We start from the raw sequence: 72,089 nt of genomic DNA on the forward strand, positions 1-72,089 counted from the left end.
AAGGAGAGGAGAAGCTAGGTGATGAGAGAGAGAAAGAGGGGGGGACATGGAGGCAGATGTTCACGTGTCTCCACCAGTTAAAGATAGTTGATATATCTAGGTTGGGTATTGGGTTACACTTCTGATTGAGCATTACCAAACTTATAAAGCCTTTGATTAACATTTTAAAAATTGTATAAAAGCAAAAAGGAGAAGGGGGCATGGGATAGGGGTTTTCTAGGGAAGGGAAATGGGGAAAGGGGATGACATCTGAAATGTAAATAAAATATCCAATAAAAAATAAAAAAAAAAAAGAAAATGAATGATATGAAAATAAGCCAGAACATATACTAGCAATAAAAAATGTTTGGGGAAGAAGGAACATGATGTGTTAACTGAAGAAATGAAGGAAAGACTGGTTGATATAGGAGCATGTGCATTCTCGAAAGTTAGGTGAGAGGGATTAAAGTGGAAATCTATATAACTTGAACTTCCTGTAATTCCTAAATAAAATGATATTTTTCAATATTTATATTTCATGTCTCAGACACCTATCTCACTTGCCTTGATTCTTTATTCACTCTGGCCTTTAGTCTGAAAACTGTGAGGATATAGGTTAAGAAGAGAAATAATAACACATGATATGCCTCATTTCTAAAGCTATTTTAGACCTTGGTTTGTTACTGGAAATTTCCAAAAGAAAATATAAATAAAAGTCTGTGTATTCATAGAATCAAATTTCACCAATTAAGATTTATTAAACAGTCACTGTTTGGGCTAATGACATTATTGGTGACACTTATTGTAGTGGGACAGCTAAACCAAAGTCTGTGTCTCAAATCAGTGTTAAGTCCATGTCAGGGTTCAGGGAATTTAAATCCCAAGTACAAAAATGACTTAGATTCCTGTACTTCTGGATTCATACTTCATTCAAGGTCTTCATCATTATAAATGGCCTCTGCCATCTGTCACACTTACATATTACCTTCTGATACAGAAAAAAATCATCCAATGTTTACTGGGATTCCAGGAGAAATCATATATCTCGGCAATGAATAAACAACTTTGATAAAACATCTTCTGGGGACTGTTCTGTATTCTAATGGAAATTATCCATCTACTCAAATATAACATGATGTCTAGTATCTTTTGTTTTGTGTTTTCTATCTTGCTTTATATTCATTATTTATTTTTGCATTCTGCTTGCTATTTTTCTTTCCTCTGACAGAGATATTTCTTTACTGTTTATTTGAGTAAGATATTGAGTGTTGCTTCTATCAACATGTAACATTCCTTTTCTCATTTTCCCATTCCAGTAAGATGAAACATATAGGATATTTTCAGTCCAATCTATCTTCCTCTTTCTGCCCCTTAAAAGGTTTTTATTTCTTCTCACTGCCTGTCTTTCTGTATAACCTTGCATCTGGTCCAGAAACAATGTACTCTCTGAAAAAACTTTATATTAAATCAGTACAACAAACCATGTACAAAATGGAAAGTAAAATGCACAGTAGATAAAACTATAAAACTTTTAGAACATAATATAGAAAGGACACTTTTCTTCCCTGCATACAGGTGGGTATAGTTATTTGACGTTCTTTTTTTCTATATATATTATAGCATCTATCATTGTGGCTGCTGCTGGGTCTACAAACAAAAGAGACACATTGTGACCTAGTAAGAGGAGAAACAAAAGGTATCTCAGACTTCTTGCTGAGTTTACCTATGTGCGGTATCCAATCCCAGAACTCCTATCACACTGTCAATACAATAGATTTCCCTCTAGTCCAAAGGTGCCCATTTAACACTCCCTCCTATTGTTTCTAATTGATGTTTCTACTGTTTTGGTTAAAGGTATAGCCAAAACTCTTCATTTGTCCATTCAGAAATGACAATCAAAACCCAAGGTGTTAAAGCAAAGAAAACATGAGAAAAATAAACTATTATCCTCACTCCAAGGAACTATTCAGTAACAGTTATCTGGACTTAGAATTTCCCCATGCCACAATGCCAGGTATACCCAACTCATTTTAAAAATAAAATCATTAAGCATTTGATTTTGATTTTCTAAAGTTATTATATAAAGAAATACCTTTAAGTCTCAAAGTCATTATACATAGGGTGCAGAGGACACTCTAAAAACCCAGAAACTTAGTGATCAATTGCTCAGACTCATAAATAATCTAAACATTGTCTTATCTATCTTCCCAGACAACAAGGATCCTTTCACCTTATAAGTAAAATTTTACAGAGAAAGTATTTTGGTACCTTTAAGGGGTGGAAATGTACATCTCATTTGCATATATTTTGGAAGGCCCTATTCTATGCAGAAAGTCATTCCTGAATTCTTGGTTTTTTGAAAAAAATACAGAGTTCAATTTTATGAATCAGATCCAAGTTGCTTTGAAGATCAAAAAGATGTAATATATATTTGAATAGAGATCATCTCAACAAAAAAATCTTTAACTTGGATACAATTTCCTTCTTGGCCTTATTTTTCTGGAAAAGTCAATAAAAACAAAGATTTTAAAAATTTCCTCAGCATTACTATTATAATATGCCACATTTAGACGTACGGCTATTTAGATCCTTTGCTTCTGACTGAGAGACCTTTGAACAACAAGCCCTAAATGGGATGTCTCCATCAAATCCATCTCCTCAGGGCTCAGAGAACTCCACTAAAGAGGAGGAGGAGTGTAAGAGCGGAGGGGGGGGGAGGCCCTCTAAATCAACTGAGCAAAGCTCATATGAACTCAGATACCTCGGCAGGATGCACAGGGGCTGCAAGAGGTGGGACTGGGTCTTCTGTGGACGCCATAATATGGATTCCTGAGTGTGTTAACACGTGGGTCTCTGATTTTGTGCCTTTTCTTGGGTTATTTTGTTTCTGTTGGTTTCTTCTATACAATTACAATACAATAATTTTTGTTTTATCATTGTTTCATTTACTTTGTTACATATTTTTTTTCAAAGGAATGAATGAATACTTAGACAACAGAGTAAAGGTTAAAAACTGAACTGTCATTTACACCTGCTGGAAGAGGGAATCATCAGTATTCTACAATGGAGTGACACATGGTATATCAAAATATCAACTGCAGGGAAAAATCATGTTCAGAAGCAGTTGACCAACATATAATGGACTCCAATGGGTGTGTGTGTGTGTGTGTGTGTGTGTGTGTGTATGAATGTGTGTGTTCTCGAGTGTGTGTGTATCTTCCTGTCTGTGAGTGCATGAATGTGTGCTTTTTTGGTGATTTTAATTTTTTTTCTGTTTGGGTTTTTTGTTTGTTGGGTTTTTTAAATTTTTTTATTGGAATTTTATTTACATTTCAGATGTTATCCCCTTTCCCCATTTCCCCCACCCACACTCTGTCCAGGAACTCCATATCCCATCCCCCCTCCTGTTTCTATGAGGATGTGCTCCCAACTATCCCCTACTCCCACCACCCCACCCTCAAATTCCCCCACACATGATGTCCAGCCTTCATGGGACCAAGGATCTCCTCTCACAGCTATGCCCTACAAGGCCATCCTCCCCTACATATACAGCTGGAGCCATGGGTCCCTCCCTGTGTGCTCCCAGGCTTGTGGTTTAGACCCTGGGAGCTCTGGTTGGTTGGTATTGTTGCTCTCCTCATGGGGCTGCAAACTCCTTCAGTCTTCTCTCTAACTCCTCCATTGAGAACCCCTTGATCAGTTCAATGGTTAACTGTGAGCATCTGCATCTGTATATGTCAGGCTCTGGCAGACCTCTAAGGAGACAGCTATATCAGGCTCCTGTCAGCATGCACTTCCTGACATCCACATCAACATCTACCTTTGGTGATTGCACATGGGATGGATACCCAGGTGGAATGGTCTCCAGATGGCCCCTCTTTCAGTTTCTGTCCCATACTTTGTCTCTATATTTGCTCCCTTGAGTATTTTGTTACTCCTTCTAAGAAGGACTGAAGCACCCACATTTGGGCTTCCTTCTTCATGAGCTTCATGTGGTCTGTGAGTTGAATCTTGGGTATTTCAAGCTTCTGGGCTAATATCTAATTATCAGTGAGTGAACACCATGTGTGTTCTTTTGTTGGGTTACCTCACTCAGGATGCTATTTTCTAGTTCCATCCTTTTGCCTGAGTATTTCTCAAATTCATTGTTTTTAATAGCTGTGCAAAAGGTGCCACATTTTCTATATCAGTTCCTCTGTTGAAGGGCATCTGGGTTCTTTCCAGTTTCTGGCTATTATAAATATGGCTGCTATGAACATAGTGGAGCATATGTCCTTGTTATATGTTGGAGCATCTTCTGGGTGTATGCCCAGGAGTGGTATAGCTGGGTCCTCAGGTAATGCTATGTCCAATTTTCTGAGGAACCACCAGACTGATTTCCAGAGTGGTTGCACCATTTTGCAATCGCACCAACAATGGAGGAGTGTTCCTCTTTCTCCATATCCTCGACAGCATCTACTATCACCTGAGTTTTTGATCTTATTCATTCTGTCTGGTGTGAGGTAGAATCTCAGGGTCATTTGCATTTGCATTTCCCTGATGACTAAGGATGTTCAACACTTCTTTAGGTGCTTCTTGGCCATTCAAGTTTCCTCAGTTGAGAATTCTTTGTTTAGCTCTATACCCCGTTTTTTAATAGGGTTATTTTGTTGTCTGGAGTCTAATTTCTTAAGTTCTTTGTATATATTGGATATTAGCCCTCTATTGGATGTAGGATTGGTAATGATCTTTTGCCAATATGTTTGTTGCTGTTTTGTCCTACTGACAGTGTCCTTTACCTTACAGAAGCTTTGCAATTTTATGAAGTCCCATTTGTCAATTCTTGATCTTATAGTATAAGCTATTGGTTTTCTGTTCAGGAACTTTTACCCTGTGCCCAAGTATTCAAGGTTCTTCCCCACCTTCTCTTCTATTAGTTTCAGTGTATCTGGTTTTATGTGGAGGTCCTTTATCCACTTGGACTTGAGCTTTGTACAAGGAGATAAGAATGGATCAATTTGCATTCTTCTATATGTTGTCCTCCTGCTGAACCAGCACCATTTGTTGAAAATACTGTCCTTTTTCCACTGGATGGTTTTAGCTCCTTTGTCAAAGATCAAATGACCGTAGGTTGCCCTGTCCAGCAGGGCAGTGAACAGGGTCCGGGGGACCACCTGAAAGAGAGAATAGGGGAACAGGCTAACGCAAAGATCCATGGCTTGTTTATAGGCTGATCAAACAGTAATTTTAATTTTCTCACACAGGGGTTATATACACATAGAGTCAGGATGTTGGGAAGGGGATGATACAGGACTGTAGGTGTCCTCAGGGGAAGAACAGCTCTCTTCCAGAACAGAGTATCAGCTGGGTGAAGTAGCAGGAAACAGGTCACTATGACTCTGTCTATGACTCACTTGTTCTTATCTAATCTGGTACTTTCCATCAGGACTATCTATCCACAAGGACTATTTGTTCTAGGTAGGTGTTTTCCCACAGAGACCAAGACTTTGTGTTAGCAGGCATGTATGTCTGACTTAGGCCTATGGCTGACTTTAGGCCTTCAGTGTGTAAGCAAGGCTTCTCCCAACAGTAGATGTGTGGGTTCATTTCTGGGTCTTCAACTCTATTCCATTGTACTTTCTGTCTGTTTCTGTACCAATACCATGCAGTTTTTATCACTGTTGCTTTGTAGTACATTTTGAGGTCAAGGATGGTGATTCCTCCAGAAGTTCTTTTATTGTTGAGAATAGTTTTCACTATCCTGGGTTTTTTGTTATCGCAAATGAATCTGAGAATTTCTCTTTCTAACTCTGTGAAGAATTGAGTTGGGTTTTTAATGGGGATTACAATTGAATCTGTAGATTGCTTTTGGCAAGATGGCCATTTTTACTATATTAATCCTACCAATCCATGAGCATAGGAGATCTTTCTATCTTCTGAAATCTTCTTCGATTTCTTTCTTCAGAGATTTGAAGTTCTTGTTATACAGATCTTTCACTTGCTTGGTTAGATTTACTCCAAGATTTTTTATATTATTTGTGACTACTGTGAAGGGTGTCATTTCCCTAATTTCTTTCTCAGCCTGTTTATCTTTTGAGTAGAGGAAGGCTACTGATTTGTTTGAGTTGATTTTATATCCAGGCACTTTGCTGAAGTTGTTTATCAGGTTTAGGAGTTCTCTGGTGGAAGTTTTAGAGTCACTTAAGTATACTACCATATCATCTGCAAATAGTGAAATTTTGACTTCTTCCTTTCCTATTTGTATCCCTTTGACTTCCTTTTGTTGTCTAATTGCTCTAGCTAGGACTTCCAGTACTATATTGAATAGGTAGGGTGAAAGTGGGCAGCCTTGTCTAGTCCCTGATCTTAGTGGGATTGTTTCAAGTTTCTCTCCATTTAGTTTGATGTTGGCTACTGGCTTGCTGTATATTGCTTTTACTATGTTTAGGTATGGGCCTTGAATTCCTGATCTTTCCAAGACTTTTACCATGAAGGGATGTTGAATTTTGTCAAATGCTTTCTCAACATCTAGTGAGATGATTATGTGTTTTTTTTTTTCTTTGAGTTTGTTTATATAGTGGATTACATTGATGAATTTCCAAATATTGAACCATCCCTGCACTCCTGGAATAAAGCCTACTTAATCATGATGGATGATTGTTTTGATGTGTTTGATTTTAATTTTTTTTTGATGTTTGAGTTTTTCGTTGTTGTTTTCTGATTTTGGTTTTGTTTTGGTTTTGGAGGTTTCTCTTGTATTGGTGTTTGTTTGTTTGTTTGTTGAGAAAGTAGGGAGGGGATAGGATTGGGAAGAACTTGAGGAAGGGGAAGAATATGAGCAAAATATATTTACATTTAAAATAGTTTAAGTAATAAAAATTTAAACACCTCTGCTTTCATACTCTCCACGGTCCATGCCATTTCTATGAGCATCAGCTCCATGGAATTCAAAGCTTTTTCATCTCTGATGTCACCCCTTTCAAGCTCTTCAAGCCTCATGTCCCAGCATCTGCATAGTGGCTTACAACCTTCTGTAACTCCAGTTTTAGAGAGTTCAAAACCCTATTATTGTTTCTATGGACACCAGATATGCACACGGTTACATAGACATACATGCAGGAAAAAAACATACAATAAAAAATTAAGCATAAAAAACTCACAAAATGGAAATAATAAGCCAGGCCTGATAGTACACACCTTTAATCTGAGCACCATGGAGGTATAGGTCGGTGGACATTTCTGAGTTCCAAGCTAGCTAAAGCAACACAGGAAGATCTTTTCTCCAATATCAAAAATAAAACATCGCTGGGCAGTGGTGGCGCACACCTTTAATCCCAGCACTTGGGAGGCAGAGACAGGCGGATTTCTGAGTTCGAGGCCAGCCTGGTCTACAGAGTGAGTTCCAGGACATCCAGGACTACACAGAGAAACCCTGTCTCGAAAAACCAAAAAATAAAATAAAATAAAATAAAACATAAGAATAATGAAAATTACAAACTAAGGTGGCTGTGGAGATGTCTGAGTAGGTAAAGTGCTTGTCATGAAATAACAAGAACCTAAGTTCAGATTAATAGCACCCATATAACAGCTGGATGTGGTCATGCCTATCTATAATCCCAGGGATGGCAGGAGGGGTGTGTGTGGAGGGATCAGAGGCAGGTGAGTTACGATAGTTCCCTGTCCAGCCAACCTAACCAAGACTGTGAGATCCAGAGAAATGCAGACTCCTTCTTAAAAAGATAAGACAGAGCAGTTGCAGGAAACAACTGGTATTCACCTCTTTCCTGCACACTCACTCATACATCTATCTTGTACACTTGTGTACACATCACACTCACAAAGGGGGAAGACTAAAGCAAAAAACAAATACAAAAAAATGAAGTAGGACATAAGATACTACCATATTTCTGTAACTAGAAAGGACAAGCAATGTTTGACAAAAGCAGCAACCACCTTTACTACAGCTTAAGAAAAGATACATCATTTTGGCCTTGCTTTGCCATCAAGGCTGAGAGAGTACTGTTAGTAGCACTTTCTCTGCAGATCAAACAAGACAGTGGATTGGTTGCTGAATCCAGAACTGTCCTCATCTCAGCCTTGTGTTATCACTTGGACAATTTTAGTAACCTGAATGCTTTCTTTTTGGGGTGCTAGCTACAAAAACAGCGCTGTTCTGTTTTTTCAAGTAACTTAATTCACTTCAGGAATGAAGTTCCGTCTACACTAACTTTCTGGTATCTTAGAAAGCACAGATTGTCTTTATAACTCTTCTTAGCAACTCGGTCAGGAACTTGCTATGTACCTTCAATCCATAGACTCAGATCTTTAATCCTTAGAGGAAGATTTCTTCTATAATTTTACACAATTTTCTCTCTATATTTTTCTTCCCCTGGAATTCTTACCAATTTTCCTATTGAATTTCCTATCTTTCATCCAAATATCCTGATTATTCATGGTGGCAATCTCTCTGTGTTTTATATTTTGAGTAAGGGTTTGGGGTATAATGTTTTAATCTCAACAGTAACAGTTCTGCCCTTTATTTTGGCTATCAAATTATCCCTTTAGTTGCTCTCATACTTTCTCAAATGTAGTATGTGCTTTTTTGTTCCAAACATCTTATGCCTCCTAGCAAGTCTATTACCTGAATGTGTCTGGTGAGTTTTCTTTCTGAATGCAGAATCTATGAGGTGACTGTTTATACTGCAGTAACTTCACTTTGGGGGACTTCACTCCTGGATTTTAGAAAAGTATAATGTAACGTAACTTCAGGTTCAGGCAGGGTGAGACTGAACAAGAAGAATCCCTGCAAAACAACACTATAGAAAGACGTAAGTTAAGTAGAAACTAAACATACCTTCCCTCCTAATTTCTTTTCTATTGCTATGACAAAATATTCCAACCAAAAGCTATTTGGGGAAAGGACTAGTTTATCTGACTTACACTTCCAGGTCAGCTCACCACTGAAGGAAGTCAAAACTGGAATTCAAGGCAGAAACCTAGAGGTAGGAACTATAGCAGAGGTTGTGAGGGAATGCTGTTTAGTGGCTTGCTCCCCCATTGTTTCCTCCGTTTTCTTATACAAGCCAGCACTACCTGGCCAGGGTGATACCAACCACAGAAGGCTAGGCAACGTCACATCAATCAGTAAAACCCTACAACACTTGTTTACAGGCAATCTTATAAACACAATAGCTTAATTGAGGGTCCTTCTTCCATGGTGATTTCCCAGTGTGTGTCAAGGTAAGCAAAATTAACCAACATACCTCCCTCTCATTTTGACAACTAAGGTTCCTCCCACCCGAGGAAAATCTGCACAGCATTGTCTGCCTTGGCCCAATGATCTGGTATATTAATACCCACATATTCCTGCAGCTCTGAAGGAGAAAATTCTCTATCAGCTTACTTACTCCTAAGGAATCCAAGGTTTGATGTGTTCCCAACAACTGGAGGTTCCAACGTCTGTTTTCCTGAGCAAGGTAGAGAGATTGGAACTGAGAACTATGTATCCAAAGTATCTCTTTACACTTGCACGGGTTTGTAATGCACAAATATTAAACAAGAAATTGACTCCAAATTTTAAAAGTCTGCCTAATTTTCCCTCCAGTTTTATTAGAAGCATTTTCAGATTTATTACCATAAAGAAGATCCTGATTTTAAAAAGCTACAAGATTTGTTCCACTTTTAGTATTTATATAGCTTTCTCGGAAGACCAAAATGTCAGTGATCAGATTAAAACCAGCTCCCAGTGTCAATTTTGAAGAATTAATTTCTTTTGAATAATAAACTGGTCAGTTTCGATGAATAATAATAGTCCTACCAAAGTACATACTATTGTTTTCTTATTTATATGACAAAATTACTATTTACCAGGTGAAAGCGTTATCAAATATGAATCTTTCAAGCCAAACTGACTTTTATTTCCTTCTGTCCTTCAGTATATTGTACTTTAGTTAGCATTCATTAAGTCAGGTTTCAATACTAAAGGAAACCATCAAATAGCAATCAATTCTGCTGCAAGGTTTAGTGACATACATTCTTGTGTATATTTATTCTCAGTCATATCAACCTAGGTGTAAAAATAGAAGTCATAATAGCAGTGCTACAATTGAATTGTTCTGACCATGCTCCATCCCAGATAATTCAGAGGATATTGTAGTCTCTTCTGTTTCTTAAAACTAATTCTGAAGAGTCTCCTAGTAATACTTAATGAGTTCTCCTCTGATGGCACTTTCTATTTCCCTCTTCCTATCCTGATAGCTCTTATCTCTAAAACTCTATTACTTCTGCCAGATAAATAACGCCTGGTAATATGTGTGTCTTCAAATTATACCAGTGCTGCTATCTGTGTCTCGGAACTCTTATATGGTTGCACAAGCCAAACCACTGCCATGAAGGAATTGAAGATGCACACTTTTACTAGTTGATTCAAAAACAGTTGGTGTCTGCTTGGAAAAGAACTTAGGTCAAGTACAAGTGGTGCCTTATACAGCATCTCTAGGTGCTCCTCTTAGATCTTGAACTCCATCAGGAGGCCATGGTTAGGGATCCAGAGCACAATGTGAATGACAAATGCTACACCAAGTTTTGAATCAGTCTCATTGTCCTAAGATGTCCTTCTAATTCTAAACCACACTTGCTTGGCCTATCTATTCCAGATGTGTTCATACATGATAGGCTTCTCATCTCTCATGAATAATAAACTTATATCAATCTTTTTCTTCTTTGAGTCTTCTGGATGTGACTAGATATCAGTTGTAAACATTTCATAGGAATATATCAGAAGGCTTAGATACCATCCATTCTAACTATAGTTGTTACTATTTAAATGCAAATACACTGTCATTTAATATTTTCCTACAGTAAGCAATACATTACTATTTTTTAGATGGGGTCTGCACCTACTGGACAGGAGCTCATTATGCACCTGAAGATGCCCTTGAACTTCAGAATCTCCTGCTTCTACCTCTATGCTGGGCTGGGTTTAGAGGCATGCATCTAAAACATTGTATTATATTTTTCAAATATCTGTTTTAAAAGAGAGGTCAAATCAAGGTGACAAGTTCAGAGAAAATGACATGAAAGAGGTCTGACTTTAGCAGTGTCTTGAAGGGCATTTCATCTAGGATTGAGGAATAAAAGGTGTAGAGGGCTCAAGTTACAAAACCATGAAATATAGAAGAAATTGATGCTGAGACAACAGACAGTTATTTAATGGAAGGCAGGGGCCAAAGTGGGGCCAGACATGCTGAAGTATAGGTGTGGGAGCAGATGTCATTTATGCTGAGTCTTCAATATGTATTCATTCATTCACTTACTCATTCAACAAATAGTTAGAAAGCATGTATGGTGTTTCCGACATTGGTGACACAAGTACATAAGCAATAAATAAAAGACAAATCATTTTTTAAAATTAAGTTTACATCCTCGTGAAAAAGACTAACAACTTGCCTGATATTTTCAAGATATCAAAGGAAGTATCATGATTGTGAAATTTAGAATGTGAGGCAGAAGGGGTAAAAGATGCCAGTGTATAAAATATTAAGGCTTGAATGAATAATGACTTTAGCTTTTACCAAAGAAATCTTACCAGAAATCCCATTGAAGTGTTTGGGGCAGCAATGTGCTCAGTGTGGCACATAAGTAGGGGTGTTGTTTTGTGTTGGGACTTGACAAAAAGAAGAGCGGCTGCAGGAAAGAAGTGAAGAATGAAAACCTGGATAGTGCATGGTTGGTGGGAAGTAGATTTGGGACACTGAAAGAGTTTGGTATGTGATTAGGACTGAGAGACCCCCTAGCATGAGATGTGAAGTATGACACCACCTCAGAGAGATCTAAGAGGAATGACAATGCACTATGTCCCCATAGTGAGGACAAACACCAAACACTTTAAATTTACCTAAAGTACAAGGGCAAAAAAGACATTTTTTTCTGCCTAGATAATATTAACAGTCCAATGAAAAAAATAACTGTAAATAAATAATTATACTGTATTATAAATGACAGTAAAATATTAAGCATTCAATGCCTGTTCTATAATCAGTGCAAAAAAAAAAAAAAAAAGAAAGAAAGAAAGAAACAGGAAGTATATACACAACTCTGTAAGAGCATACTCACACCCAAAATTCTTGCCATGGTGCATGAAGAAAATTAAAAGTTCTCATGACCCAGGGAATGGTGGCACATGCCTTTATTCCCAGAACTTGGATGGCAGGAGCAAACAGATCACCATGTTCAAGGCCTGCCAAGGCTAAATACTGAGACCGTGTCTCAAAAGAAATTTTAAAAATACAAATTTAATGATAGCACTGAGAGACAGATTTACAGTCCAGTTGCATCTCTGTATATGCAAAAGCCATGCACATATACTATCTATTTTGTGGTCAACTTGGTGGGAAATGCCTTTTATGAAACCACTCTAGAAGTAAAGAAAGAACAGGAAATTCAAGGGTAGCCTCTACTAATTCTGCATTCTGGCCAGCCTGCCCTACAAGAAAATCTGTCTAAAAACACTATCTTAAACTATTAATGATATATCAAACATTACAACTGGTTTCTAGAAGAATAAGACAAGTAACATACACAATAATATGAGCAAAAGAGGGGCCATGTAAGAACTAATGGTGAACATACTGAGAATTGAAAGAAACACTCACTTGAATATTTGCATCTGAAGTGAAATAACTACACAATTGGACTCTACCTAATAACTTTAAGGGGAAAGAAAGGTATGTAGAGTGTTGTGAAATCCTGAAACTATGTCTTAGAACAGTAACCTTTGTGAAGTGCTGATATGTTTGAAAACCCTGAGCAAACTGCATATCTTACACTTGGAAGATCTTCACAATCAATATGTCCCCTTTTATTATACTGGAGTTAAAACTAATGTTATGCCCCATCTGGTCTATGGTGAGATTTGTATTCAGCCCTAGTGGATTCTTAATATATTGTGGCTACTCCAAAGACCCTAGTTCACTGGGTCGTTTCTGTTTACCATAGCCTGAAGAAATGTGGCCCTTGACCCACTCCCTTAAAGCTGGACTTCCAACAGCATTAATATTGTTCTGGCTGGGGAAGGCAGGGAACTGAAAGCCTAACATGCTCTTCACCCTAGTTCTATGCCATCTGCCTGCGGTAACTCAGCCTTCTCTTTCAAGTACACACTTTCAAATAAGTCTTCCTTGGCACATTCTAGCTAGAAACATCTTGCTTCTGTGCTCACTTATCCAACACCACAGACAGGTTCATATCCAACTGTGAAAGATATATCCACACTTTATAGACTTTATCGCAGTTGCAGTTCCATATTTATATTTTTTCTTCATGTGTGTATATGTGTGTATGCATTCATGTGTGTGAGTATGGGCACACATATGCCATATCCATGTGTGGAGGTCGAAGAACAAGTTTGTCCAATACAGTCCTTGCCTTCTACCCAGAGACAGAGTCTCTCTTTTTGTTGTTCGAAGCAGGAAAAGGCACTTACTTAGGTGCTTACTTAGGCACTTAAGCCCAGCTTTCTGTGGATTCTAGGAATTCAGAATTTCCTGTTCGAATAGCAAATGCTTTATCCACTCGATCCACTTCTTCAGCCCCACATTGACAGTTTTGAGAAGTTGAATTTTGCCCATCTACTCCTGTAGGTTCCAATTTCAATAGTGACAATCTTTTTGTTGTTACCTCACCAAGGACTCACTAGTACTTAGTACAGAGCTTGGCACATGGTAGGCATTCAATGAACTTCTCAGTTGGATGCAAGCCTTCTAGATTAAGGGAGCATGGGTCAGGCTGGATATAAGCCCAGTACAGAGGCCAAAGGGGGAGAAAGGCTAGGCTTGGTTCTGCTGTAGAAGGCAAAGGCAGAGAGCTGCATGGAAAGGACACAATGATGTACATAGACAGGTCCCACGATTGCTTTACTGATGCCCTCCCTCTGGTACAGGGTGCATGTAGAAGAGGTTCATATCACAGTTGGATATGAACCTGTCTGTGGTGTTGGATAAGTGAGCACAGAAGCAACTAAAAGGAAATTAACACGTGTTTAACATCCCCCACACCCGCCGTCAGCTCTCTTTATTACGAATTCCAAGTAAAAGTATAGCGGAAAGTGTGCAGGACAGCACTGTCTGAGAAAGGGGTAACACTTCCTGAAGTTTTGACACACCCCATTGGCCCTTAAAAAGTACTCAAAGTTCCCACAATACGTCCCCAAATCGGTAGGTAGTATAGCGATTTATTTTGTGTTCTGGCCGTAAGGGTCCTAGAAGTCAGGGTGAATGTGCTTATCACTGTTCCTAGATCAAAGTGTTCTCCAATCGAATTTATCACTTTTTTTGACTTCCCCTCCCGCCGCGACTTCCAGTTCAATCAGGTCCCACACCAGTGCGGTGAAAAATCTACCCAAAGTCCCTCAATTCTGGTCAGCCCCATTTTCGACAACTGGAGGCCTTTTCCCACGTCCTTGCTTCCTCCTGTACGGAAGAGGCCTCTTGTCCCTGCGGTTGACCAGAGGCGGCGCGACCTGTTACTACCCTTTGCGCTTTCCCGCCTTTCACCAAGCGCGCGCGCCAAAGGGTCCGCCCTGTTACCCTGAAGCAGGTACCCAGGAGGGCGCATGCGTGTGCTCAGCTGCCCAAGAGGAGGAGAGGGCGGAGCCGAGGGGGCGGAGCCCACAGGGGGAGTGGCCGCCCGGGTCATGTGACCGCGCTTGACTGTTTACAAGAGGCGCGGCAGAGCCCTCGGCCTCAGTCAGTCAGGCGCTAGGGAACGTTTCGGTTTCACTTCCGGTGAGGGGCCGCGCCTGAGAGGGCGGGCAGTGAAGCCAACGGACGGCGAGCGCGGGCGGTGCCAGTGACGGCGGCGCCGCTGCCGGGGGGCGTGCGGCAACGCGGCGGCGGCGGCGACGGCGACGGCTGGGCCTCGAGCGCCTGCAGCCCACCTCTCGGAGGCGGGCTCCCGGCGCGAGGAAGGACGAGAAGATGGAGGAGCTGGTGGTGGAAGTGCGGGGCTCCAATGGCGCTTTCTACAAGGTAAGCGGCTACCGGACGGGCCCGGTCCTCGGCCTCCCTCCCTCTCTTGTGTCCCGGGCGGCGGGCGGGCCCCTCGGAAGCGGCGGGAGCGGTGGGCTGTCGGTTGTGAGGGAGCGGTGGACTCGGGGCCTAGAGCCCGCCTCAGCGCTCCGACTCCCGCCTGAGGCCCCGGGCGTCCGGCAGAACGCGAAAGGAGCGCGGGGAGCTGAGGGAGCTTGAGCGGCCGAGTTCAGTCAGCGAAGCGGGAATGCTAGGACGGGGATCCGGCCGTAGGGCCGGTGCCGCGTGAAGTGGCGGCAGCGGCTTAGTCCTGCTTTCCCAAATAATCCTCTCCCAGTGGGTTCGGGGCCTGACACGCGGGGAGCCGGGAGAGAACCGGCGGCGCCTCAGTCCCGCCGCCTCCTGCCCTGACGGGCGACCGTTAGGAGTCTTGGACGGCCGTTAGGAGGCTCGGGCTCCCGGTTTTTGGCCCTCAGTTCAGACTTTGGAGAGGTCCCTGGTTCTGGGCGAGGGGTGTGGAGGGAGTCGTAAGAAGAAGCGGTCGGCAGCCCGGAATCACAATGGCAACTGCTCTTCAGTGGCCTCTTTGTGAATTTCGAAGGAGGGTTGTAGACCGAAAAGTTTCTGAAAGACCGTGACATGTGAGAGAGCCGTTTACAACGCTGGCCGAAGCCGATAGCCACGGCCGCCTAGTCTCTTTCTAACTGGGAGAAATTCAGGGATAAGCATGGTGCTTGCGGCTTCTAAAAATATTACCAAGTCTGCTTATTTTAAATTTTCCTTTGTGTTTAAGTTCTCAAGGACCCGAATTTGTGCAACAGAACTTCAGGAAATTAACGGGGACTGTAGGATTGCTACTGACTTTTTACCAGGACGGTTTGGAATGTTCTGTGCGCTGAAGTGCATAAACTTGAGTATATTCGCTTTGACTTTTGCGGTGTTGCAGTGGGCTATATTCTTGAGGTTTTAGATAGGCATTCATGGAACTACTGAGAGTTTTTTATACCATTGACTATCAGGTAACATTGTATATCTTTAAAGGAACCTTAAAATATACTGTGGTCTGATTCTTGATACTGCATAAATGTAGATCTAGCAACATTATAAATTCTCCTTTTTTGAATGTTTATAAGCTCTGTAAGGCCCCACCTCACTAGAATATTTTAGTGACAGAAGGTGCACGTGGAAAGAAGCATGGAACATAGCTTTTGCCATTGTCCAACAGTTTTAAGTTTATTGTAGAATAACTTGGACATTTCCAATGAGACATACTAGGCTAAACTCAGAAAAGTGACTTTAGTACATTATGCTTTTACCAAGTTTATGGAGACATTTAGTAGAAAATAAATTTCGTGAATGAGGGAAATGTGTAAAATACCAATTTATACAAAAAAATCTTTTTGTTGTAGTATACTAGGAGACATAAAAAACACAGCATTTATGTTACTAATTTTACCACTGCAGTTTTCTTCAATTTGTTGTAATAAAAAAATGTTCCACTTAGTTTTGATTAGTTTGCATTAGAAGTTTTCTAGGTTCTAGAATGACAGTTTTAGTTACTAGAGTTGGGGCACTGAGACACAGATGAGCAAGGGATAATAATAGTTAAGTAGTATTTTTGTTCATCTCTAATACCAGCTTAGAGTTCACTGTTACTGGCTTTTAATGAAGTTGGCTTGCCATTGAGGGCAAGTAGCACATCCTACTCTTGAAGGATTTATTGGCCCCAGTAATTTTGCTTGAAAACTGACTGGAATATTTTAAAAAAGTGTTCTGTGTTCACTATTAATCCCCTTGCTTTTTTTCTTGCCTTTGTTTTTCAGCATCTTCTTAATTTGAAGGTGAACAAAAAGGAATAGGTTATGAATTATCCTTTGATTCCCTGAGGGGACATGTAGTACTTTTTAAAAATGTATGTTGAAGAATTGCTATTTTTTAAGTTTTAACTGTCTATATTAAGGGAAGGGTACTGACTATCCTAAAAAAAAAGGTTTAAATTTTATATTACTTAGAATACTGACTGTGAACAGGAAAAATAAAGTGGAAGCATGCTGAGTCGTTTTCTGGTGAAATTGATGACAAAGATGAGAAGTAAAGACCATTATAGAAAAAACTGGGGACCTTGTTCATTAAATTGGTAGAAATAAAAATTTAAAGCAAAATAATCAAATTCAGTATAACTGAATTCAGTCTTTGATTTGCTTACTAGAACCACTGTATTGTGAAAAATAGTTGTACATCCCCTGAGCAATTAAATTTGCAGAATAACTGTGTAGAGCACATATTAGGAATGATTTGATTCTTTCTCTAAAAGATCACCAAAGTGAAGATTTCAAATTCACATATGCTTCTGGCATGGTAACTGCCAACCAGTTCTAATTTGGATTTTTTTCCTTTTGGTGTTTAATTTGTAAAACTATTAGATTTACTTGTGAGTATGTGAGGGTGAGTGGATGCTTATTTACATCCCTTGCCACACTTGTCAGAGGACAACTTTCAGGAGTTGTCTGTCTCCACCATGTGGCTACTGGGGATGGAACTCAGGTCTGCAAGCCTTTACCTGCTGAGCCATCTCTCAAGACCTAGCTCTTTTTTGGTATTTATTTTTTAAAATTTGAAAGTTAGACTTAGCCCTCACCGGGGCTTCTACTTTTAAGCTTTGGTTTTTTTTTTTTCTTTAACCTGGAAAAAGTTGATCACCCGTACTAGTTTTTGAGCCCTTCAGACATATTTAAAATCCGAAGAAATTTTGATTTGTATCTCACATGATCTTTAAAAAGCATTGCTTAAACCAGTAGTGTTGCAAAACACTGCTATACATCTTTATTCAAGGTGCATCTGCCCATGTTTTTTTGTGTATTACAGTTTGGATATGTTGAGAATGATAATGCATTAACTTCATTTTGATATAGAATGTGAGAATACTCCATATGCAAAGATTTCTAGGTTTTATATTCTAGTATCAAAATTAGTAAACCATGTTAGAGACATACACAAAACTTTTAAATTTCTAACTATAATGGCTAATATCTAATTATTATGTGTAATTATGCAAATTCACAAATATATTGTCATCTTAGTTTTAAGCTCCACATCTGAGCATAAACTCCTATTAGCTGAATATTATTACCATATATAGTAGTTTATTGCAAATTTTTTAATGCCAGGTTTGGTGGATCACACCTATAATCCTAGCACCTGGGAGGCAGAGGCTGGTGGATCTCTGAGTTCCATGCCAGCCAGGACTACAAAGTGAAACCCTATCTATAAAAGGGGGGTTGGTGGGGGGGGTTATAAAGTCTTTAGTGCCCAACCTGTATATCATTTTAGCTACATTGGCTTGTAGAAATAAATGTTTTACCACAAACTTTCACAAGCTTTAGAAATTTATAAGCCTACATAAAATTTAAATGAACTCACATTCTTGGTTTTCTCTGAAATCCAGCAATCTTCAAGTATGGGTGTTAATTTACATGTTAAAGAAATGAATGATGTAAATTAGCACATTTTATCCTCTCAAATCTACATGCCCTTTGTAAGATTTAGTGTCTTTGTGGATGTAACACCCTGCATTAGAAATGTGTGATTCCAGTTCCATACTCATGTATTCTGATAACCTCAAAAATACTAATTTTGTGCAAAATTTTGTGCAAAATTTTGTGCAGTATTATACTTGGGATTTAAGATTCTGGCCCACTCTGGGAGATGGTTGGGATCATGGTTATGGTAATAGTTACCAAGTGTGGAGTCTTAGACAATACTTTGCCTCTATTAGCCTCCTCCCACTGTTTTAATTTGTATAAGGGGTGTGTATAGGGAGATGGGATAAAAAATTACTAATGTTTGTCAGGGTGGTGAAAGTTTTGGATCTGGGATTTAAAATCAGACTTTTGACAATGAGATGATAAAATTCAGCTTGAAGAAATAAAGTAGATTCTATTTTTTGTCCACTTTTCAATTTTATTATAATCTTTGCTCATAATTGTTATGACATTGCTTTAGCATCCCATAACTACAATTGTATAATCTTTTTTAATTGTGGACACAAAGATGCCATTAATCTCCAGTTTATATATCAGTGTTCTTTTTTTATTAATCTTTCTAGTTTGAAATATTTTCTTATGAATTCTTACTGAGGAAAGATAAAGTTACAAATGTTTGACTCTGCTGTGAAGCTTGCTTTTGTTAGTTACCCTAGGAACTCACTAAACCTGAAAAACTGTAACTTATAGAAACATATATAAACATCAGGAAAACAAGTCAGTGGATGCTGTTTTCTTTGTACCTGTTGTCTTTAGTCAGAGTGAATCTTATTTTTCTTAGAATTATGGAAGAACTGTTGTTGTTTTATTGTTCATTCTTTTATATTGCTAGGGCCTACATGTGAAGTTAGGAGAATTAAAAATTCACTGTATATATGAAGCCTTGAATCATACATCTTATATGTCCCTGTAATTTATCTCTAGGAGGAAAGTTTTAATTTATATGTATAAGTGTTTTAGCTACATGTATGTTTGTGCACCAAGGATCGAAGAGAGGGTATCAGGTCCCCTGGGGATAGATGTGAAGATTGTTGTGAGCTGGAATATAGGTACTAGGTTTTCTAACCCCTAGTTACATTACAACTTTAAAAGGCTAGTCTAGGTCCTTAATTCAAAAATGACGAATCAGAGGTTTCCAAATCCTGCAGCTATTATGTGATAGAGCCAAGATTTTTGAGCCTATATTTAATTTATAAAAAAACTCAACCTCTAAGTTCTCTGATCCCATTAATAGCCTACCTGTCAGATACAGTGAAGCTCTCTGGGCATTCATCTAGTCCGTCTTTGAATATATCACAGAAATCTCAGCTTGTTGTTTTTACAAACATCAACTTAGCATGATAGGAAAGAATCACAGCAAAATGAAGTTGGCAGGTGAGGTGATAGCTCTCTAGAAGAACCTTGTGAATGAGTTAAGAGAGAGTCAGAGTTTTAAAAAACATTCTTGGAAGAAGTATGATGAGAGCACTTAGAAAGATATGAAACCTCTGGGGAAGGTTTGCTAAAAAGACTTTAGAAATGACAGGATGTATTGTCCTTAGTGTGTGTGCAGGGCAGAGTCCACAGATGAGATTCTTTTATTAGTAAAGCAGTAACCAGAAGGTATTAAATGCCTTCTATATCGGTTAACATGCAAACAGTGACTAAAATGACTGGTTTTTTAAACAATTGTGTAAATATCTATACATAGATAAGCCTCATTAACTCAGAGGCAGTGGCCCTTTTTGGATGTGATGATTACTCAAACTATTTCTGATACATTTCATCCAGAATTACATTCTAGGACTGTGAAAACATTTCTTTTTACCATATTTATTTATTTATTTATTTATGGCTTTTTTGTGCTTGAGCTCGCTCTCTCTCTCTCTCGTTATACCATTTACAGCTCTCCTTTGAAAGAACACTTCATTTTTTAAGAAATAGGCAAATGTACTGAATGCATATGATTAAACTAGATAATAATTTGGGCAAGTAGGGAGAAATAAGAATGCAGCCATATAGTCATAAGACTAAGGCTGACTTTTATTGTTAGTTTGAAAACTTAATGTTTGTAAATGTTTTAAATTAATACGGTATGCTAAAATAGCCACTGATCCATCCATAGTTCTGAATGGGTGACTGAATTTAATTGTAATTAATTTTAATGTAAATAGTTATAGGTCACTTCTGGTTACCATAGACAGTACAAACAGCAAAGACCAGTTTTTGAAAGACTTTGCTTTACAAAGGACAATTTTCCACCCAGCTGTGCCAAAGTTCAGTTTGCTGACTCAGGAGTTTAATTTTTTCAGTATATAATGTACTGTAAAGAACTAGTACTGTTATATATGCTGTTGTGCTGTTGCCAAGGCATTGCAAACATCATACAACTTTCCAACAGGATGAGGACAGAAGAGTTACCTTTTCCTTTTCTTAGTAAATGAATGATAATGGAAGTCTTGATTTTAGTTGGCATTTAATAATCTCCCCCAGAAATAAATTATTAACTTGGTATTAGCTAATGTATGAGGACAGAGGACACCTTCCCCTTCTCCATAATTTTATTCTATAGTATATAAATAGAGCATTTATGGATAAGTTACAGGCTTATCTTTACTGCTAGGCATATAGTTCTAGAATAAGTTTCTTAATTTTTAATAACGTAGCCTAAAGTATACCTCTAACTTCATACTCAACACGAATTGTAATGGCCAGTGTAGCTATCTCTTGGAGATGCTAAACTCTGAGATAAATTTTCTTATTTAGTGTTGTAATTATTTGTATTCCTAAAGCCTAATATATAGTTTGTGGCAAAACACATATGGTGAAGAAGAGAACATCAGAAACTGATTTTCAAAATTCTATTTTATTCTTAAATATCTCTAAAATTTAATTTAAATGGTCTTCAAGCTTAAAAGTTAATTTACTGTGGTATTTTTCTTGCAGGCATTTGTAAAAGATGTCCATGAAGATTCTATAACAGTTGCTTTTGAAAACAAGTAAGTTTCTTACTACTTAATCATAATGTTGAAGACTTTTAATGTTTTATACCCATTCCTTTTTCCTCATTCTTTTAGATTGAAGTCTGATTTGAATTTTTTTTCCTATTACTAAACGAAGTTTCCAGAGAGCCCAGTATTAACTCAGTAGAAGGCCCTCTTTTGCTAATGATTAACTTCAGAGGTCCTTACTATATAATCTTGATCCTTAAGTCCATTTGATTATGAAAACAAAAGACACATTCTTCCCAATGAGCTGAAAGATTAAATAGTTTGTAATTTTATTAAAAGTTGAAAATGTGGGAATTTATGACTATTTACAATAAAAATGGTTGTGAGTTTTATGGTGATTTTTAATTATATGGTTTATTTTACCAGAAGAAATTATTTTTCCTCATTAGATTATTTTTATTTTTTCACATATTTTTAATCAATAATAATGATAGGTAATCTTTACTGCTTGTTTCTAGATCATAAAGCAGTACTTAAAGATTTAGGAATATGAGCTATACGAAAAAGTCAATAATCTAGATATCATTTCATTGGAGGAAAAAAGTCTAGTCAACTAAATTCATTGAGTATTAATAAAGGCCATTTTTTAGGTAGCCCTTTGAGACTCTGAAATACATATAAGTTTGATATTGGTATTAGGATTTATATTAAACTCTGGTAAGTGACAGTTATAACATTTAGGTTTTCTCTACCATAATAATAGTACATCCAAGGCAGACTGAAAATCTGTAGATTAAAAAAGTAGTATAGTGATTGCTTAGACTTGTTAGGGATGTGTGAGAAAGGCCATAACTAAAGTATAAAATACTTCCTGTTGTGGAGATAAAAACATACTACAATTCACTAACAATAATTGTGTATTATCTGAGAATGCACTTACTACACACTATTGAATTTGTGAATTATGTAGTTTATAAATTATATCTTAGCAAATCTCCCAAACTGCAGTCTGTGACACAGTTACTGAGCACTAAAAACAAATACCTTGCTTCTAAAATATTAATAGACCTGCAATTCACTGTCTAGAAAAATCTGAAATTAGACTATAAGCTTAGATTCTTTAAGCTAGCAAGAGAACAAAGTAGTAACTTTTGATGCCTGATAGACATTTAAAATGATATAGATGAAAGGACTAACAGAATATTAAACCCTGCTCCATGCTCCAGACTAATAATGTTAGTCTACAAGTTTAAGTAATAGAATATCCTTGCCTAAATGTGTAAAGACAAAAGTTCCATTATTGCCTTTTTACTTTTTTAAGTATTTATCATTAAACAATAAACAACTGTAATATTGTATCTCTATTGAAAGTATCATGGGTAATTTGGGGGAGCTTTTAATTATGTTCATGAATGTATATCTGTGTGAGAGTATGTGCAACAAGAGTACAGATGTTAATGGAGGCTAGAAGTACCAAATCTCTGGAGCTGGAGTTATAGGCTCAACAAGGGTATTGAGAACCAATTCAGGTTCGCTGTAATTATTTAATAGCTAAGCCATGTTTCTAGCTTCGTTGTGATTATACTTTTATCTGCTTATTTCCTTCACTAGTAAGACTACTATTTTCAAAAATGGGCATTTTGATTCACTACTCTTAGTTTCTCCTTTGAACTGTAAACTATTAGGCAGAATCTTTGGTTTTTGTGTGTTTTTTTGGCTTTCCATCTAAAAGGGGGGTGAAGGAAGAGAACGATTCATCAGGAATACTTAGAAAACACAGTATTTCATAGAATAGGATCCATTCATTTAGAAATAATAGCTTAGTTAGGGTGCTTAGTTTTTAACCTGTATTTAATATCTTTGAATCTGTACTTAAAGAGTTAAAGTGATTTTCACTTCTTTGGAACCAAGAAATTTATATTTTGCATTGTATGCCTTACAAGTGAAATGTACCTGACAGTTTGTAACATGTTCAGTCACTAGTTATCAGTGGGTATTAAAAAGCCATTCTGCTTCATTTTAATTATACTCTTTTCAAGTGTATTCTTAAGTCACATTGGGGTCGGGGGGGGGGGTGTCTCAAGTCTAATTTCATCACTCAACAGATTTCTACAAATTCAGACTTATTTGTCCTCTTGTGCAGTAGTTCTTTGTAAACAGAAAGGAAAAGAAAGACAAGTATTCTTCAGTGGTGTTTTAATAAAATAAAATCCTGTATCAAAATATAGACATTTTATGAAGCTAGAAAGATTACTCAGCAGTTAAGGATTCTTGCTGTCTTTACAGAGGACTGGAATTTAGTTCTCAGCACCTGAAACTTGTTCCAGAGAATCTGATACTCTCTTCTGGCCTCTGGTCATGCACATTCATAGACACACAGGCATAGAAATTTTTACACAGAACAGATCTATTTTCTTAATGGAAAAAGTGACTACTCTAAGTGTTTGAATCATCTAATGTCCTTATAAAATTTGTTGCTTAGTATTTTATGTCTTTGTAAGTAGAAAAATGGTATTTTAAAGCTATTGAATATTTTAAATTAAAAAATTAGACAATTTAATTGAACTCCTGTAGGCTGTCTCCATTGGGTTTCTATGGTTTAGGAGACCCCCCCACCAACCCAGTCCATGCTGATACATCGGTAGATCAGCATCCAGCTACCTATGGCAAGAATTGACTACCTCGTGGGATCTAAAATTTAAAGGGGGACAAGTGAGTTGAGAATTGCTAATGTGCTGACTGCCATTCATTTTGCTTTGGGAAGTAGAGGATAGTTACTGTGGTTGATGGAATGTAGTCAGAATTATTTTGCAAGTAGAACTATGTTGATGATATTACTAACAATTGTCAATACTAATTTAAGCATCAAAGGATTTCTGTTGTAGACTTGGGTTTTAAAAGTCTCAGAGTTAAAATTAGTAGAAGAAAAACCGTTTGAGTAATAGTTTTGATCTGTTGCCTTTAGAAAAACTGTGTGGAAGCCCAGGTTGCTATGCTGCATGCAGACTACGTTAAAATGTCTGTACATTGCCGTTATACACCACTCAGCAAAAACTGGCTATTTGAAAGCATTTGCTTCTTTAAACCAAGAAAGAGTCACACTTAACCAAAGTTGATTGCAGCATGTTCACTATTTGCATTAAACACCAAAAGCATGTCAAATAATGATATTTTGTTTATTTGCAGCTGGCAGCCAGAGAGACAGATTCCATTCCATGATGTGAGATTCCCACCACCTGTAGGTTATAATAAAGATATAAACGAAAGTGATGAAGTTGAGGTGAGTTCCCCAGACTGTGAAATAACCAAGGACTGAGGACATCTGTGTAATTTTCTTTGACTTTTAAAATATACCTTGCTTTTAGCAGTATTTAAACTACCTTGAGTGTTAAAGTTGAAATGGACATAGTCTTTTGATGATTTGAAATGTTATATGGTACTTATATTTGGCTACTGAGCCACACTCAGGGAATATTTTGTTATTGTTCAAAGTTCCTTTACCCCATTAGTATACCCTTGCCCCATTTCTAAATCTCTTTTATATTTGTTACTATCCTATTTACTTTTTAAGCAAAATGAATTTGAAAAAAATGGTTTTACAAAGGAAAGTAATAATTTTAACAAAGCATGAATATGATTTTATATGCCTATGATCTCAGCCTTTATGAGGTGGAGGTTGGAGGATCAGGAATTCATAGTTCTTCATAGTTCTACATAGCAAGTTAGAGGCCAGTTCTAAATACATGAGAGTGCCTTACCTCTAAAAGAATTTTTTTTTAAGAATTCTAGAGCCAGTTGTTGTAGCACATGGCCTTTAAATCCAGCACTCATGAAACAAGCACGTAACCCTCATGAATTCAAGGCCCACCAGGTCTATGATACTGAGTTCTAGGACAACCAAGTCTACATAGAGAGACCCTGTTTCAAAAAACAAACAAAAAGAAATAATTTTATTTAATAGACTAGTAATCTAAAATTTATTTTAGTAGTAGTAGTGAATTTTTCTGGTATATATATTTTTAAACTTGTGTCTTTGAACTACCTGCTCATCTATCATTGAGCTTTTGGAATAAAAGGTACTGTTGAAATTTGATCAAAATCATTGTATTTGTGATTCTCTACTCATTGAAAATTGGTTTTATATTATACTTTGGCCTTATAGTCTTCTCTATCTTACAGTTTTGTAGTTTCTTTTACCTCCTACTTCCCAAGCCTCATTTTGAGGTCTTTTAAAAAATGCATTATTTTTTTACAGTTTCATGCGTATTTGTAGTATGAAGAAAGCAAATAAATAGGTACTTGTTAGAGGTAAGCAACGTAAAGTTAGGTTCTTAAATGCTAATTTTTTTGCTTAGAATATCAGGTACATTAAAACAGGATAGTCTTTTCCCTTTGATGAGGTTACATTCTAGCTGGACTAGCTAATGTCATGACAGGTGGAAGTCATATGAAGGAAGAGAAAGCTAAATGGGAGATAATACAGTGTTATTTCAGAGTCTAGTTGGAGGTCTCTGAATGTTCAAACCTATGTTCTTTTCTCTGCAGTTTAAATGAGGAGTAACATACTATTTATTAGCCTAAAACTGTACTTAGTGTATTCTGTGTTTGGCTTTGCAAGAGATCTTAATTATAAGTACAGTTGTTATCTAAACTTGTACAGGCCTTTAAGCTACTGATATGGCTCAGTAGACATGGGTACTTGTTCCCAGGGCTAATGATCTGAGTTAGATCACCAGAACTGGCATGGTAGGAGAGACCAGACACCAGGGGATTGTCCTCTGACCTCCACATGTGTACCCATAACATTACCAAGTAAATAAATGTGTTTATTCTTTTTCAAAAACCCTCTGGTATCTCCTTCCCTGTGGGCTTCTTGCAGTGTTAAAGCAAAGGCCAGTTTATGTGTTTTGTTTCTATGGCAAGACTTTGGAGGGCTAAAGAAAACCATTTTGTTTTTTCAACTTAGTTGCTTGACATTTGAAGCCCATTGAGATGAATCATAAAACTTGCCTCAGAAGCTAGTAAGGTGGCACAGCAGATCATGGCACTTAAGTTCTATATTAATACTTGTTAGTGTCTTCACAAAAGATTGCATGCTACACATTGCAAATGAACTTGAAATGGTTTTCTAAGAGATAATTATTAGAGTTGTGTATAAAAGCCAGGAAAGTGGTATTCCAAAGATTGCCAGAATAGATTTGTCCTTTTTTCGTTGAGAGGAGGAGCCAGAAAAGCATAGTAGCCTTCAAAAGAGATGAAGGCCAGGACCCTAGTCTAGTAAGCTGAGTGATCAGTGAACTTACCTGCTTATTGAACAGGTAGTTGTTACCTTTGTCTATAACTTTGGATTGGTTTTCCTTGTTATAATAAAATAAAATGATGCTTACATGATTTCAGATACATTTTTGTAGATTGAATACCTACAGAAGACAATCTAGACATGTTATGGATACCAGCTTTTCTCAAGTGTCCATGTCAAGAGTAGTAGATTAGAGAAGTAAGCAAAGTGCTTTTGACTGTGAGTTCTCACGTTGTTTCCAATTATGTATCTTTGTCTAAGTTAACATATATGTACAGTTTGGTTGAAGTCATATGGCATACGATTTCAAAAATACATATAGACTTAAGATTTCCTCAATGTCTAATGTTTGATGCTTCTGAATTAATTTTAATCATAAATATTCTGTTTTATAATTCTTATCTAGGTTTATTCCAGAGCAAATGAAAAAGAGCCTTGCTGTTGGTGGTTAGCTAAAGTGAGGATGATAAAGGGTGAGGTAGGAAAATGCATATTTGTTCATACTATTTACATTTTCTAAACCCACATTTTAATTTGGTATCTATTTTTAATTACTGCTTAATTTTAAGTCATTTTATAAAAATGTTTTCATTATATGTTTGCTATATGCTATGTGTTTCTATTGATTAAAGTTCGCCCCCCACCCCCAAGAGTTTATATTTTAAAATGATAGGAGCTAGGCATGGTGATCCATGCTCTTAATCCCAGCACTAAGTGACTGAGTCACAAAGGTCAGAGTTCAAGGTCACCCCTGGCTATCTAGTAAGTACTAGGCTAGTTTGGGCTATTGTGAGTTCCTATCTCAAAAAAATAGGAAAAGTTAATGTAGGTTTCCCTTCTTTTAAAAATATGTCTAAGAATGACTTGTTTATTTCTCTCAGTTTTATGTGATAGAATATGCAGCATGTGATGCTACATATAATGAAATTGTCACAATTGAGCGTCTAAGATCCGTTAATCCCAACAAACCTGCTACAAAAGATACTTTCCATAAGATGAAGCTGGAGGTGCCAGAAGATTTACGACAAATGTAAGTTGATAGTACAAAAAAAAAAATGCTATATGAAAAAATGCTGGGAACATACAAGGGTGTGTATTTTTACAAATATACATTTTTATATATACATACGTATGCATATATAAATTGAGATATTGTATACAGGTTACTAATTCAGAATGTAAATTTTAAAATAGTATGTTTTGTATTTTAACTTTGGCAAAAGTATTTAGTTTGGTTGCAGTAAATAAGGAAAAAAATAGTTTTTTCCTAGTTATATAAGCAAGCAAGTCCTGTATTTGTTTAAACTTATTTAATATATGGGTAAAGTGTGTAAATCTACATTGAGTTCTCTAAACAGATTTTTTTCATAAGCTTTTAAAATTTTGAAAATGATAATTCTATCAAAAGTCACTTTGTAGACTACAGAGTTTTCTCCTGATGCTTTCCTTTTAGATAAAGTATTTTCAGAAAAAAATACATACTAAGTTAGAGCTGAAGAGGCTTGGAAAAGCCCTGTCTCTAATCTTTTATCTGGAACGATGTTAAACACTTCAGATAAGAGATTGATTTTTTTTAAGGTACAGTAAGTCTGATGTGGACTACTACCCTAGATAAATGTCATATTATAGTTCAGAATACATATATATATACATATATAGTTAGAAATTCTATATTTAATTCTAGATATGATGTATGCAAGTAATTTTTATGTTTTCATCTTTATTTCAACAGACATAACTGCTCTTAAAGCTTTAAAGGAGAAAGGAGAGAATTCAGATACCCTATAATTTATCTCCATAATTTTTCAGTTTGCCTGAAAAAAATATTGACATGTGTAAACAAAATCAAGATTTATGCAGAAAAAAAGTGATTTCCATAAATGTGTCTTCTTCAGCAATCTAACCCAAACAACAATTCCTTAAGAGCATAACTGTTTAGCTAGATATGGTACATGCCTGTTGTCTGAATACTTGGGGGGTAGAGGCCAGCCTCAGTTGTATAATTGAGTTTAAGACTAACCTAGGATAACATACATGTGCACACACAGAAACACATGGGTAAATAAATGCTTAAAAAATAGCTAGAGAAACACAGGAGATGGGGTGACGTAGATGCAGTGTTCATGAAAAAAATTTTCTAAAAAATAAAAAATGTTTTAATTAGCTGCTTTTTTTACCCTTTATTGTGTCAGATGTTTGCTTTATTTCACAGATGTACAGTAAGAGAACATAACTTGTAAATAGAGCTAACATTTTACATAAAAGAAATTTAGTATAAATCCTGAGTTCTTAATCTGCCTGTATTTGTGCTAGTAATTGGTGATCATTCATATTAATGATGAATATGTTTTATTTCTAGGTGTGCCAAAGAATCGGCACATAAGGATTTTAAAAAGGCAGTTGGTGCCTTCTCTGTAACTTATGATCCAGAAAATTATCAGCTGGTAATTTTGGTGAGTGTTTTGTAATTGTCTATTTTGGTTTATTTCATTGGGGGCATTTGCTTTGGTAACAGTGTTGTTTATTTTAAATCACTCAGTCCATCAATGAAGTCACCTCAAAGCGAGCCCACATGTTAATTGACATGCACTTTCGGAGTCTGCGCACCAAGTTGTCACTTATACTGAGAAATGAAGAAGCCAGTAAACAACTGGAGGTATGTTCCTTTCCCTAGCACTGTTGGTAAGGCTGTCCAGAAATAGTGACTATAAGCTTCTCAAATTCAAGTATGGACAGCTTGTTTTACTATTTCCTATTTTCTTCTAGTTTGGAAATTTAAATTGTACAAAATTATAAGCATACTAAAATTTTCATGCTTGATTTTTTTTTTTTTTTGAAATTACACAGCAGTCATATATTTTAAAGAGATTTTGGACATTTCATTTTTACCAAAAGTTTGTCAAAGCTGCTATAATGTGAGACAATACTTCTTCTATGTAACATGTTATCATTAAAGTACTAGAGAGTATTTAAATATCTAATCTTATTCCTTTCATTATGTATGTTTATCTCTGTTTAAAAGGGTATAGAACTTCTTCATTCTAATTGGTTGTCACTCTTTAAAACTCCTGTCTTCAGATTCCTGCCAGAGGCTATTTCCCTAACTTACTATTTCGTCTCTTAAGGTGCATTTTATCTACTTTTATTAATTCTCCAATAATTGCCATCACCATGCATTTATTTTCATTGATAACTATCTAGTACTTCCATTCATTACCATAGAAACTAAATGGGTTTTGTTGTAATGTACCAACTCAATTAGATTACTGTCAATTTGAAGAGTCTCTCATCATTATTCATTTCGTCAGGGGGAGTCATCAGTTGATACAGCAAAAGAAAAGGGGAGTTTGAAATTACAGTTTAAGAAAAAAAGTTAGTCAAGGCTGTGAAAATTGCCACTTTCCAACTTGGTGTGTGATTGGTGAGCTCTTAACAGAAACGGAAAAATTTATTTTTGTTTGCCAAATGGCTGTTGAGGTCTGTTTTATTAGGTTTTTTTTCTCTCATTCTTTCTTGATGTCCCCCATGTTCACACTTTTGTGGTTTAGTGATTTTTCTCATAACTTTTAGGCCACAGCAGCCTTCTTTAATTTCATTGTGAGTATTATGAACATGTACTCATGTCTCTTCTTAAGCATCTAATTCTTCTTGAATGTTCTTTACCATACCTTTGGTTTACATGTATCCATAAATTTTCAATGGGAAGAATGAACCAGGGTTATGAATCAAGATCCAAAAATGTGACTTCTTGGAAAATCCTCAAAGATTTCATATACTTTACTACCATTACCTTTAAAAACAACTCTTGTTCTTTTAAAATTGCTTACATTAGATATATTCATTCATTCAAGTTATCTGGTGTGTTGAATAATGATAACTATATGCATGCCTATTTTCTTCACTACTAATATTAAAGAGGTTCATAAATCCTTATAAGAAATGCCCATTTTTCAACATGAGCCACTAATCTGTTTGGTTTTCATTAATGGCATGCTAAACATTCAGTTTTGATATGCTTCTTAAAGACAGTGATTATCCACATATGTGGGGTATCATTGGAACTTAGTTTTGTCATTGCTGAATATTTTAAAGAGTTCATGAAGCTTTTATGGATTCAGATCACAAAGTCCAACAGACTCTGAAGATATAAGTAATGCAAAATTGATATTTCTGTATTCTGGGAGTGTTCACTTAAACTGCTTAACCACAAAGTTTTAGTAATTTTTTTCCCTTCATGGGGAGGCAGGGTGGCATGTTATCTTAATACCACATTTCAGCAGAAGGATGTATAGATCCACCATACCTGGTAATATATTATGAAAATGGCACCATTTCTAGAAAAGTACTTATACATCCATAATAAGTACAATGAATAAATTTTTTATTAAAGATGGCATTTTTAATTGTTACTTGAATCGAGTCTGTCAGACCTAGTGAGCTGTTCTTAATTGGGAATATTTGTCTGCTTCTTACGTTGTAGATATCATTGAATAACAAAGGCAGCCTTGCAAATAGGTTTGCAAACATAGCCTTGAAAACCCGTCAATAAGTTCTTTCCTGTTAACAAAAAAAAAAAAAAAAAAAAAAAAAAAAACCTGTTTTAAATGGCATAGACCTTCAGTAGCCTCAAAAGAACTTACGTGTGATTCTAAAATTAGTTTTTCTACTATGACAATTTATAGGACCCTGATATTTAGGGTCAAGACAATTTACATGGCTGACCTAAATTAAATTGTCTTAATAATTGATAAAACATGTTAATCAGTTGTGCATTTCTCTTCAGAGTTCAAGGCAGCTTGCCTCAAGATTTCATGAACAATTTATCGTTCGAGAAGATCTGATGGGTCTAGCTATTGGTACTCATGGTGCTAATATTCAGCAAGCTAGAAAAGTACCTGGGGTCACTGCTATTGATTTAGATGAGGATACCTGCACATTTCATATTTATGGAGAGGTAAATATTTCATCAATTGCCCCCTTCAGAGAAGCAAACAAATAGTATTAAATGCCAAATCTTCTGTCTTCATACTATACCCACTCACCCTTCTTTATTAGGATCAAGATGCAGTGAAAAAGGCTAGAAGCTTTCTGGAATTTGCTGAAGATGTCATACAAGTTCCACGAAACTTAGTAGGTAAGGCAAAAATAACTATTGATATATACCACAAAGAATAAAATTCTAGTATATAACTGCCATACTAGTTAAATTTCTTTTCATCATTGGAAAGTGTAATCTGATTCAATCTTTGAGATGTAGCCTCTTCTTACAGTGTATAGAAAATATATACTTAAATATTATATTTTCAGAAGATATACAAGAAGTACTTTGTTAGTTCAGACTTATAAATGTCTGAAAGGATAATTTTTACCTACCCTCCTCAGGGCATATTTATTTTTATCATAGCATTGGATTTTTTTCCCAAAATGACTGAAAATTGAAGCTTTTATAGTTTGGTGATATTTGATAAAATAATATTATTCATGTCCGTTATCTTTGGGCTCAAAATCTGGATATATCTAGATTAGACATAGTAAGTTTGAAAGATAAATTAACACCAAATGTCCTTGGATTTTATGGAGTCAGTAGTAGTTCCTTATAAATTGATAAATACTGTTTCCTAATCATCACTGTGATGGGTGTTAGCATAGGAACTTTTCACTAGCATTCCCAAATTATTCAGTTGTCTTTAGTAGAACAAACTAAAACCAGTTATAGGTTTATTTTTAAAAATGAATTTGGGGCATACCACTTCTTAATCCTCTTATAGAAGTATAAAATGAACAAACTTCCCATGTATTTTATGTACATAGCTTAAAACATTCATAGGCTGCATTTTGTTTGAATCGTAATAATCTTCCACTGTCATTTAAAAATTATTAGCAATAGCCCAACATTCAGGAGACAGAGGCACAAAGATCACAAATTCAAGGATAGCATGGGGTAGGGGCATAGCAAGATCCTGACTCCAAAAAAATGTTCAAGAGTCATGGTAACTTTTACTATTAATAAAAAGAACTTGAAGGTAAAGTACAAATGTTAGTGAAATTAGTTTACATGTATGCTACACCACAAGAATGTGAATGTAGTGTTACCAGCACACATACCAGTTGTATAGAAGATATGTACATAGCACAGGATGAACTGATGATTATGGTAGAGCCATAGATGTCCATTAAAATTTATTTTGCTAGTGTTATAGTAGGTGAAAATGTTTATACTTATTTGGTAGCATTATGACTTCGGGTGACTGATTTAGCTCTTGAGAGAATTTTTTTCCTTCACTTAACATGTATATCAATGTGCTAATTCAAGGTCTAGTTGCTTAATGAGGTGTTGTTATGTGTATATAGTACCTAGCACAGTTCTGGGCACAGAAGGAAACTCCAAGTTCTCTTTTGTTTATTCATAATTGTTTCATTACAGCAGATTTATAGTAAATGTTTTGTTGGAATTTGGAAGTAACTGCAATATACAAGTAAACTTAGATTTTATTAGATTACCAAAGAAGAAAGAGATTATACCTGTAGTCTTGCATTAAGTTTAAAGAATGTTTAAAGTTACTATGTACCCATTGCAGTCAGTCCAAGTGAGTTTTCCTTTACTTGGTAAAACAAGAATTCTGTTTTGGTGAGGCATGCTGCAACACTAGGAATACTGGACTCGATCAGAAATCAAGTTTTTATAGTGTTTGCCAGGCAGGAGTTCGGGATGATATCTTAATCACTATTACTTGAGTTTTCTCGAGTCTCATCTACTGATAGATTACGTTTTTCACAAGCCTTCTTCAGTATGTACACCAATTTATCTTCCTTAAAAATCTACGTGTTCTTTCTAGACTTTGACAGTGAGTTTGTTTAAACAAAGTACTTAGGATAGTTAAGATACTATCTTAATAAAAACACGCTAAAATCCTACTTTTCTTTATCCTAATTTATACCTTTATTAAAATTAACTTTCATGAATATGCAAGGATTTTACAGAAAAAAAAGCAAACTGTGGGGAATATTACAGGTAGGTTTTTTTCTAGATTTAATAGTGTATAATTTGTAAATTCTTGCTTTACACTCATGTATGATGGTGGCTATGAAAGCAACCATGTCCTAATTTTATATATAATTAAATTTTATACAACGAAGCAAACAATCAATTGCTATTTATTACTACTACTAGATTTTTCTGAGTTTCAAGTGATATTACTAAAAAACACATACAAGCCTTTTTTATTGTAGTTTTTGAGTTTTCTGAAAGTGTGCTTTACCTATGAATATGCTTCTTTATATTATGACTAATGCATAGAAATAATATTCTGTTAGCAACATTGGCCTGAAGAAATTTTGTTCCTTTTAGATATGTAGACAGCTTTCTAAGCTCTTTTGAAACTTAAGAGCATCATTTGCAAATGTGCCATACACAATTCTAATTATAGTTCAAATGTATAAATGGGGAAATGTGAATCAGAGCTAGATGAGAATTGAAATTGTCAAATAAGCAAATACATTTATTATTTCTTTTTTTCTTAATTCGCTTTTTAGAGATTTACAGAGTACCAAATAACCACAGTACTACTGAGTTTAAAGTATACACTTTTATGTGAGATAAGGAGTTAGAAACAGTGATCACGGGAGTGTTCACGGAATTTTGTTTATTGCCTTGCTTGTTCTTGACTATTTGCATTTATTGCATTGCTAGTCCCTCAACCTAGAACTGACCTTAATACTTGCATGTAACTAAAATGATTATAAAAGCAAAAAGGAGGGGGGGGGGTGGGATGGCAGGGTTCTAGGGAGGGGAAATGGGGCAAGGGGATGACATCTAAAACGGAAATAAATATCCAATAAAAAAAAAGAAAAAGAAAGGAAGTAAAAGGGGGGGTTCTCTTTGAATTACCTTTAAAATTTCAAAATTACCCAATCAGTTCATAAGTATTAATCAACTGTAGTACCTGACCGAATGAGTTTAATGATCTAATCAAGGAGACTAATTTATAATTAAACTATCTTTTTAAAAAGCTTCTGTTTTGAATCTTGTAATCCAGTATATATATATGAATGTGTAATATAGTTTATAGTGGAATGTGCTTGTAAGATTTGAGTGGTACCTTAGAGCTAAACATGAATTATTTATTTTAGGCAAAGTAATAGGAAAAAATGGAAAGCTGATTCAAGAGATCGTGGACAAGTCAGGAGTTGTGAGGGTGAGGATTGAGGCTGAAAATGAGAAAAGTGTCCCACAAGAAGAGGTATGTAATAGTGCTTATTTTTCTGGTTTGTCTAAGAGGAAGGAGTTTTGTTTGTCTTGATTTTTTTTTAACATATTAACACAGAGGCATATATTTTGTGTGCATATATTTTTTTTCTTTTTGTGATACTCAGAATCAAATCCAGGACTTTGACCCTACTGGTCATGTACTCTACTATTGATAATTGTTCTGATTATCAGACATGCTTAATACTATGGATAGTAGACTATCTGTTTTGGTTTAGCTTGGTTTTTGGTTTTTCAAGACAGAGTTTCTCTGTGTAGCCCTGGCTATCCTGAAACTCTGTAGTCCTGGCTGACCTGAAACTCAGATCTGCCTGCCTCTGCCTCACAAATTCTGCGACTAAAAGTATGTGCCACCACCCAATGACTATATGTTTTCTAATGCTCGGCTTTAGATAAGTAAGTTTAACCTGTATTTGTCTTCATTTTGTGATCTTATAATGGGTATTCGTGAGTTTGCTACTATAAAGTGTATATCACTGGTTCAGCTATTAATGACAAAAACTATGCATAAACAACCTTGATAAATGCTTTTGTTTGAGTGTTATGTGATAAGTGAATTCATTCTGTGTGTGCTTTTTCTGCACATAAGATCACTTCCCCCAACATGACTTAATATAACCCTCAGTCCTATCTACCTGGACATAGGCTTATTAGTGTAACCTTTTAAGTATTTGTATGAAGTATGGAAAGGGACAGCATAACCCTTGATTCAATTGTACTCTCAAAATATTGTCCATGCACAAACTTATAATGTTCACATTAACTAGGTCTCTTTTGTGAAAGGTTATTTTAATTGAAGTTAAGTCTATTTAGAGGTTTTTTTAAAGTTTATTTTTATTCAATAAAGTGTGTGTGTTGGGTGGGGCAGGGGGAGCTCATTTGTGAGCTGCCTGACACAGGTGCTAGAAACCAAACTTGGTTCCACTGCATGAACAGTACAAGCTCTTAACCGCTACTAAAAGCCATCTCTCTCTAACCCCTGATTGGATTTTTAATTGCCCTGTAATTGTATATGTCAAAACACTTTATAGTAATCTATGTTCTTAAACACCATTGTTAAGGGGAGAAGGTGAACTTTAAACATTGTTTATTCCTAATATATTGAATTATCAGATTTCTTTATAAATAACTGCCTATGCTTAGCAAAAAATGTTGACACAATGATAGAACTAAATACTCATAAAATTGGAACTTTTTTGTGTTTTATGTTTTTTAATCAAGGAAATTCTGCCACCAAGTTCCCTACCTTCCAATAATTCAAGGGTTGGACCTAATTCCTCTGAAGAAAAGAAACATTTAGATACAAAGGAAAACACCCATTTTTCTCAACCTAACAGTACAAAAGTCCAGAGGGTAAGAATTTGTCACCTGTAACCACACTAAAAGTAATTTCTTTGACACAGATTCCACATTTGGTATTTGGGCTATTTTCTCTGGTTAGATTCATAGGCTACTTTTACTCTATGTTTTCACATAGGATTGGTACCATATGAGATAGAAAACAAAGTAATGCATATTTTTCAATTTATTCACAGTGACAAATCTTAAGCTTTAAACCTAGTGGGGTTGCTTTTTTTCTGTTGAGGGTGGACTTTTTTTCATGCTATAACTCCTTAAACTTTGCAGGTGTTATAACTCAAAGTGTACCTTCTATTAGATATGTTAGTTACTTCTTAAAGCCATATTTTAGAAACTGGTTTTCACTATTTGAACTAACCTATTTAGAAATGAGTTTAGAAGTCCTGCAGTGAAAGTCCTGCGTTCAGGCTTCTGTGTATCGTTCATTATAGTTAATCACATCACTTGCATTCCTTATACTGCTTTAGGTGTTAGTGGTTTCATCAATTGTAGCAGGGGGACCCCAGAAACCTGAACCCAAGGCTTGGCAGGTAGGAAACCATTCCTTGAAAAATACATTTTAAGTTGATATTTTAATGTTTATTCCCCTTGTTAAGAAAGACTACATACAAACGAGCCTCGTGGTTGGGGGCTGGTGGAGGAGTGTTTGTGGGTATTTGGATCCACGGCCCTGGGCTAAATCTCAAACATCTTCATTCCACTTAGAAGTTTTTCCCTTACATGTCCAGTGTCATTTTCTACTAGTCTTCCCACTGTGTCTTTAGAAATTTTGATCTCTACTGAAGTTCTTGGAATTCTAAAATTTATTATAATCTTTGCTGCTTCTATATGTGTACACTAGAAACCCAAGTGTGGTTTTATTCTTCCCAGACTGTTCTTTTTCCTGCATTTGCCTTATCACTTTGACCGTGTTGTGTGTGTGAAGTTTTCCTTGTGTACCTACCACAGGTCCTCCCACCTGCTCCATCTTCCTGTGTGCTCACCCAGAGCGTGTTTTTAGATGTTTTCTTGTTGGTCTCTTCAACCACATTGTAATCTCCTCAATGTCAGGGTTTTGCCTGGTACTTGAGTATTGCTTAATAATAAGAATGGTATAACTCAGAAAAGACTAAAAGCAAAAATGCCATTTTATACAAATAACTAAAACTACAAGTGAATTGGACATGCCTTTCTTTTGGGCATCCCTGTTCTCATCTTAGAAAAGAGAATCACTTTGTCCTAATATTGACAATCTGTATTTTCAGTTCAGATCTTCTGATTAGACACTTGAGTTGTCCCTGGGTACTCTAACAGTTTGTACCGTGTTATAAGAGAAAATAGGTTTAAATGATGTTTTTCAAATTCTGCCTAATTAAGTCTACAGCAGAGAATTAAAAGTTTTTTTGGTGATTACTTGGAAAGCATGTAGTATTTCATGACTAGATATTTGGCACTTGGAAATAGTACACTTAATGCCTTTGTGACTATACTAGTGAGAAAAGGAATAATATTGGAGGGGGGTACTTCTTATAGTACAAAAAAAAATCTTTACAAGTTTTCTTCAGCACCTAATAGTTCAGATAGTCACTGCTACTAGGAAGCAGTGCCTTACCTACTATATGATAATCAGCCTATAAGCAGTATTTTCTGATGGCTTAGTTTTATTTTTATCAACAGTAACATTCTTGTACAAGGATGTAGAAAATCCTGTGTCCTTCCCTTTCTATCCTGAACCTACTATATACTGAATATAAGCAGGGGAAGCATCCCAACCATAGGTACATGTTCTAAGAAATGTTCTTTAGGAAAGAGTGACACTTTGCTCAAAGGACAAATTCCTGGCCTCCTACACCTTGCTTCTACACTCGTCATTGTAATACTATTTATTAGTTGTGTGTGAGTACCAATAACCATGTATTTTTTCAGTAGCAAAATGATTGAACTGTTCTCAGCTTAGAATGTGTCTTATTTGTCCCCTCTTTGTACACCTGTGGCTAGACTTCCCTACTGGTTGTGATAATGGAATGGTTTGGGTTGTTTTTTTCTTCTCTTATGCTGATGAGAAATTTAATATTTAGATTGTATCTTTAAAGCAATCCCTATATTAAAGTGGTATATACCCAAGGTTTTCTTATGATTGAACTTTGTAAGATTTTCATAATATACTTCTAAAATTTTATGGACTTATTAAATATTATGCTTATGATTTTGCCTTGGTTTTTGTTCTTATACTACTCAGCATATTTTAATTTAAATTCTAATTTTTGTTCATGATTTGGATTCTGTTGATTTGGTTGGCAAAATTGAAGTTTTTACATATATATATCCTTGGTGTCTGATTTTAAACTGAATTTGATTTAGGTAAAACTTTAGTGAGTGAATTAAAGCATAAGTATTCATCTTGTTTACCACAGTAAAGCTTGCATAATTTTTAGTTAAATGTTATTTTGTCAACATTAAATGGTAGTCTTTAAAACAATGTGATATTTAAGAAATCACTATATTGATCTGCCCTTGGTTTTCCATATTGATTTATATTTTAAACAAATGTTTGTGTGCTTTTTACTCACCAGACCCTGTGCTAGGGATTAGTCATTAGGTTTTGTTTTTGTTTTTGTTTTCAGATTAACCATCACTAGTTCTTTAGGTTCACTGTTACGATTTCTTTTTCAGGGTATGGTACCATTTGTTTTTGTGGGAACAAAAGACAGCATCGCTAATGCCACTGTTCTTTTGGATTATCACCTGAACTATTTAAAGGTGAGGACAGGATGACTTTTAACTTCTACTCCTCTTGTGCTGAATTATTAAAAACTGTATAGTAAATCCTTCCAAAACTAAGATCCTTCTAAGCTGTGCACAACAGTATATGACTTTGAAAAATAATAGATAAACTACATTGTTTTAGTTTATTTCATCTAAAAACTTAAGTTAATTTTTAATTGTAAATCTTAGGGCTAATGTCCCAGTTCTCAATACATTCCTATATTTATAGTTATTCTTCTGTTAAACCCTTAGATTCAGTTTAGGTAATGATTGTTGTATATACATATACATATGTATATATATATATGCATGTATATATTTGAACCTTCTAGCTTTTATGGATGTTTTCCGATCTAAATTTTGTGTGTACTTGCCTTTGCTGTCCCTCCTATGTTATTTATCAAGGAAATTCTGACATTTCGTGAAGTTCTCTGTTTAAATATTTACTCTTTGTACTTCTCTTTATATTGTGTTAATCAAAATGTAAACTACTTGTGCTTTCTTGTATATGCTCATCTTACCAATTTTACTGTTATGCCTCCTTTAGCTTGCAAGCTGGGAAGTAGGAACCCAGAGGCTATTAGTAAAAAGAGCATGGGATTGGCAATACATTTATGAAGTAGCTATATGATTCTAGGCTAGTCACTGCCCTAGACTAAATGCTTTTTCAATTTCTCTTTGGCCCAAATATAAAATTTAATGAAATGAAATCTTAATTGTTTTCATTGTTATAATGTCTTACTTGTTAAAATACATACCAGGATTATTCTATAGGTCTTCTTTTAAAAGTCTACAAAATAATCTAAGTTCTATTTTATTCATGATACTAACTTAAGATGTCTTTGCTGACTTAAAGAATAAAATGTGAATCAGTTTTCTAGTAAGTAAAAGTGAAAGGAAAAAATGGTGCAGTACCTGGTCATTTCATTCATTCTTAATGGTGGTCAGTTAATAAATAAAAGTGGGAAGGTTTCATCCAGCAAGGTTTGCATGGGTAGGATGCCACTTTGATTTGCTTGTTTATTTTTTGTTGGACAGTGTTTTATGTGCAATCTGTTGTATGTTTTCCTTTATAATTGTCACTAAAAATAATTATTGTGACCTAGGTAGATAGAGGTGCATTATATCATGTCCCTTGTTCTTTCAATTAATGCTTTTTCTTAGATATTTTGATTTATTTTTCTCTATTGGATATTTTGTCTGTTACTGGCAGCTGTTCCGTTGCCATTCTTATCATCACCAAATCATCTTTTGGTTGGTTCTGGCATCTCACCAAAACTTATTGCTTTACCTAAGTAGAATAACTGGAATACCATTCTCTTATGCAGTATCTAGATAACACATTCCATTAGCTAGAAGAAGTATACCTTTGCAGGAAGCTACTCATTCAACTAGTCTTTCCTTTTTCCTACTCAGTTTATTACTGATTCTGGTTTAGAGAGCAAGTAAAGTTCTCTGTGAATTCTCAGTCTGACCGTTTTCCCCCCACATGTTAGAACCAAGATTTTGACAAATTAGTTTCAGTGACCTCTTCTTGACTGACACACTGAATATTTGCTGTAGTTACAAATCTTATTTTCTGTAGATAATAAATGAGATGCTCATGGAATGCTAGAAAGGCAAGGATTAAAGTGAAAGTTTCATCTGGATTCAACAGATGCCATATTATTGTACATACTTTGTATAAGGGTCTATCAGTGGATTCTGGAGTTGACATAACCCAGTGTATATTGTTTGTAATACTTGTTTAAGCAGAGTTTTAGCATTTTAAAAGTTTGTCAAGGCATGATGTGAGAGCTAGGTGTTTTGATGGGAGACCTAGGGATTTCTTCCCCTTTGCAATATAATGGAATATTAGCATGTTAAGTTCACTGAAAATAAGTAATCTTTAATTATATAAATTATATCCAAAAATAGTACATGTTCTTTTAAAAATATATCCCAAGCATAATACATAGTAAATTAGAATATTAACTGGCAAAATAATTTCATTGAGCTCATTTATGTGTTTTTTTTTTTAAGGTTAGTTGATTAAATCTTAATGTCTGTCATCTATCTGTATTATACTTTTTAGTATTGTTTTAGTCAATCTTATATCAAAAAGTCCCCAAACTAATGTATCTCTGCCTTATCCATAGGCTAATTTGAATAGCAGTGCCAAATCACTCAAATTTATTTAATATAACTTTAAAACTGAGTGTTTTTGTTATATTTCTAAGTCTTGACATCAGTAAGTATATCAGTAGTAATCTTTCTTTTTAAGGAGACCATTCAATTTCCTAATAATTCTGGGTTAATAGTGTTTACTATAAATTTAGAACTGAAATCGAAATATTTTCAGTATACTTTTTTTTTTATCTGATGAAAAGGAGAAAGGTATTACTAAGTAAAATGTCAAATTATTTTTACTGTTATCTTGTATATTTTAAATAGGAAGTAGACCAGTTGCGTTTGGAGAGATTACAAATTGATGAGCAGTTGCGACAAATTGGAGCTAGTTCTAGACCACCACCAAATCGTACAGATAAGGAAAAAGGCTATGTGACTGATGATGGTCAAGGAATGGGTCGAGGTAGTAGACCTTACAGAAATAGGGGGCACGGCAGACGCGGTCCTGGATATACTTCAGGTACAAACTAAGCATTTTCCTCAGTAACTTTATCTGTTCCTAGACTTAATAGCTGCTAATCTCTAATATTCATTAGAACTCCATTATATCAATTTCTCACTACATGGTTTCCAACTCACATTGGGTCAAATTGTGTTTCAAGAGACATGTAGAGTAAAAGCCTGTTAATGACACACATAGTTCACAGGGCAGTTGTGAGTTCTGTCCATATTCTAATTGGGGATAAATCTGCTTAAGCCCTTGTGTGTTGATGACCTAAGACCTCTCCTGATTTTATTACTGTATAGCCAAAACTTTTTTCATTTGTGTACTGTGGCTCATTTTTTGTCAGGCATGTGCTGGTCATACTTGCTGGATGGACTGTGTAAATCAGGGGTCTGCATCCTATGGCTCATAAGATGATTTTGAGTGGCATGGCCAAAGTCAGCCATAGGCACAGTCAAGAAGTAGGCGAAGTGTCTCTTTGCCTTCCCAGCTCTTCTATTTGTGCTTCTTTCTTTTCTCCCAGTAACTTTCAGTGAAACCAGTGCCCAGCTACGAGTTCCTACTGTCTTTCTTGCTCGACTATGTATCTACTATGTAACTTGCTAATAATGGTATAAGGTATAATCCATCTCACAAATATTTGCATTTCAAAAGGGAACTCTTTAAGATGGAAAAGCCTTCAAGATCCACAGGAGTGACGCTATAATGGTGAAGCTATAATTGCTCATTAGCTCCAACAGAGGAAGAGAGAGGTAGTAGAGGTGATATTCCAGAGTGGGGAAAGACACCTGCTCATAAGGCCAACCTTGAACCTAACCCTTAACCCTCCTCCTGTCAGTTTGTTCTTTTGACCAATGAATTTCCACCTCACCGTGGAGCTCTTTTTCCCCCACTCCCATCCCCTATATCATTAACCCCCTCAGACATCAACAGTTGTTTTATAGTGATCCTTTGTTCAGTCATTCCACTGGGAGTGGGAGGGAAATTGTGGGCCATGCATCAGGAATGCATATCCCCTTTCATTGGGGATAATCCCACAAGAGCCCCTTCCCTGAGACACAACAATCATGGTGGCCTTTATTGGCTGCTTTTATATTTGGCCAAAATGTGCACATCCTTTTGTCCCTGTGTTTATTAAAAACTCTCATTATAAAAGTTTTGACTATCAAAGTATTACATTGTTATAGACAATTTTTCCTCTATTGATCACAGCTATTTAAAGATATGGCACATTCTTTAAAAGATTAGGCAGCTAACAAAACACCTTTTTAAAAATAATGTATAACAAAAATTACTTCAAATATGACAAGCCCTTCACTTTGAATTTAAAATCACTTGTTTTAAAGCATAGATGAGTATATTCTTTGGTAGGCTTCTAAATTGGGAAGAATATTGAGTCACCCCTGAAACTTCATCTCTGGAAGCTACTGTTAACCTTTTTTTTAAAGTCAGACAATGGTATATAACTTTTAACTCTCGATAGGAACTAATTCTGAAGCATCAAATGCTTCTGAAACAGAATCTGACCACAGAGACGAACTCAGTGATTGGTCATTAGCTCCAACAGAGGAAGAGAGGGAGAGCTTCCTGCGCAGAGGAGACGGACGGAGGCGTGGAGGAGGAGGAAGAGGACAAGGAGGAAGAGGAAGAGGAGGAGGCTTCAAAGGTATAGCTGAGAAGTAAAGGTTAAGGGCCCTTGAGATGGCTCAATGGATAAAAGTATTGAGTGCCGATCATGAAACCCTAGTTCAATCCCCAGGACCCACATGGTGAAAGGAGTGAAGTGACTCCTGCTACTTATCTTCTGGCCTATATGTGAGCTGTGTAATATGTGCCTCTCTACAGGTACACCTCAAAATAATAAAAATGTAACAATGTTTTTAAAGAGAGAGAAAAATTAAAAGTAAACTGTTTGAAGCTGAGTAAAAAATCTTGGTGATATATTGTTTTATGCTTATCATCATCATAGCAAATGATTAATTTTGTATTTGTTTGACAGAATATTAGACAGCCTTCCTTATGATTTATGGAAGCCATAACTAAATAGTGATAACTAATTTATATTCTTTGCAGTTCCTAACCAGCATCTGATTGTTAATCCAGATGGATCTGTTGATTCATAAGATAATATCTTAAGAATATTTTGTACCTTGTTACCAGAATAATTAACTTATATAATTGGAATTGGTAGGCTCTTCACTACATTTTAGCTTCAATTGTTGGTCTGAATGGGGAATCTGAAAATAGAGAATTTTGAGCAAATTTTTAGAGTCACTAACTTTATCATTTTTAAAATATATAGGAAACGACGATCATTCCCGAACAGATAATCGTTCGCGTAATCCAAGAGAGGCTAAAGGAAGAACAGCTGATGGATCCCTGCAGGTAAAACTTAGGTGATTCTTTCCATCTAAGTAGTTTGAATATGGCCATTTGAGAGTAGAGAGGTTACTTTGCTTTATTTTTCAGCATGTTCATAGGTAATAAATTCATACTATCTGAAATATTTTTTCTTCAACATTACAGTTGTGGACAGTCTTAGTCCTTTGTGACAAATGTACAAGTATGAGGATTTTTCCAGTGAATATATGGTTTTAAATATTGGTGAATACTTTGGCAGCCACATTGTAATTTTTAGACTCAGTGGTGGTTCTCTAACCTCTCAAACAAAATATTCTGAATGAAATGTACTAAGTGTTCCAAGTCAGGTACCCTCTCACTTTAACTGCAGAAATAACCTGTTATCCTCATCTGTGTGTAGTCATGGTAAGATAGGGCTTATGGTGTCTTCGTTTCCATTCCCTGTGGGTCAGCTGTTTATTTACATGCACAGTCTAGTCTGAGGATCCATTCTCAAGTGAGCTATTGTCAGTGCTTAAATAGTTGTTAAGTAATTTCAGGTTTACTCCCTGAACAAATCCAGGCACCTTTGTTAAGTGTTTCATTTGTATTTTATCTCAGTTAATCTTATAGTAATTCACTGAGATAAGAAGTTTTATTATCTAGTTTATAGGTGAGTAAGTAGAAGCTTCAGTTAGTCGAGTGCCCACAGTTACTTAGCTAGCATATGGTGAAGTAATATTCATTCAAACTTTGATACCTGATTCTCAGAACTCATGTTCTCTTTCACTTTATCTGTAATGTTAACTCTAAATTTTTAAAGCAAGTAGTGAGTTCCTTTCTGTCTAGAAACCAATACACATGATTAGCTAGTTTTAACTCAAAAATGTTACAGTAGAATCTTCTGAATTTATCCCAAATCTAAGGGAATCCTAACTAACTTCATGGCATGGTCCTTTCTGAAGGACCAGATAGAAAAGGCTAATAGTGTTTGCCATTGACACTTAAAATAGTTTATATCCCTTAGAATCTTATTTTTAAATTATGTTAATCTTCATACCTTCCTGGGATTTTAGTTCTACAAATTATTGTTTCCAGATTTCCCCTTGCCATTCTGTTCTTTGAGATTCAAGTTATTCAAGTTAGAGAGCCATCTGACTCTTCTTACTGAAGTACAAGTTCCTAGACTGATACAAACTAAGATCAAAAATTTATGCTAGAACATTATTTGGAATTTCAATGGCTTTTTGTGTTTTTTTTTCATGTATTTATTTTATGTGTATGAGTATGTAGGTACATCAGGCATTGGAACCTCTGAAACTGGAGTTACAGGTGAATGTGAGCCACCATGTGGGCACATAGGAACTGAACCTAGATCCTCTGGAACAACAGGGGCTCCAAACTGCTGAGCCATCTTCCCAGCCCCTACTATTTAGACTTTGAAGCAGCTATAAAAGAGGTTTCTAAAAGGATTGGGTGGAACTTTTGGTATAGAAAAACTTACTGATATCATGATATATATGTAAAAGTGGGAACTAAAAGTAAGCTGATGAATGCGTTAGTTGAGTTTTCATTCAGGTGAAGCTGTCATAGGAAGACATTTTTTTGTCTCGGATTTTATAGTTGTTGCAAAATAAGTCATTCCTTTTGAAATATAGCATTATTGTGAGGGTGCTTTGTGTATGTGCATGTGTATCCATATGGCTATATACTCTGCCTATAGCTTATATATCTTCTATTAGCTAGTAATAGTAATTTGTTTTGAATGGTTCACTATTTTATTTTTTTTTAGGATATAAAGTTGAAGAATACAAAGTGAGATTTTTTTTTCTTATAGATTAGACATAGTGAGATGGCTACTGTTTTTCAGCAAATAATACTGTTTTAAAAACCTAAACCAATAAAGAACCTACCATGCTTTAATTTCTTACAGTTCTATTTTCATCTGTATTTCCCTTCTATTTTTTTGAGACAGGATTCCACTTAATGTAGCACTGGGTGGCCTAGAACTCAGAGATCCATCTGCCTCTGTTCCCCCACTCCCCCCTTTAACATGTGGAATGTATATTTCAGGCGTAATATTTGTTGTGAGGCCATTTATGTAGGATCTGGTGTGTATGTATATATAACAATTATAACTTGTTTTAGATCAGAGTTAACTGCAATAATGAAAGGAGTGTCCATACTAAACCATTACAGAGTGCCTCCAGTGAAGGGAGCCGGTTGCGTACGGGTAAAGATCGTAACCAGAAGAAGGAGAAGACAGACAGTGTGGATGGGCTGCAACCTCTCGTGAATGGAGTACCCTAAATTACATAATTCTGAAGTATATTTCCTCTACCGTTTCCGTAATTCTTACTCCATTTTAGAAAACTTTGTTAGGCCAAAGACAAATAGTAGGCAAGATGGCACAGGGCATGAAGTGAACACAAAATTCTGCAAAGAATTTTTTTGATATTGGCCATAATCAACAATCTTCCAGATATGCACAAAAAGATCTTGAAATTTGAAGCATAATTTTTAAGTATACTTAACACTTCAGGGCAGGATTTTACTTTTATTTTTTAAAAATACTAAACAGTGATCTTTATTAACTAGGACCATTTTCCTGCATTGGGCTATATAACTCAGTAGTACGTTTCAGTCTTTCTGAGTAAATCACATTTCTGATAATTATACTAGATCTCTGTCTTCAGTCTCATATAAAGTCTTCATGAAATGCTGTGCCATTTCATGTCCTGTGTCTGTTTATGTTTTGGTCCACTTTACCAGTATTTTAGTGGACCCTGAAATGTGTGTGATGTGACATTTGTTATCTTCATTAGCAAAAAAAGTTGTATGATCTGTGCCTTTTTTATATCTTGGCAGGTAGGAATATTATATTTGGATGCAGAGTTCAGGGAAGATAAGTTGGAAACACTAAATGTTAAAGATGTAGCAAACCCTGTCAAACATTAGTGCTTTATAGAAGAATGCATGCTTTCCATATTTTTTTCCTCACATAAACATCAGCTTAGGCAGTATAAAGAATAGGACTTGTTTTTCGTTTTTGTTTTGTTGCACTGAAGTATGACAAATAGTGTTATTGGAAGGGATATGTAATTTTTCTGTATAGACAGGAGAAGAAATAACTATCTTTTCATTTGGGAGAGGCTAAATATGTTTTCAGCTACTTGCAAATCTTCCTGGTCGAAAGTTAGTAGGATATGCCTGCTCTTTGGCCTGATGATGAATTTCAACTTAGAAACTTTTTCTTTTGTCCTCCCCAATTTTTGTCAAGTTTTTCATTCATATTTTACATTAAACCTTATGTTGGGGAGATATGAAGGTCATCTTCATAAATACATAATAACCCTCAAAAGTATATAGGTACTTTGTCTGAGAAACATTGAGAGCAGGTTAAATGTTTTATAACTTTGAAATACAAAGTCTAATGTATAAGCAGAACTGAAAAGCAGACCTACAATTGGTTAACAAATAATTCTTCATTTTTTTTCTTTTTGGATGTGTTGAGTCTTACTCTTTCTTTTTTATTTTTCTCTTTTTTAAAATGAATGAAATTTACCGAAGAAAAATATGTGAAGGACCTTCACTCTGAGATGTTATATTTTTCTTAAAAAAATAACTCCAAGTAGGGGTACCACTGAATCTGTACAGAGCCGTACAAACCGAAGTTCTGCCTCTGATGTACTTTGTGAATTTGTTTCTTTGAATTTTCATTTTTCATTTAGTTTTCCTTGCATACAAATAAGCATATAAAATGGCAACAAACTGCACATGATTTCACAAATATTAAAATGTCTTTTAAAAAGTATTGCCAAACAGTAATGTTGATTTCTAGTTATTTATTCTGGGAATGTATAGTATTTGAAAACAGAAATTGGTACCTTGCACACATCATCTGTAAGCTGTTCAGTTTAAAATACTGTAGATAATTAACCAAGGTAGAATGACCTTGTAATGTAACTGCTCTTGGGCAATATTCTCTGTACATATTAGTGACAACAGATTGGATTTTATGTTGACATTTGTTTGGTTATAGTGCAATATATTTTGTATGCAAGCAGTTTCAATAAAGTTTGATCTTCCTCTGCTAAATTGATGTTGCAATCCTTACAATGATTGCTTTTAAAATTTTAAGGTAGAAAAGAAATCTATAGAAAGTGTTCTGTTACAAAATGTAACTGTTACCATTGGAAATTACACGTGTCATAGGAGGTTAGCCGTTATTTACCAACTTTTAAGAACGTAATCTTGTTTAATAAGGTGAAATATCAATAATTGGTACACAGTCACAATGTACCATTAAAATATGCACTAAGTCTCTTTTTTACAAAGGCTGAATTCAGCAAGGCGCTAACTTGCTTAAATGTGAATTACTAACTTCTAAAACTGTAATTTGATTCACATGTTTTCAAATGGAGTTGGAGTTAATTCATATTACAATATTTGTGTGCAAAATGTGTATGTTTTTCAGTTCAAAGTCATGTTTTTAAAATCTTATTAAAGTTTCAAAAATCTGGAGATTGTTTATCTTATCTAGATGTAAATTTTTATTAAAAAGTTGCACTTATGAAAAAGCAAAATACTAGTCTGACAGATGTTTGCTCTGGTTTTAAATTTCGACACAAATGACAAAACTAATGTGTTGGGATTGGAGGAGATACTTATCATTCAAAGCAAATGATCGTTTTGCATGTTCCTTTTTGGTTTTTTGTGTGTGTGTGTGTGTGTGTGTGTGTATTAACAGAGGTCAAAAGAAAGAGTCAGATTCCCTGAAACTAGAAATACAGGTTGCTGTGAGCCACCATTTAGGTGCTGGAAACTGAACGCAGGTCTTAATAGAAGAGGAGTAAGTGCGCTCTTAGCTGCTGAGCCATCCTTCCAGGCCTGTTTATAAGTGTGGTAGAGTCTTACACTGTAACCTAAGCTGGCTTGGAATTCATTGTATAGACTGGCCTTACCTCCTGAATGTTGGGATTTAATATGGGTGTGATCCTGGCGTCTATGTGCTTTTAAAAAACAAAAGTGAAAGTTTGTGTGCTTTTTAAAAAGAAGTGAGGGGTTCAATTTGTGTGGATGAGCAAGAGGTGGGAAAAGCCTGGGAGGAATAGGGTAAACCATGATCCTATGTTGAGACATAGGATTCCAGTAAACTATATTATGCATTCACTCAGGTCTGTGCACACATGAAAACACCCTGCTATTGGGGAGGCAGGGAGTAGTAAGCAGGCCTTTGTAGTTTAGAAAGGCTATTTTTTGTACATTTTTATTTCAGTGTGGGTGTGGGTGCTTGCGTGCACTTACGTGTCCTCCCTGCCCACCCCACCCCCACATGCATTTTTAGAGGTCAGAGGACAATTTTTTGAAATTGAATCTTCTTTTTCTGGTGTGAGTCCCAGGGATCAAACCCAAGTCCCCAGGCTTCTTGGATGTACCTTACCCTCTGAGTTCAAAACAACAAAAACTAATAATTTATTGTTTGATTTTTTGCATGAAGATTCTCTTCCCTCCTACTTTCATGTCTCCTTACCACTTTTCCCTCTAAAGGTTATGTGTGTTTTAAACCCAGTGAATGATTCCATTTAGTGTTACCAGTATGTTCATTGGAATAAGGTCATCTACTGGAATATGGGTAGCCTGTCAGGAACTGGGTCTCTGAAGAAAACTCCCTTACAAGGCTGCCAGCCCTTGTAAATCCTAAAGAAAAAAATAGTTGCAGAGGGGAAAGATCCCACTTTCAGCCCTGACTGCCAGTGGAACAACTAATGCAACCTAAACTTTGAGTTGACACTTGGGCAGTGTGTACCTTCCACAGGTCTTTGTAGGAAAGTAAGTCATGGCTTGTGGGGTTGCAATAAACTTAACAGGGCATTGGGTTTCTAGACATGTACACTGTACTCTTGAGTTTATTTTGTGAGCTTATACCCATGAAGTAAGTGAAACCTATGGCTTTAATGCAGCAGATAGGACAAGGCAATCCACTAGGAGGAAAGGGTTCCAGAAGCCTGCAAGAGTCAGGGACAGCCCCTTCTCCCACTGTTAGGTCACACAAGAAGACCAAGCTACACAAACAACATTGAAAAGGGCCTAGGTCAATCCCAGGCAGGCTTGCTGGTTGATGGTTCAGGCTCAGTGAGCCCCTAATGAGTCCAAGTTAGTTGATTCTGGGTTTTCTTGTATCCTCTACCCCCCTGTCTCCTTCCTCCTCTTCTGTAGGATTCTCTGACCTCTGCCTAATGTTTGGCTATGGGCCTCTGGATCTCTTTCCATCAGTTGCTAGACAAAGTTTCTCTGATGACAAATGGACTAGGCACCAATCTATGAATATTGTGGGGCTGTAGCATGCCAAGGGGCTAGGGCCTCCGCAGCTCAGAGAGGTAGAGGAAGAGGCACGGGAATTAGACTGAGTTCATGAGTTCACTCCATGCCTGCGCTGTGTGAAACCGCAGGACTCCATTCCAGGAGTGGAAGAACACAGTCTGAGGTCCCACGGGCCGGAGCTCTTGAATTGGGGGTTCCTGGGCCAAAAGGCGGCTGGGAACTGACTGGTTCTTAGTCCCTTGGGCTCTCAGGCATCCCGCTGAGAGGCCACAGAAGGGCTGAAAAAGTGGGGGCATAGGGGCTAGATTGACCCCCAGCCAAAGTGGGGGAGGGGGAGAAGCACTGGCTTTGTCCTGCAGAGACTCTTGGTTGTAGCTTGGCTGTGTCACGTTGTCTGGCTCAACTCAGCTCGTCTGGCTCAACTCACTTGCTTGAGTTGGTGGCTTCACTTGGCTGGATCTCCGTGCCTGGGAGAGAGATTAGGCAGCAGGGCAGCTCAGTAGTTGAAAACCTCCATGGTTCTCCATGGCAGGCCCCCCCAAAAAAGAGATAGTCCATGGTTTTAAAATGTTTATTGTCAATTCGGAAAATAGATGAAACTATACCCAGGTATTCTCAGGGCGGGCCTGAGGTTAAATACCTTTTGCAAGGAAGAGGATCTGAGAAGGAATGCTTAATTGGCTATGCCCTCAGGCCTTTAGGTATCTCATTAATATGGAGATGTCTTGAGGCTCCATGACCTGTAGTCATGCCCTTTACCTGTGGAGGGGCTAGTAAGAGCATTGCCCTACTGACTGATGGCCACAGGCCTCTGGGGGATGGGGTGGGGGTGGGGGCTGTAGCTATGTGGAAGGATCCAGGGGCCCAGGAGCAAGGCCAAACTCCTGCCGTTCTTGAGGGTCTCCAGTGTTCAAAGCCTGCTCAACTAGGTAGGTACCCAGGTGCCTCTCACAGCCTACTACCCCACAAATATGGCATAATACATTAGAAATCAGTTAATTGAGGGGCTTCAAGGGAGTGCCAGTCATGTTTAGTTCTGACCTAGGTCTCTAAGCTATTCAGCCTCTGGATCCTGGATACAAGACAGTGTCCACTGTGGGCTTACTCCAGGGGCATGGGCTTAATTCTGGACCAGTCACTGGTTGGCCTCTCACTCAATTTCTTCCCCCCCCATTGGATTTTTTAATTTACATTTCAAATGTTATCCCCTTTCTAGGTCTCCCCTCCAAAAACCCTCTATCCCATGCCCCCTCCCCCTGCTTCTATGAGAGTGCTCCCCCACCCACCTACCCACTCCTGCCTTCCTGCCCTGGCATTCCCTTACACTGGTGAATCGAACTCCCACAGGACCAAGGGCTGCACTTCCCACTGATGTCCAACAAGGCCATCCTCTGCCACATATGCAGCAGCCGGAGCCATGGGTCCCTCCACACATGTATTCTTTGGTTGGTGGTCCAGTCTTCTGGAGCTCTGGGGGAGTCTGGTCGGTTGACACTGTTGCTCCCCCCATGGGGCTGTGAACCCCCTCAGCTCCTTCAGTCCTTTCTCTAACTCCTCCATCGGGAATCCCTTGCACTCTGTCTAATGGTTGGCTGCTAGCATCCGCCTCTGTATTTGTCAGGCTCTGGCAAAGCTTCTCAGGAGACAATTTCTGATACACCTTTACCACAGCACATCTTGTAGGCAGAACAGATTGTAGATTTAAGGTTTTGTGGCTAGGTTGGTGTCCCAATCCTTCCTCTGAAAGTCTTACCTACTTACAAGGTGATAGATGGTTCAGGCTCTGTATTCCCCATTGCTAGGAGTCTTAAGCTAGGGTCACCCTCATAGATTCTTTGGAGTTTCCATTGCACTAGGTTTCTATTTTGTCCCCAAAATGCCCACCAATTCCAGTTGCCTCTCCCAGTGCTTCAATTCTCTACTCACCTGATCTCTCCTCTTCCCATTCCCTCTATCCCCACTCCTTCCCCCTTGAGATGTCTATTCTATTTCCCCTTCCCAGGGAGAGTCACGTGTTCTCCTCTTGAGCTCTCCTTGTTACCTAGCTTCTCCAGGTCTGTGGATTATATACCATGGTTATACAAGTTGTAAAGGAAGAAGTCTTTATGATTTCTTTTTCAAGCATCCTTAAAATTAGTTTTTCTTTACCCCATTCCCTTCTGTATTGACTATGTCTAAGGCTCAGGGAACATCATGGAAAAGGGAGTAAAATGATTATAAGAGCCATAAGACTAGGAAAGCTGGTAATGATAGGGAAGCTACACCCATGATACCTAAAGAGACCTGGACAATGATAATGTTAGTAGACATGCTATTATGGAAGAGGGGAATTTCATGGGGCCCCACCTTGTGGCAAAGAACTATGGGCAACTAACCACTCTGGGAGAGGGAGAATCAATCGGGCAAGGACCTTTCATTGGTTAGTCAATACCAAGTGGTCAGCCATGAAAATATATACACACAAGCAACAATAAATAGACTCGCCATTATATATACATGTGTGTGTGTGTATGAATTCATATACATAGATTTAATGATAACAATTAAAGAGACTTAGTCAATGTTCTATTGCTGTGAAGAGAAACCTTGGCCAAGGCCAACTCTTATAAAAGAAGGTATTTAACTGGGGGCTTGCTTACAGTTTCAGAGGCTTAGTCCATATCATGACAAGGATCATGGTGGCAAGCAGGTTTAGTGCTATAGAAATAGCTGAAAGCTGTTGTGGCCCAAGCTACTCCACACTTGGGGGCCAAAATGTTGTGGACCGCTCTGTCAATGTTGGAACCTGCACTGCCAAAAGCCTTCAGGGCTAAATTGTTAGAGCCCCCACTGCCCCAAGCTGCTCTGGTCCACGGGTCAGGGTTCAGCAAGAGAGAGAGTGAGGATGGACTCAAAGAATGGAGACCAGACAGAGTGTGATTCAATCCCGTTTATTCTTCAGTCTCTCTTCTCTCCAAGTCCCTAGTTCTTGTCCCTAGTGCCTCCAAGTTCCAAGTTCCAAGTGCTAACTAAGCACCTAATGCCTACTACCTAATTCTTCTGAGTTCTGTAGTCCAAGTGTCTTCTTCCTCAATGCCTAATTCCTACTCCAAGTTGTACTCTCTAACCTAATTCCTAGTTCCAAGTTGTACTGTACTCTTCTGTCTGCCTCTCACCTTTTATATGTCTCACTTCTAAGCCATGCCTCTAAGTCATGCTCTTAAGTCACACCCTTAGGTCTTATCTCTAAATCACACCTTAAGTCATGCCCTTAAGTCTGGGCTCTAAATCTGATCTCTAAGTCTCACACACCCAAGGGAAGATCCTGGGTGTCTAAAACAAGATGTTATCAGAGTGTGCTCAGCTGTTGTAGGCTGTTGTAATCAAGTCTCTTTTCAGGGTATATGGCTCAAGATGGATGGCTACAAGGATGATAGCCGCCTTCTGTTGGCTCCCCATAGAAAGCTGCATCCCGATTGACAAGTAAAGAGAGAACTGAGCATGCCATGGGTTTTTTAAAACCTCAAAGCCCATTCCCAGGGGCACATTTCCTCCATCAAGACCACGCCTAATCCAACAAGGCTACACTTCCTGATTCTTCTAATGCTATCAAAGAGTTCTACTCCCTGGTGACTAACCATTCAAATATGTGAGCCTATGGGGACCATTCTTATTCAAACTACCATAAAGACCAACCATTTGAGAAGAAGCTAGGGGAGTACATGGGATGAGTGGGAGGGAGGAAAGGGAAGGAAAAATAATGTAATTACACTAAATTTTTTAAAAAAAAAGCCTTTAAAATATTTTTTCTTTAACAGTTTCAAACTCATATACTATGTATCTTAGTTATATCAACCTCTCCCTCCCGCTCCAGCTTCTCCCAGGTTCCCCTACCGCATCTCCCTTCCAACTTTCAGGTCTTTCTTTTTAAATTAATTCATGTTTTAAAATCCACAGAATCTAACCGATGATACCCATATGCACATTATTATGGGGTCATCCACTAGGGGATGGAGAACCTACCAGTGGCAACACCCTCAAAGCAAAGTGAGAGTTCACCCCTGAAGTAGCTATCAATTGCCAACATCTCCTTAGCTGGTATGGGTTCTTGGGAGTTCCTTGCCGTCCATGCCAAAATTATTTGCTGTTTGATTATGTACAGATAGTCATAGATGCTATGAGCTTATATGTGCAATGGCCATGCCATGTCCTGAAGGCAGTATTACATGGCACTGTTAGCCATTCTCAAAGTTCTACATTCGTTCTGCCCCCTTGTCCTACTTTGGGTTGCTATTGCTGTGATAGAATACCATCACTAAAGCCAGTTGAGAAGGGAATGATTTATTTCTATATTGTAGTCTATCACTTAAGGAAATCAGAACATGAACAGAACTTGGTACAGGAACCTGGAGGCAAAGCTTATGTTGTGGAGGGGTACTGCTTGCTAGTTTGCTCAGCCTGCTTTCTTAAGAACCCAAGACCACCAGGCAAGGGGAAGGCAGCAACCACAGTGGACTGGGCTCTCCCACATTAATCATTAAGAGAAAATAATGCCTACAATCCAATCTTATAGAGACATTTTTTCAATTGAGGCTCTTGTCAGTTACTCTATCTTTTATCAAGTTAACATAAAACTAGCTTGCACAGTCCTCTTCCACAATATTTCCAGAACCGTAGGTCAGAAGAGGTTTGATATAGATTCCCTTGTATTAACTGCTACTCACTGGAAAAAGAAGCATCTCTGACGAAGGTTGAGAACAGCACAAATCTATATGTGTAAACAATAAATATTTAATTTTATTTTTTGTTTTGTTTTTCTCCTTCCCTTCTCCCTCTTGCTCCAGCCCCTGCTCACTCCAGCACAAAGTACAATGTAGCTGTCTTCAGACACCCATATGATTCAGATCTCATTACAGATGGCTGTGAGCCACCATGTGGTTTCTGGGATTTGAACTCATGACCTCCAGAAGAGCAGTCAGTGCTCTTAGCCTCTAAGCCATCTCACCAGCCCCAATAAATATTTAGAAAGCAGTTTGACAATGCATCATTTAGATAGTAGGTTCCTCGTTCAGGCCTATGATCTAAGTACATGGGCTTTTGATCGGTTTACAGTGCCAGGCTTAAGTCTGAATATATCTCCCTCCACACCCCCCCACACCCCACCCCTTTCTTTTTGAGGCAGAATCTCTCTATGTAGCTCTGGATTTTCTGGAACTCACTATGTAGAACAGAATAGCCCTTCTAACTCACATAGATCTACCTTCTTCTGCTTCCCAACTAATGGGATTAAAGGTGTGCACTACCATGACTGTCTTCCTCTTTTTATTCATAAACCAAATCTATATTGAGCTTTCTAAACAGTACTTTGTCGAGGCTGGAGAGATGGTTCAGTGGTTAAAACACTTGCTACTCTTACACAGGATCTAGTTTCACTTCCCAGCACCCATATGGCAGAATAAAGCATGCTCACAAACAGAAAGAGTTGAGTTTAAAACCCAAGCAATCATGAAAACTCCTGGCATATTGTGACTCCCAGTGCTCTCAGGACTGAAGACAGAAGGATAAAAGGGACTTGCTGACCACAAGCCTAGTTGTAGTTTCAGTGAGAGACCATGTCTTAAGTTGAAGAATGATAGAGCAAGACATTGCTGTCTTCCTCTGGTGTCTGCATGCACACACAAGTTCTCATATCTATACACATATGCATATGGCACACATACACACACACAGAGAGAGAGAGAGAGACAGAGACAGAGACAGAGACAGAGACAGAGACAGAGAGAAAACAAATCTAACTAGTGTTGGCCAGAGTAACTTGCAAACTATTGATGAGTGAGTAGAGCAACTGCAAAACAGTTTGGAAGTTCCTCAAAATCCAAAAACATAATTGTCATATGGTACATTGATGGCAGTTTTGGATACGTAGCAGAAAGAAATAAAGTACAGAAAACATAACTATATTCTCAAGCCTATTGTAGAACCATTCAAAACAGCCCAGAAATGAAATCAACCCAAGCTTGTTTCCTTCAAAAGCCTGGGAGAGAAATCTAGGCTGTTAGCTAGCCACGCTTTGTTACTGTTCAAGTATACCTCCCCCCGCCAATCCTTAATGTCAGGGCAGCTATAATGGCACATTCCATTTCACTGATGACACTTGATAGCAACCTTCATCAAAGAAAATATTCACACTATAGTGGGTGTCCTCTTGCTGTAAAGGCTATGCATGTGTGACTAGGCCCTGAATGAGAGTAGAGCCTGGAGCGAAGCCACTGGAGTTCAAATTTGGGTACTGTAGGAACAGCAACTCAAAGGGATATTTTAACAGCCCAATAAAGGAAAACTACTGGCCTCAAAGATCCTGGCTGCAATCTGTGATCCCAGTACTTGGGAGGCAGAAAGGAGATCTTCAGAGCAAATTGACTAGCAAGAAATGATGAATTATGGGTTCAATGAGAGGCTTTGTCTCACTAAATTAAGTGGTGTTTAATCAGGGAAACCAACATCAGTTTCCACATGTACATGTACATATGTGCCCACAAACATCCAACATAGCAACAAAAACATAAGAGGACACATTTCCATATTAACCCTGTCACTGAAAAATACAAAGATGAGATCAGGTGTGTTTAGGATGGCTTGGGAGAGGAAAAAAAAATAAGGTAACACCTTTCCACTGGAGTAACACTGGCTATATTTACCATATTCTAGGGCAGGCTTCATTTTCAGGAATACTTGTAAATGTAAACTGGACTCTGAGTCTCTCTCTCTCTCTCTCTCTCTCTCTCTCTCTCTCTCTCTCTCTCTCTCTCTGTGTGTGTGTGTGTGTGTGTGTGTGTGTGTGTGTGTCTGTGTGTGTGTGTACAAGTGCACATGCTGTTTCATTTGTTTTGGGGTGTCTGTTTGTTTGCTTATTCATTTTAAAAAGAGCATGAAGTTGGGTGAGTAGAGCGTGGAGAATCTAGAGTATTTAAGGAAGGGGAAAGAAAATGATCAAAATATATGAAAATTCTCAAAAACAAAATAAAAATACTTTAAAATAGGGGAAAGTATACTGGCTGAAAAAAAGGGCTTGTGGACTATTTGTTCTTTTAAAGGTATCAGAAACAGTGTATCCAGTGTATCCACACTTAGATATGTTATTCAAACATGTAAACCAATTCACCACACTGGTAACCAAATTTGAGTTGAGACCCCTGGCCTTAAAGTCTCACAATCAATACCATAAAACAGTGCCTGCTATTCCCAACCATTCTGACTCCTTGATGTCTTTGTATCTTTGACTAGTCTCGCACCTTGTCTAAAATTCCAATCCTACTTTGGATGATTGGAGACAAAAGTCTATGATGCTGGGACATTCAGCTCTAAGGTGGAGGTGACAGCCAATAGGCTGATGCTGAGGTCTTAAGAGGTATGATGAGGCTGGTTCAAAGAGTATAATGAAATGATGAAGTAACCATAGAAACTGGATTCAACTGCTCCTACCAGAGTGAAGGACCAGCATCTTTCAACCTTCTAGTGTCTTTTATTCTAGAATCTCTTATTTACAAAATCTAACAGAGTACTGATGAAAGAGAAATGTGGGTGAGAGACCCAACCCTAGCATCAAAGATCAGGCTGTAGAAGGAAGGTTTGTGAATTGGTTCATTTTTTTTTTTTCTCAAATTGACACAAGCTAGAGTCATCTGGGCAGAGGAAATCTCAATTGAGAAAATATCTCCATCAGATTGGCCTGTACACAAATCTGTGGGGAATTTACTTCATTGACAGTTGATATGCAAGAAGCCAACCTTCAGTGGGAAGTGCCATTCCTTGGCAGGTGGCCCTGTTTTGTGAAATGGAAACTGAGTAAGCCAGTATGCAGTGTTCATTCATGACCCCTGCTTTAGTTTCTGCCTTCAGGTTCCTGCCCTTAATTTCCTTCATAATAGAGTATGATTTGAACATGTAAGCCAAATTAGTCCTTTCCTTCCCAAGTTGTTTTTGGTCATGGCATTTATCACAGCAATAGAAATCAAGCTAGAATAGTTTGTAACTGAGAAATGAAATAAGGTGACCAGATGAAGACGTGAGATGGATAGGATACATCCAACTGGCAATCAACCCAACTTCAAAGACAAGTGAAGGCCCATGCAGTGTCTACTATGTTAGCTTAACTGCCTGCTTTGCCTGTGATACACACAAGCCTCAACAGGACTTTTAATTTTGAGATTGGATATCATATGAGGAGGTCTGCTTATTATATGAGATGGCCTTCCTCCATGATGAAAAATACTAGTATTCTATCCTCCATGATGGAATACTAAGGCAATTGTCATAATGATGATACATGTTAGAAATTCACAGCATAACTCACTCTGCACAACAGATGAAACTTCAGGTAGTGCTTTGAGCAATAAAGCAGTCTGCTTTTTGATGAACACAATCTACTTTTCTATAGAATTATGAGCTTCTGCTAACAGCATCCCTTTTTGATCAGGCCACCCAGAATGAGACTATTAATCAAATGCATGCCATGCTCCCTTTGGAAACCTCTTCTACAAGCTAAATCAATAAACACATATATACTAATCATGTAGCAAAGGTTACATTCTAAAAACAGTAAAGCACCTGGAGTTAGAAACTTAAGTGAACCTGTGTGCCATATCTATTCATGATGGTCCACCCAGTAGATATATATTCAGGTCTCCTATGGTAACAAAATCACCACAAAAGATTTTTTTCCACATACAAATAATTCATTGATAATTCCAGAGCCTGTGCTTCTTGAAAAGAAGATTAATTTAGAGGCTCCCTCTCCCTACATGGGGATATGGTAGATTCTGCCTGCTTCGGATCTACTCTTTACTAAGGGGTTGCAATCACCACCACTCCTGTTAAGCACTCATAGATTTAAGACTCTGACTACCTTTGGCATGCATTGTTTTTGCATTGTATCCTTAAGTGGTACAACATGACGATAGAATTCAGCAATATGTCAATGACTGTGCCAGCATAGATTTCATTGGTGTTGCCAAGCTCTTTGCCACTCTTCAATTCACTCTTCAATGAGTTCAAGCACCAACTGCATGGGCCATGTCAACGAAGTCTGTGGCTGAGGATACAGCTAAGTAAGTGATAGAGCACTTGTTTAAAATCTTGAGTTCAATCCTCAGCCCTGCATAATCAACCAAGTCAACAAACTTCAGCAAACTCCCCCTAAGTGTTATTTTGTATGTTCGGGTTCTCTGGGAGCTAGATTCCAAAACAGAAGTAGATGTGTAAGAGATTCAAGGGTAAAAACACCTATGACGGACAAAGTGTTGTAAGAAAATGTCTAGAGAGACTTCAGACTGTGAGATATAAAGGAGAAACAGAAAGGAAGAGAGCAGTTAAACAGTTCCAAGTAAGTTTCATCAAAACTAATGAGTTCTTATAAGGCAAAGTCAACTGTTGAAAGACTATGTTCACAACAATAAGTATACAAGTAAAACTGTGGTCAACAGTTGACTACAAGTAGCATGCAGGAAGAATCATCTTTTTTCAGACACAGTAATAGATCCAGAAAGATAGTTTCTGGGACTGTATGTAAATCAGTTATAGTTTCCACCACCGATCAAAGTGGCAGACTTTCATGTGTCTCAAACTATGTGGTAAGTACTTTCTTTTGGAATCCCTACTGCCCATAGTGAATTCCTGGACATTTTTCCTGTATAGGTTAGAAAAATGTGGATCCAACATCTCTAGCCTTCATGAATACCTGCACACATGTGCACATACCTCCATTCTGACACATGTCCATATACATAATTAAAAATAATAAAAATAAATCTTAAAAATTATAAAGATATCAGTCTAGGCATGGTAGCATATACCTTTAATTCAGGCACAGGTACTTTAATCAGAGAAAATTGCTGTAAATTTGAGCCCTTCCTGGTTTACCTAGTGAGTTCCAGATTAGCCAGTGCTGTATAATGAGACCCAGTTTAAAAAATGTCTCTAATAAAGAAATTTCTGCCCTTTAAGGGTAGCTAATAGATCCCAACTGGTTGTGCATAAACACTTCCAACCATTAAAAGGAACTAGAGGGATAAAGGCATAAACTTTTTTTCTGTTTTGCATTGATGTCTATCTGACTGAGATGCTTAGAAGTCTTAATGACTAAGATATTCTTGACATCTACCTCAGATTAGTTTGGATATTTGTATAACTTCGCATTTCAGTAGCCCCATGTCAACTATGGAAGATACATCACAATACTTCCATGTACATACATGAACATACAAGTAGTACTGAACTCGATTGTGTTTTATACTTCTCCCGTACACTTATCTTTGAAATAGTTTAATTTATAAACCATGTATAAAATAAGGTTAACAATTATAACCACTAAAACAATTATGACAATGTACAACTTATGTGATTCTTTTCTCTTTTCCTTAAAATACTGAAACTCAATATTATATTATATCATAGGAATATTTTTAGATTAGGGATAAACATAGGTAACTGAAATCATAGAAAATGAAATCTTAGACAAAGAGATACTACTATTTCTAACTATGTAATATGTGTTGTAGCCTGCCTGATTATGGGCCAATACTTCAGCACAAGAAGAGACACATATTAGAAACTGTTGAAGCTAGTAAGAGGACTCCAAACTACCCCCAATAGAAGCTTTGGGTTCTCCTACTCATCACTTGATTAGTGCTCCATGGATAGAGCTCTTAAGCAACATTACAAGATTAGACAATGAATTTGGTGCCACAGGTGAGAAAAAAATACAACCTTTGAATGCTTAAAGTGAAACAGAGCTTAGTGGGTGATTCTATTATCATTTCAAACAACCAGAATGCTGATATGAACATGAAAAGACAAAACTGTTTGTGAAGTTTCAGAAAGTAAAAGGGGCTCTTTTGAGAAATGAGCTAGAGGTCATTGCTTATGTATTGTGCCAAGAAAATGTATCTATATTTTGCCCATGCCTTGGGACTTTGTGTAGGTTTAATTTAAAGGTAACAGATAAATATGGTGTACAAATCTTGGGGTAGCAACAAGGAAAATCTTGGAGTTTGCTAAAAAAAAAAAAATCACGTTTAACGTTAGGAACATGGAAGATATTGTTGCTGTGAAAATAGTAGTGCCATGAAATGAAGCCACTAGTTAAGACTGTGACAACAAAAAATACACCTGTTGAGCATCTCAAGAGTTAGTTGAAAGCCAAGAATATAAACGTGTAAGATTATTTGAAACTTTTTTCTTTTAAACAGAGAGCATCAGAGAGCTTGTATAGAAATACCTGGATAAAGTATTTCTTTGGACTTTCAGCCATTCAGAGGCCACCTCAATCTTTTTTCCAAGTGACCTTAGCTACTGCTCAAGATGATCATGTGAAGTCTGAATGATGTTGGTTTTCAAGATATGCAGAATTCAGCAGTATTGAAGAAGTGAAAACCAATGCCCAGATTTAAAGGAAAGGCATGCAGGTCAGGCAGTTTGGCAATGTTGAGTCCTTCTTGAACAACTTCTGAGAGGGTGATGACTGAAGCTGTATGCTTCCTAAACTGAAATAGAGATTCCACAAGAAGGTGGAGATACTAGAAGCTGAAATACCTACCAGAAATCTTCAGGAAGACAACAGAACTATCTCAATAAAAAAGTCATATAGGCTACAGTCTGTGTGGGTATTATTCCTTAAACTTCTTGGGATTTTACATTGTGACATTATGTGCCATGGATACCAGCCACAGTGCTACAGAATTGATTGTTTTCTTTACTAAGTTCCAGATTTCAACATTCCTCTGTTCTATAATTGTATGTTGCTAACGTCTAATTCTATTTTGAATTTTACAGGGAGTCACAGCTAAGAGTTTTCCTTGAATATCAGAGGAAACCTTGAGGATTTGAGAAATAATGTACTTAAGACTATGGGGACCCTTGGAAGTAGGTTATGTGCACTGTGAGATTGGCAAGTATTGTGAGACAAGAATGAAATGTTATGGGCTAGATCTAAGGAGACTGAAAAGCTCATTTGTAGGGAACTCAGTTCCTAATTGGTAGTACTTTTTCAGGGTAACGAGATCATGAAAGCACTGATTTCACCAATGATTTAATTCCTTAATGAGTTTATCCTGAATGGATTATTAGGAGAGGTGGGGTCTGGGAAATATGCCTTTGAAAGATATTTTTATCACTGGCTTCTCTCTCTCTCTCTCTCTCTCTCTCTCTCTCTCTCTCTCTCTCTTTCTTTCTCTCTGTCTGTCTCTGTCTCTCTGTCTCTCTGTCTCTCTGTCTCTCTGTCTCTCTGTCTCTCTCTCTCTCTCTCTCTCTCACACACACACACACACACACACACACACACAATGAGGTAATCTATTTTTCTCCCCACATTCTCCCCAATGTGATTTATAGCTCAGAGATGTAACAAAGCCAAGTACCAAGTAGCCATGGAAATAAAACCTCTGAAACAAACCTTCTTGCCTCCAATTTTTTTTTTTTAGGTATTTTGTCACAGTGAAAAATCAACTTACAGAATCATTAAAAACATCAAAGTAACTTCTATTGGTCATGTGCAATTAAATTTATTCATATAGCCAATGTATAACAGATACTGGTATTTTCTTTTATACTTTTTTCTGGAGATAGATTAAAAAGAAGTGTTGTGGTGCATGATTTTAATCCCAGCATTCCCAAGGCAGAGGAAATGGATTTGTATCAATTAGAGGAAAGCCGGGTCTACACAGAAAGTTTCATGCCAATCATGGCTACAGAGTGAGACCCTATTTCAAAGAGAATGGAACAAGACTCATCATGGTAGGAGTGAAGGGTGTTAGGATTGGGAGCCAATATGAAAATAGTGAGAAAGGCAAAAGGAACAAATTTCTTGATATTTAGGAGATAACACAAATGGCATTTGGTGATTGCCATGTAAATAGAAGAAAGTATGGTTTCTGATGTATAGATTTGAGCTTCAGCAATTACTTGCTCTTAGAGAAATGTAGATAAATGTATTCAAATAATGAATATTGCACCTATTCCACAAATCAGACATTGATTCATGTTGTAAATACAAAAGAAAATGACACAGGTGGAAAATTTTAACATAAAATGTAAGATAATTATAAGGACAAATAGATATGTGGTGCTTTATAGGGTACATGGACAAGATGCAGCATCATGTCTATATTATTCATGTTATAAGGTAAATGAGTGCAAACTAATCTAATGGAAGCACTGGAGAAGCCTAGACTTATGAACATTTTATAAAATTGATTACACTCTACAATTGCCAAGGACCAGCCTCAGCTTGGAGAAGGGTTTTGAAAAAGGGGTGTTTGGGAGTGTCGAAAGGACTACTTGAAGTCAATCATGGGTCCAAGCTGACAGCTTTGTGTTCTGCTCAAGACAGCTCTTCAGAGAATTCAGACAGCTCAGATTTTGCTGGAAAAAAAAATCTAAAATATCTCTGGATAACTCATGTTTTTTTTTTTCTGACTAAAGTCAGAAAAGCTGCTAGAAAAAAAATATAAAAGAGCCATGTTCTCTCTCCAAGCAATTCTATCTTGCAGACCAAAGCCCAGTCTTTTATTTATATATCCATTCAGTCATTTACTCCAGGTCCCCTTTTGATTATCCCATGAATCAGCATTTTATGACCTTAGCCCCTGAATTCTTAGCAAGAGATAGTAAGTACATTTAAAAAAAAAACAAAACATAGCAAATGAATTCTGTCTGCCTTTGTAAGCACAAACAATAAACTTAGCTGGGTTGGATCTTGCCTTGCCATCACCACTCCCTGTAATTCTTTTAAAAAATGTTGGATATTTTATTTGTTTACATTTCAGATGTTATCCCCTTTCCCCATTTCTCCCCAGAAACCCCTTATCCTGTCCCCCCTCCTGCTACTTCTATGAGGATGTGCCCCAACCCATATACCCACTCCCCCTCCCTGCCCTCAAATTCCCCCACACTGGGGCATCCAGCCTTTAGAAGACCAAGGACTTCCTCTCCTACCAATGTCTGACAAGGCCATCCTCCACTGCATATACAGCTGGAGCCATGGGTCCCTCCAGGCAAGGTTCCCAGGCTGGTGGTTTAGACCCTGGGAGCTCTGGTTGGTTGGTATTGTTGCTCTTCCTTCCTGGCTGTCCTGATACTCACTCTGTAGACCAGGCTGGCCTCGAACTCAGAGATCCGCCTGCCTCTGCCTCCCAAGTGCTGGGATTAAAGGCGTGCACCACCACCACCTGGCGCCTTTAAAACTCTTTATCTCCTTTCTTAATATCTTTCTTATAAGATGGCTCACAGTGCAGCTGCCTCTGTTCTTTTAGGTCTGTGAATGCCCTCATATAATTAATATTACATCCTTATATTTTGCATAGTTGAGAAATTGTACATTCTCGAACTCATGGTTTCAGAGCTCTTCCCACAGCCTTAAGAGCTGTCCTGAAGGTCACAGCATTTACCAATTTGCTGAGACACACACATGCTAGCCTCCCAGACTCGTGCTACTTCTAATTATCACAGAGTTATTAATTTTGTCAGGGAGGACATTTCCCAAAGGAGGAACATTAAGTAAATTATGTACATGATTATACAAACAAGTCAACACTTGTACAGGCCCATGCCTGCTAGCTCTGTTCCAGGGTGGGAATTGTGTCACACCATCTCTTCTGCAGCAGCCATGCAGGACTTGGCATACAATTTTTGAAGTCATAAAATACAGAGAAATGCTGAAGAACTCATTTTGATCATAGAATAGTAAAGCAATGCTACTAAATACAATTTATGATCCTATATTGAATCTTGAATGCAAAAAGTTTTTTTTGAAGGATTCTTGGAACAATGAGCTAATAAATAGTCTGTAGCTTACATAAGATGACAATGCTGATTTCTTAATTTTGATAATTGCACTGTGGTTATGTGGTTATGTAAGATAACTCTCTTGCTTTTAAGAGGGAAAGCAGAGGCCTGATCCCCTGTGCAAAATGAGATATTGTAATGGTTTTTTTCTCTTGTCATCGTGCAATGAGTAATACTTCCCATAACCATCTCGATGCCTTTTGACAGGGAAAGGGAGCCTCCGCCTTGGGGCGTCACCAGGGGAGGAGGTTTCTTGGCATCAAACCTTTGTGCAATCAGGCATACTTTCGGGAAATCTATCCACACTCGTGGAACATTCCCTGTTGAGTACCCACTCACAAACACCTCTAAATATTCAGGTACCAGTTATTCAGGCAAGGGCTAGCTGGACTTAGACCTCTCATCGACCCAGTGCAATGGGATGAACCCTTGGGGTGCATCGACTGAGGGTCTCAGTCATCAGCTACTTTCTTGGCCTAGATAGCCAAATTTCAGGGGGAGATGCTTGCTCCAAGACTACTAGTGCTTGGGAGATAGCGACCTTGTCACGTTTTTGTTGGGCTCTGAGCTTACAGACCAACCATCATGAACACTAATCCACAACATAGGGCTGCACCAAGCAGGCCTATTCCCACCCTTTAAGAAAGAGAGAAAGAAAGAAGGAAAAGGCGGAGGTAGGCCAAGAAGTAAAATTGCCAGGGGTAACAGGGTCCACTCGAGTTCCATCAAGGCTCGAAATCCGGATCTGCAATTGCTACTGCATCTGGTCCAGCTCCCTAGTCCACTTCCTTGGAACCCGATTTAGGAGAGTCCAAATGCGAACTGAGAGAGTCTGCAGATGAATCCTTCGGGGGGTCATTTTCAGGAACCGTGAGTCGCTGCGTCAGTCGTTCTGGCAGCCAGAATGGGTTGTCTTCTTCCTGTGGAAAAACACAAACCGCTCCCCTGGATCTTATTAAAATAGGATCCGGGCCTTTCCATTGACCAGTCAAAACATCTTTCCATTTTATCATTTCTTTTGGCCTAGTTGGTTCCAGGCAATGGCGATCAGCCATTGCCCTGACTGTCCAAATTCAAAAAGTTGAGGGTAAAAAGTGCCAGAGAAACAGTAGCTTGTGGCACCGTGGGCAGAGCTTCCTCAACTTCTCCTTTTTGTTTTATCAAATAAGTTTTAAGGGTATGATGAGCATGCTCAATGATGCCCTGTCCCTGAGGGTTGTAAGGAAGACCCGTCAGGTGTGTCACCTCCATATGGCGACAAAATTGTTGAAATTTTTGAGAAGTGTAGGCTGGTCCATTGTCAGTTTTAAGGATTTTAGGCTTTCCCCAGGCACTCCAAGCCTCGAGACAACGTTGAATAACATGGGCTGCCTTTTCTCCGGTCAATGGAGAGGCGAACATAACTCCAGAACAGGTATCAATGGAGACATGCAAATATTGTAATTTGCCAAAGGATGGGATGTGAGTAACATCCATTTTCCAGATCTGTAATGGCCTAATTCCCCAAGGGTTAATTCCTGTATGGGGAACAGGTAGGAATTGACAGCAGTTTTGGCATTGAGTCACAATATCTCTGGCCTCCTTTCTAGAGATGTTAAACCAACATCATAGTGTCTCAGCTGTCACATGAAACCTTTTATGAAAGGCTTTAGCCAAATCTAATTTTGGTGAAAGGGCAATTGCAATCAACTTTGTGGCTCGATCTGCCAGGTCATTCCCACGGGACATAGGTCCCGGTAAGCCTGAGTGAGCCCTAATATGAGTTATAAAGACAGGGAATCTTTGCTTAGCCAGAGTAAGCTGAATCTTTTGAAAAACTTCTACAAGTCTGCTAGATGTCTTAATTAACCCAGCAACTTCTAATGCTTTTACTGCATTAACCACATAGAAGGAATCTGAAACAATATTTAAGGGACCTGGAAAGATTTCCAGAACCTCTGACACTACTAAGCATTCCACAATTTGAGGTGAGGTTTCATGGTATTGTTTGGATGTAACCTTATCATTAACCACATAGGCACCCACTCCTGTTTTTGACCCATCCGTATAAACTACCATTCCATCTGGGAGTGGCTCCTGAGACACAATATGTGGAAATATGATAGCTTGAGTTAAGGCAAATTGTAAGATTGGATGCTTAGGATAATGATTATCTATTTGACCATTGAAGGGAGTAACCAGCACTGCCCAAACATCAGAGGTCGCCATTAATATTTGGACTTGATGGGCAGTATAAGGCACTATCAAAACCTTAGGCTCCCTTCCAAAATGAGTAATGGCTGCTTTTAGTCCACGAAGGGCAAGCTGAGCAACTGCATCTGGATACCTTTCAATAATCTTTGCGGGAGAAGCATTGGGATGAATCCATAACAAGGGCCCCTCCTGCCATAATACAGCAGTTGGTAAGTGTCTAGTTTTAAAAACACATAAGTCAAAGGTTTTGGTTTCATCTATGCGTTTCAACTGGGCATCTTGTAAAGCATTTTCTACTACTTGCAGAGCACGGCTCGCAGCCGGTGTTAAGGCCCTCGGTGAGGAAATATGAGCATCCCCTTCCAAAATATCAAATAAAGGTTTCAGCTTGGCCGAGGGAATTTTTAAAAATGGTCTTAACCAATTTATATCACCTAATAATTTCTGAAAATCATTCAAAGTATGTAAATGGTCTCGACGAATCTCCAATTTCTGAGGAATTATCTTTTCTGGATAGATAACTGTCCCTAAAAAGGAGCCAATTTCTGAAAATTGAACTTTCTCAGCAGCAATATGTAGACCCCACTGTTCCAAGGTGTTTAATAATAAGGGGTATGAGGTCTGTAAAGTACTTAAATCCTTATGACACATAATAATGTCATCTGTGTAATGGGCCAGCAGCAGCGAGGGGAATTGTTTCTTAATTGACTCGAGGGCCATTTGTACATACAGCTGACATATAGTGGGGCTGTTGGCCATGCCCTGAGGCAGACCTTTCCACTGATATCTTTTATCAGGTTCAAAATGATTAATAGTAGGTAGTGTAAATACAAATCTTGGTCTATCTTGTGGACACAAAGGAATAGAGAAAAAACAATCTTTAATATCTATAATTATGATTTTCCACTGCTTAGGCAAGGCAGAGAGTAAAGGCAAGCCTCGTTGCACAGAGCCAAATAATCGCATCTGTGCACTGACGGCTCTTAAATCATGTAAAAGCCTCCACTTTCCGGATTTCTTTTTAATGACAAATATGGGTGTATTCCAGGGAGAGGTAGAAGGTTCTAAATGACCGAGCTGCACTTGTTATTTAATTAGTTTTGAAGCAGCTTCCAATTTTTCAGAGGATAGGGACCACTGAGGAACCCACACGGCCTCCTCTGTGAGCCAGGGTATGGGCATAGAACCCTCAATGGCAACTAGGGAAAACCCAGGCCTTGTCTACCTGTGTTTGATTCTTGTGAGACAGGATCTAACCTTCCTTGTTTGTTCCTGCCAAGACCCTTCCCTTCTTTAAATCCCATGCTCTTCATAATGTTTATAGCTTGTGGGGAGTATTCACTAGTCAGAACTAGCCCTAGGTCTAGTAAAATGTCTCTTCCCCAGAGATTGACAGGGAGAGGAAGCACATAAGGTATAAAACTTCCTGTTTGACCCTCTGGTGCCTGCCAAGTCAACGAGCGAGAACTGACTGCGGGACTGGCCTCGTATCCCAATCCTTGTAGGGAGTGGGACGATCGTTTTACAGGCCATGCCTTAGGCCACCAATTAGAAGAAATAATACTTTTATCCGCTCCCGAATCCAGAATTCCAGTAAAGTTCTTCCCCTCTATTGCTAACTGTAAGGTGGGTCTAGTTTTAAGGTAAACCACCAGATGAGCGAAGTCAGTTCCTGAGGAACCAAGCCCGTGAGTACCTCTAAGCTTCTCAGTGGATGGAAAACAATCATGCAAGCTTAGAAGGACAACCAATTGAGCAATCCTGTCCCCAGGGGAGATGGAGAATACACCTTGTGGGCTAGAACAGAGAACTTGAAGTTCTCCGGTATAATCCTGATCTATTACACCAGGGTGTACCACAAGCCCTTTTAAGGTAAGAGAGGAGCAGCCTAAAACAAGGCCGACACTTCCCCCTGGCAGGGGGCCTCTATAATCAACCGGGATCGGCTGCACCCCCATGTGTGGCATTAGTAGGACTCGGGAGGTGGAGCGGAGGTCCACTCCTGCGGAACCCCTTGTGGCTCTGCAGCAAAAAGAGTCCCCTGAGTGTTCAGCAGTGTCCCATATCTTTTGGGGCCCTGGGATCTTGGGCCCGTATATTCGTTTTTTAAAAAATTTTCTTCCTTAATGGCTGAGGGATTTGGAGGGAGGATCTGACCTCTTATATCTCTAACAGAGCAGCAATCCTGAGCCAGATGATAACCCTTTCCACACCTAGTGTACAGCTTTGATGGTATTTGATTATTTGGGCACTCTTTCTTCATATGTCCTGCCTTCCCACAGGCAAAGCATCGGGCCATATGTTTTGAAGGGAATTTTCCACGATTCTGACCCTTAAGGAGGACTGCAGCCATTTCTAAGTTAGCCGCTGCAAGTCTGGCATTAGTAAGGGGACCTCCGAAGCCATGGCAGACTCTTAACCAGTCTTGTAGCCCCTTGGCTCTCTGAGGAGCAATGGCTGCATGGCATTCAGCTGTGGCATTTTCAAAGATCATCTGTTCTATCAATGGTGTTGCCTGCTCTGGTTCCCCAAAGATTCTGCCAGCTGCCTCAGTCATGCGGGCCACAAAGTCAGAGAAAGACTCATTAGATGTCTGAATTATCTTGGACAAATAAAGGTTACTGCCTTCCTTCCTAGGGAGGGACTTCCATGCCTTTATTGCAGCTGATGCTATCTGTACGTAGACCTGGCAGGGATGAGCGGTCTGGTCGTTCGAGTGTACGCCAACTCCAGCCAGAATGTCAAAAGTCCACAACTGTTGTCCCTCAGTGTTTGCATTAATCCCGGCCTGTGCTTGTAGTGCCTCGTGCCACAAGGCCTTCCACTCTAGGTATTGGCCCATATTGTTAAGTACCACCTTCACTGTGTCCTGCCAGTCTCCTGGCGTCATAGCAGCTGTACTTAATCTCTCCACTTGGGATATAGTAAACTAGCCCCAATTCCATATGCATGTACTGCCTCAGCTAATTCTTTGACCTGTCTATACTCTACTGGGGCATGGACACGAGCACCTTCTGCCGCTTAAAAGACTGGAAATGCAAGCTGTAGCTGTCTCCTATCTCCTGGGCTGAGAAAATGAATTAGAGGCATAGGCCGGAGGCAAGGACTGGGCAGAGGGATTCAAGGTCTTTCTTAGTCTCATCCCAGAACGGCTACCCTTTGCATAGGCGGCTGCTTCCTGCCCCAGGCTCTCTTCCTCTCCTTGCATTAGGTCTTCCTTGGAGCCTCTAAGGTCTATGGAAGCACGCTACTTAATGGGGTACAGGGGGTCCCCCCGAACTCCACTCTCTCTTCACCAGCCGGTGAAGGGTCCTTAACCTTAATAGGCCCTGCAGTGGCCCCCGTTCCTTTTGAGTACTCTTTCCTATGACCAGGCTCCTTGGCCTGCTTCTGTTGCCCAGGCTTTTTTGCCTGCTTCTCCTTTCCAGGCTCTTTGGCCTGATGCGGGCTAACATGCCCTGTTTCTGATACTCTGGAGTGGGCCTCTCCTGAAACCTCTTGACTTGCACTAATAGCTGTGTTGCAAGCTGGATCTTTACAACACAAATAAGCTAAAAACGAAAGCAACGCAAGCAAGAGGCCAACTATTGCTGCGGCGGCAATGGGTGAATATCCGCCCGCAACGAAAGCTTCCACCCCAAACATATCTCTCAGAGACGTACCTCGATCCTGTGGTCTTTTAACCAGCCCGAGTCTCGGAGGGTCTTCCGCAGCGCCTTGAAGATCCCGGGTTTCGACGCCAGATGTTCCGAGCCCCTCCATGTCCCCTTTGCCCGCAAAAGAGACACGTGAGGTGGTGTTTAGGTGGTTACCACAGCAAGGCTTTATTCTTGTATCAGCAGAGGCAGAAAGACCCCAAGCCCGGAAAAGGCACTGCTATATGTACCCTAGAGTGGCGTGTTCACTTCTGATTGGCTGTTCACTCATTACCCATAATACGCCCTGGGATGGGCAGTGACTTTGGCGTGCTTTTTGCTTTTTGCACCTGCATAGTTAGTTGTTTACTAGTGGGAGGACAGGATGCCCGAGCCATCTTGTAACGGTGAATGCTATCACACTCACGTGGCTCCTAACGGCAACCTATATTCTAAAATGTACTTGGTTGTTAAGTTAAGAGGTCTGTAGTTTAAGTATATTAATGTTTTGGGGGATTATTATATCTTTAACACATAATGGTATCATTGGAACATGGCTCAACATAATATCTAGGAGCATATGTAGTTTGGAGTATATGTAATTTGAAATGAAAGGTTAAGACAAGGACAGTAAGAAAGAGGCTGGAGAGACTGTTCAGAGGTTAAGAATACTTGTTGCTTTTGCAGAAGACTCAGGTTCAGTTCCCAGAACTCATGAGGCAACTCACAACCATCTATAACTCCAGTTCTAGGAGAAACAAACCCCCTTTCTTACTACTAAGGGCATGAGGTATACATATGGTGCACATATAGAAATGTATATACATATATACACATGTATGTATGTGTGTATGTAGTATGTATGTATGTATCTATGGTTTACACTAGCACCTAGATGGAACTCAATTTTCCTAGTTTTCCCAGCCTATATATTTTAGTCTTTCCATGAGACCCTGAGAATACTTGTAATTAGGTTAAATTTGCACAGAACTGGTTGGGAAGAGTAGCTGGATACTCAGGTGAAGGTTCAATGACCTTCTC

The 72,089-nt window shown here is 37.9% G+C and overlaps 1 protein-coding gene across 15 annotated transcripts; it reads left to right on the top strand.

Moving 5' to 3' along the window:
* The first annotated feature begins 14,757 nt into the window (after window positions 1–14,757).
* On the top strand, window positions 14,758–48,665 carry Fmr1 (fragile X messenger ribonucleoprotein 1). Of its 15 annotated transcripts, none has more exons than XM_076918643.1 (17): window positions 14,784–14,984; window positions 21,452–21,504; window positions 24,643–24,736; window positions 27,162–27,233; window positions 27,637–27,785; window positions 29,115–29,208; window positions 29,295–29,411; window positions 31,539–31,709; window positions 31,811–31,889; window positions 34,886–34,995; window positions 36,243–36,374; window positions 36,848–36,910; window positions 39,033–39,119; window positions 41,559–41,754; window positions 43,223–43,405; window positions 44,042–44,124; window positions 46,228–46,542. In XM_076918643.1, the coding sequence occupies exons 1-17, from the start codon at window positions 14,934–14,936 to the stop codon at window positions 46,387–46,389; spliced, it is 1,896 nt and encodes a 631-aa protein (XP_076774758.1). In that variant the 5' UTR covers window positions 14,784–14,933; the 3' UTR covers window positions 46,390–46,542. The 15 variants fall into 15 exon arrangements, with proteins under 15 accessions (XP_034340918.1, XP_034340915.1, XP_076774758.1 ...); XM_034485025.2 differs by having other exon boundaries at window positions 14,799–14,984; window positions 43,298–43,405; window positions 46,279–48,665; XM_034485022.2 differs by having other exon boundaries at window positions 14,799–14,984; window positions 46,279–48,177.
* The last annotated feature ends 23,424 nt before the right edge of the window (window positions 48,666–72,089 follow it).

The sequence above is a fragment of the Arvicanthis niloticus genome, chromosome X (genome assembly GCF_011762505.2).
Source record: "Arvicanthis niloticus isolate mArvNil1 chromosome X, mArvNil1.pat.X, whole genome shotgun sequence".
Lineage (NCBI taxonomy): Eukaryota > Metazoa > Chordata > Mammalia > Rodentia > Muridae > Arvicanthis > Arvicanthis niloticus.

What these genes read in the sequence shown, in the direction of transcription:
- Fmr1 (XM_076918643.1), top strand. Translation starts at nt 14,934, where the DNA reads ATGGAGGAGCTGGTGGTGGAAGTGCGGGGCTCCAATGGCGCTTTCTAC. An exon ending in CCAATGGCGCTTTCTACAAG is followed by an intron (nt 14,985 to 21,451) that starts GTAAGCGGCTAC and finishes TTTTTCTTGCAG; the next exon opens with GCATTTGTAAAAGATGTCCA. An exon ending in ATCACCTGAACTATTTAAAG is followed by an intron (nt 39,120 to 41,558) that starts GTGAGGACAGGA and finishes TATTTTAAATAG; the next exon opens with GAAGTAGACCAGTTGCGTTT.